General features: G+C 41.1%; 1 protein-coding gene across 1 annotated transcript; it reads left to right on the top strand.

Annotated features, from left to right (window-relative positions):
• Positions 1-10,206: 10,206 nt before the first annotated feature.
• Positions 10,207-53,726, top strand: KIF18B (kinesin family member 18B). Its single transcript, XM_075280232.1, has 15 exons — positions 10,207-10,528; positions 15,732-15,889; positions 17,482-17,586; positions 20,839-20,949; positions 21,323-21,520; positions 23,776-23,952; positions 25,585-25,659; positions 25,751-25,860; positions 34,890-35,016; positions 43,398-43,483; positions 43,684-43,910; positions 46,990-47,590; positions 48,511-48,621; positions 49,729-49,832; positions 53,559-53,726. Exons 1-15 carry the CDS (start codon positions 10,207-10,209, stop codon positions 53,684-53,686), a joined length of 2,640 nt encoding a protein of 879 aa, XP_075136333.1. The 3' UTR covers positions 53,687-53,726.
• Positions 53,727-72,089: the final 18,363 nt, after the last annotated feature.

Genomic DNA, 72,089 nt, shown 5'->3' on the forward strand with positions numbered 1-72,089 from the left:
GTTCCCTTTCTTAGGGGGCGTTCACACTACCATCGGTGTCCGACGGCTAGTGTCTGCTGCTAAATCTTGCGCGGACATTAGCAGCGGACACTAGCTGTGTCCGTGACATTTATGGTTTTATTGATTGATTCTGGGTTTAGGAATCTAGGGGGTAGTCATAGCTATCAAACAGTGAGTTGGACTGCTCATTACAAAATTACAAGCTACATTGAATCTTTTCCCACAAAGCAATAAATCAATCTGCTTAGCTCCAACTGCTCAATAACTTCTTGTCTACTGATACAACAGCAGGTTCAATGTAACAGATTCTTTACAAGTTTGAATGCCTGGAGTTGGAGTCCTCTGACTGTGCTCTTATAACTTGTGTGAGAAGGTAGAGTGCTGGAGTCCAGATATATCAGCCCCAGGTTTCTGTCATATCTGTGGTCCAGGGAGGATCTGGACTAGGCCTCAGCCCAGGTGTGAGTTCTTGGCTCATTACTGGGCCAGAAAAGGCTGCAGCTCTTGCATTGCAGTTCCATGAGGTGAAAGTCCTGGTTCTGTCCTGTAACCCAGAGTCCGGTGAGGCTATATTCTGCCTGTTTTGTTTGTGTGGCTGGAAGTAAGCCACATGTAGTTAGGTTATCCATTCTGTTTAGTTAGTTGCTCAGACGAGCAGGTTTTTTATTGTGTTTTTGCCTGAAGTTACGGCTATATTTTGTTTTGCTCATTTTGTGCCTAAAGTCAAGGTTTTTTATTTTCCTGGTTTTTTTTTTCTAAATAAACCAGTTTGCTGCACACTTTGTGTCCTTGTCTTGACTATTTGGATCCGCACCACTGCTTCTTCCGAGTTAACTTCCATACACTTGCTATAGCAACATGTCAATCTGACTAAACTTTATCTTGACTACGCTAAATGGGAAGAATATGCAAATCTGTCTCCCAAGATGTAAACAGGGAGACAGTGCCTCTGTTTGCTGCCCTCTATAGCAAGCAACCCTGAACAACATGCCCGACTTCCCAGAAGCCTTTGCTGCATGATGCGAGGTTATAACCAAATCAGTTTCTCAGCTATGGACGGCACCGTTTCTGTCTCTTTGGACGTCATCAGCGCAGCATAGAGAGAAATGGTTCATATATATACTGTATTGCAGCCTTTGCAGGCTTAGAATTTGAAATCATGCAGTTGCTTTATTTTAGAATTTGTTCCTAGAATTTTATGGTAATCTAAACTTAAGTCACAGGAGATCTGGGTATTTAGGATAGTAATATTTGCCTACATAATACCTTTTTTTTTTTTTTAATACCTAATATATGCACATTTTAAAGTTATCCAGGCAAATTATTTATATTTTATATCGGCCTGGGGGAGGTAAATAATAAATCAATAAATCATACTCATCTGTCCTGATGATCCACTGTCTTCCTAGCACGGTCCAGTCCTGCTGCTCTGGGTCTTTTCAGAGTGAAAACTGCTCACCATCTGTGACGTCCCAGATACCTTCCTTTAAAGCCGTTGATTGGCTTCAGTGGTCACGTGACTGTTGAGGCCAATCAGCGGCCCCAGGTAGAGACTCAGGATCTCACAGGTAGTGACATCTCATGATTGGCCTCAGCGGTCACGTGTGGCTGGGATTCCGTCACAAGTCAACACTGGACCAAAAGGACCGGATGACCAAGGAAATGTATGTTTTTTTATTATTTTTTTCACCTCCCCCAGCCTATTCATATAATAAATTGTCCATTTTATTGTTCATTTTTGCCTGGACAACCCCTTTAAGGTTCATGAGTATGTATATATATATATATATATATATATATATATATATATATATATACATACAGTTAGGGCCAGAAATATTTGGACAGTGACACAAGTTTTGTTATTTTAGCTGTTTACTAAAACATGTTCAGAAATACAATTATATATATAATATGGGCTGAAAGTGCACACTCCCAGCTGCAATATGAGAGTTTCCACATCCAAATCGGAGAAAGGGTTTAGGAATCATAGCTCTGTAATGCATAGCCTTCTCTTTTTCAAGGGACCAAAAGTAATTGGACAATGGACTCTAAGGGCTGCAATTAACTCTGAAGGCGTCTCCCTCATAAACCTGTAATCAATGAAGTAGTTAAAGGGCTAGTTCACACGTAAAAACCTCCTGGCTTATTTTGGTCCTGAAAAAAAACGCTTCCTAATTAGGAAGCTTTTTTTTGACATTGCCAGGCTTTTTTTGGAGCTTTTTTTTGTAAAAACCACTTCCAAAAAAAGCCAGGCTGTTTTCCCCTCCCATAGAAGTGAATGGGCTAAAAAAAACCGCTAGGCAAAAACAGCGCAGGTTTTTTTCAGCGCGGTTTTTTGCAAAAAAACGCTAGCTGTTTTTTTGCAAAAAACCGCGCGGAAAAAACAGCTAGCGGTTTTTTGCAAAAAGACGCGCTGAAAAAAACCTGCGCTGTTTTTGCCTCCCATTCACTTCTATTGCTTTCTTCAGGCGGAAAACGCCTGAAGAAAGGTCATGTCGCTTCTTTTTTCTGCTAGCTGAAAAATAACTAGCAGAAAAAAAAAGCTAGTGGAAAAAAAAGCTAGCGGAAAAAAAAAGCTAGCTGTTCACATAGGGCTCCATTGTAAAGGGGCTGATTTTGAAGCGAAATCCGCTGTCAAAAAACTCCCCTTTGCCCACGTGTGAACTAGCCCAAAAGGTCTGGGGTTGATTCCAGGTGTGTGGTTTTGCATTTGGAAGCTGTTGCTGTGACCAGACAACATGCGGTCAAAGGAACTCTCAATTGAGGTGAAGCAGAACATCCTGAGGCTGAAAAAAAAGAAAAAATCCATCAGAGAGATAGCAGACATGCTTGTAGTAGCAAAATCAACAGTCGGCTACATTCTAAGAAAAAAGGAATCGACTGGTGAGCTTGGGAACTCAAAAAGGCCTGGGCGTCCACGGATGACAACAGTGGTGGATGATCGCCGCATACTTTCTTTGGTCAAGAAGAACCCATTCACAACATCAACTGAAGTCCAGAACACTCTCAGTGAAGTAGGTGTATCTGTCTCTAAGTCAACAGTAAAGAGAAGACTCCATGAAAGTAAATACAAAGGGTTCACATCTAGATGCAAACCATTCATCAATTCCAAAAATAGACAGGCCAGAGTTAAATTTGCTGAAAAACACCTCAAGAAGCCAGCTCAGTTCTGGAAAAGTATTCTATGGACAGATGAGACAAAGATCAACCTGTACCAGAATGATGGGAAGAAAAAAGTTTGGAGAAGAAAGGGAACGGCACATGATCCAAGGCACACCACATCCTCTGTAAAACATGGTGGAGGCAACGTGATGGCATGGGCATGCATGGCTTTCAATGGCACTGGGTCACTTGTGTTTATTGATGACATAACAGCAGACAAGAGTAGCCGGATGAATTCTGAAGTGTACCGGGATATACTTTCAGCCCAGATTCAGCCAAATGCTGCCAAGTTGATCGGACGGCGCTTCATAGTACAGATGGACAATGACCCCAAGCATACAGCCAAAGCTACTCAGGAGTTCATGAGTGCAAAAAAGTGGAACATTCTGCAATGGCCAAGTCAATCACCAGATCTTAACCCAATTGAGCATGCATTTCACTTGCTCAAATCCAGACTTAGGGTGCATGCACACTACGTAACGCCGGGCGTGTATGAGAGCCGAACACGCCGGCGTTACAGCAGGGCTGCCGAACACTTCCCATTCACTTCAATGGGAGCGCTCGTAAACGCCGCTGTTACGAGCGCTCCCATTGAAGTGAATGGGAAGTGTTCGGCAGTCTGCTGTAATGCCGGCGTGTACAGCTCTCATACACGCCCGGCGTTACGTAGTGTGCATGCACCCTTAAAGCGGAAAGACCCACAAACAAGCAAGACGTGAAGGCTGTGGCTGTAAAGGCCTGGCAAAGCATTAAGAAGGAGGAAACCCAGCGTTTGGTGATGTCCATGGGTTCCAGACTTAAGGCAGTGATTGCCTCCAAAGAATTCGCAACAAAATATTGAAAAAAAAAATATTTTGTTTGGGTTATATTTATTTGTCCAATTACTTTTGAGCTCCTAAAATGTGGAGTGTTTGTAAAGAAATGTGTACAATTCCTACATTTTCTATCAGATATTTTTGTTCAACCCTTCAAATTAAACATTACAATCTGCACTTGAATTCTGTTGTAGAGGTTTCATTTCAAAACCAATGTGGTGGCATGCAGAGCCCAACTCGCGAAAATTGTGTCACTGTCCAAATATTTCTGGCCCTAACTGTATATATATATATATATATATATATATATATATATATAATTTTAGATTTTATATAACGGAAAACAGACATCTGCGAGCACATGTACACTGACATCAGTCTCCAATATTGTTATGAATAAAACACTATAAACATTCACAGATCTAACTGGTCACGCCAGTATCTTCCTTAATCTATGAAAGCTAAGACTCACATCAAAGCTGAGCTCCACCTAACAATTTGGCTATCATCTCGGATACTGCTGGCAGAACATGAGTCCAGTTCGGTAAACTGTTCTAGCATAAGAACATTATAGGTGATAGAAAACACACGGGCTAATGAATTCCGCCATCACTTGCTCTATTAAATATGATATGCCTCAGCACTAATAAGATTTTATGACATCAGGATAATTGTATTCATAACAAATGCTTTAATTTCCATATGAGCCATAAGTCATTATGTTTTTGAAGTGGTTCCAAAGCTGGAGATGTGATCAGGTCACTTCATAAATACAATAAATAGTCTCTACATCAGTCCTAAAAGTTGGAGAAGACTGTTGTGGAGAATAGCCTCAGTCAACTTGGCTATGCCAGTATAAACTAAATGTAATTCTTTGGGGCTCACACTAAAAAAAAGAAAAATATTTTGGATTTTAGGTCAAAAGCTTTTATTAAATTTTTCCCCTCATTAATCCAGGAGTCAGGACTCCCATGTAGTTGTTGTTTTCAGGATCATTTGTAGTTAGGGCTTTATGAAGCACTGCTGTAATTCACTTGTCTGCATTTTGCAATGTGTGATGTCTCTTATAATACCGACAGCACTCCGCCCTGCTTATTTGTTAGTGGTGTGATGCCCTTGGCTGATTCATTTTTCACACGAACAAAAAACAGATCAACTTTTTTTTTTCATCTACTATACTTTTAATATTCTCTGTTAATAGATACTCATACGCTACTTAGGCTTTGTACTACTGTGAAGGGTTGTGAGTCTGAGCTCTGACGTTGTCCTCCTCGGGAGCCAAGCGGCCACCATAGCCACCGGGTCCCCCTGCTGTTTCATACAGCAGAGAACCAGCACTAATGTCTGCGAGAAGGGCATTAACCCCTCTGGCGCCTCAGTCAAAACTGACCGAGGAGCCATTTTACTGGTGATAACCGACACCTGGTGCAAGTTCCAGGGACGGCGTCCCCTTAATATGACAGCTGGGAGCCTTGTGAAGGCTCCCAGGCCTGTCTTTCATTAGTTTCTATTGCAGGCTACTCTATACAGCCTGCAATAGAAGAGCCATTTTTTTGCAATGCATTAGCATTGTAATGTATTGCATTAGTGATCAGACATCTTGGGGATCAAGAACCCTAGGGGGTTTAACAAATAAAAAAAAAAGTTATAAAAAAAAATATAATAAAAATAAAAATTTTAAAAGTTAAAATCTCCGCCCTTTCTCTAGAACGCATAATAAAGGTACTTAAATACTGTGAAACACCTACACATTAGGTATACCTGTGTCTGAAAACGCCCACTCTACAAATCTATAAAAATATTTTCCCTATACCATAAATGCCTTAGTGGTAAAAAAAAATAAAAAAAAAATCATGTAAATGGTGTAACTAAAAAAGCAAACCTGGTCCCGAAAAAAAAAAAAAAACATGCCCTATGCAGCCCTGTACACGAAATTATTTAAAAATATTATGGGTGTCAGAATATGGCAACTGTTAGAAAAATTATTTTTTTTTTTGCAGTTTTGGATTTTTAAGGGGATAAAATGTAAAGTCTATAAATATGTAAACCATATAAATTTGGTACCCCTGGAATCGTACTAAAACATAGAATACAGGTGACATGTCATTTTGGCTGCACAGTGAAGCCCGTAAGAAAATCCCACAAATGCACTTTTTCTTCAAATCCACCCCATTCTCAATTTTTTTCCAGCTTTCCAGTACGTTGTACATAATAATTAATGAAAATTTTTCTTTTCCTTAAAGATTACGACCTCATATGACTCAGAGTGGTAAAATAAAAAAGTTGTGGTGTTTGGAAAGGGGGGTGGGGGGTGGAAATAGTCAAATATTCCTCCAGCGAGAATGGGTTAAAGGGTTTTCAGCAATAAAAAAAATAAATCCTATCCTACTAATATTATAAACGTGAATGTTTGGATGTTTATGTGTTTGTTCCTCAATCAAACAAAAACGGCTGAACAGTTTTGAATGAAATTTGGCACATAGATAGTGTTTGTAACCTCGATTAAAATATAGGCTACTTTTTATCCCGGTAAATGACATGGCTTCACGACTGTTATGAATTTATGTTCACATACTATATTACACAGCTCCTGCGGCAGCCTTATCTCAGATCCCTGGGCTATCTCTCTGTATAAACACACGCTAATCCTCAGTGTACATTCATTTGCATATTATCTGCTCTGCTCCAGGCAGTGCAGACAAACTGACATGGGCAAACACCTTTAATCCAATTTGGCAGTTTGTCAATTTTAAACTTGCCTGTAAAAAGAGAATCTAATTTGCCGCAAGTAATGAGAGATATGAAGGTAGCCAGAAGTCACACAGTTCTCCTCAAGTGGAGCTGATGGGGAAAATCAACGCCAACAACACACTCATTATATGGAGTCAGAGGGAGCTGCTGAGATGTCGGAACAATTACAGGCATGGTGCGAAGAACAACCTCAGTACCAGGCCAACTTGAGAGCTGTCGAAACGCCGGATCATCAACGCCAACAACATGCTCATTATATGGTGTCCGAGCGAGATGCTGGAACTATCACGGGCACAGCGCGAAGAACGAATTCAGTGACAGGCAAGCTTGAGAGCTGCCGAAACATGCAGATCATCAATGCCAACAACACACTCATTATATTGCTTACTAGCGAGCTGCTGTGATGCCCGAACAATCACAGGCACAGCGCAAGGAACGCGTTCAGCGACAGGCCAGCTTGACAGCTGTCGAAACGCCGGAGCAGGCGGATCATCAACAAGCTCATTATATGGTGTCCCAGCGAGCTGCTGAGATGCCCGAACAATCACAGGGACGGTGTGAGGAACAAGGTCAGCCACAGGACAGCTTAGGAGCTGCCAAAATGCTGGAGCAGGCGAACCATCCCCGGCAGTAATTTGCTGAATATAGACGGATCATCCACTCCAACAACCCGCAGACGAAATCGCAGGCAGAGGCTAGTATAAATAAATATATATATTACAGATCAATCCCCACATTATTCCTGCATCCCTGTCATTGTATACAGGACGTGGACAATCTATGTGTCAGTCATGTGCTAAAAATCAGCCTCTCTCTCATTCATAAGTTTTCCAGCAATTCAAAATGTTTAAAAAAACAACGCAAATTTTCTTCAAACTGTTTCACGACAACATTGCTATCGGGTGTTCCTTTTGGCCAGCCTATTCTGCAGGCTGTATATAACATACACCACTGTCCTGTTTCTATAACGGGAGCACAGACTGTACACGGCGCTATTACTCCCGCAATTATTGTGACAGGCGCCTAGCTGTAATGACTACAATTCCCGGCGTACACCGCGCACTCTACTTACGTCAAAGCCTCACCAATCACAGGGCTAAACTGATTGTCCAATCAGCGTCCGTGTCCGGAAGAGCCCGCTTGATTTGAACTTAGTCTGGCGGAAGTGTGGCGAGATGGGGGCGGGGCCGACGGCTGGATCTAGGAAAGAATCATAATACGGAACATTAATGGGAAATAGAGACGTTATAAGCCGCGGTATTTATACTAGGTGAGTGGTCACATGATGCGGGATGGTGGGGTGTAGTGTTGTGTTGCTAGTGTGTGGGAGTAGGGCTTACTGATGAGTGCCGCCACCTGTGCCAGGGTATGCCCACAACCAAAGTGCCCTCTGATTCAGGACATTGCTGCACTTGCCTCCGAGTCACTGGAATGTCACATGATCACGCCTTACACATGTTATTCTTCTGCAGGGATGGCCTATATTTGACAGAACCTCTCTGTTCTTAAAATGTCTTTTATTGCAATCTGGAGAATATTTCTATTCAATACATTTAAGCTGTGGATAACCAACGCTTGACAGGGGGCGCTGCATCTCCTTTACACATGTGGGTGAATGCAGTCATTGCAGCCCTAGTCTACAAGTGGTGGCACACTAGGGGTTACAATGCAATTCTATGCACTAACATGAGTGAAGGAGCCACAGGGAGGGGTGATCTATGGTCATGTGAAGGGAGTCACTGACAAAAAATAATCCATCTGTGTATTAGTCACACAGCACCAACACTTTAGTCTGAGGATTTTTGTGCCTATTTCCCTCTGCCAAAGCGAGCGGTGTGGACATCTGAAGGGAGCCTTCACACAGAGTAAACGCGCATGTATTTTTGCAAAATACACGTGTAAAAATAAGACTCCCATTGACTTCAATGATATTTTTACACGTGTAAAAATACGCCTGCAAAATGTTATTGAAGTCAATGGGAGTCTTATTTTTACACGTGCGTTTTGCAAAAATACACACGCGTTTACTCCATGTGAAGGCTCCCAAAGAGTTCGAAAACAGTGCCTTATGCAGCTGAACAAGTGCATGGGAATACAGTCATTGCTTTATATGGAGGGTTTCCAGATTGTCATGTAATGATGGCAGTAGGGTGCTGGTACCACATGACTATTATTGGCTGCCTCCAGGAGAAAACTCGCTGTAGGTGTTAGATAAGGTGTTGTCATAGAGATGAGCGAGTACTGTTCGGATCAGCCAATCTGAACAGCACTCTCCATAGAAATGAATGGAAGCACCTGGTACTTCCGCTTTGACGGCGGCCGGCTGCTTAACCCCCCGCGTGCCGGCTACGACCATTCATCTCTATGCGAGTGTGCTGTTTGGATCGGCTGATCCGAACAGTACTCGCTCATCTCTAGTAATATCACTACCTGCCATTCCAGGGCTTGAGAATGACAATGCTGTGGGCCTTGTATGAGTGCTGAGACCCCCTGACATGCTGTGGTGCCTTGTCTGTCACATTCTTAATACTGGATCTGAGGTGCAGTACCAGACATACAAGTAGGAGTGTGAGAATAGACTCCATCCAGTCACACATCGTTGCCCTTTCCTAAGGTTAGGATGCCATTCTTATATCCCTGAAAGTCGTATGTGGCAGGTGGGCTCACACAACAATATGGAAATGTGCCCAGAGGGTCTCTAAGAATAGTAAATGTAGCAGTAATTGAGTTTGGACTAATAAACTGTAGATCTTTTCATATGTTTTAGTGTTCCCTGTGTGCTGCTACATCTGTATTTGCTTTTCTGTTGCAGTTGAAGCAGATTTGCACCTGTCGGTTCATGTTTTGTTTTTTAAAAGGCAATATTGACTAAAGATCCCATACATATTAGACCTAAGTCGCTTTAACCCACCAATTGTAGCAGGTCTGACTACTTATTGTATGGGGGTCCCTTAGCGCTCCCTAGTCAGCTGATGCTAGGAGAAATAGGAATTGGACATGCCATGTTCTGTTTCAGTGCTCGTTTTTCTACAGTTCCTCTGCAGGGCTTGGAGTGCTGTTTTTTGTTTTCTCCATAATATATGCAGATCAGCAGGGTGGCTTCATTGGAGCTGGGGCCTATTCTGTATACTTTAGGTTGTGTTTACATCAATGCTGTACCAGTGGCACCTGACGGATCCCATTTAGTTCATTGTGGTTCATCGTGGCTTTAGCTGATGTGAATAGGGCTCTGCCTACCATTCGCTTCTAATATGGAAAGTACAACTCTTAAAATAAGCTTTTAATTTTGTACATATTCCCCCAAATCCTAGAGAACTGTAAATGTGTTGTAATCGGCATGTAAATGACACTTTGTAGCAGGAATAAAGTGTCCATAGATGTAGGGAGCAGTGTAATAATATGGCTGACATTAGGTAGTAACACTTTCCTTTATCCCCACAGGACCCTTTGACACCCCCTATAACATCACTTGAATATGGCTGCTCCCGTGGCTGCTGAAGAAGGAAATGTCTCTGTAGTGGTTCGTGTCCGCCCCCCTAACTCAAGGGAGCAAGAAGGAAACCAGTACTCTGTGGTGCAAGTAGTGGATCACAATATCCTGATATTTGACCCTGATGAACCTGAGACATCAGGGATCTTCTCCAACCTTAGAGGTCACGAAGGAACAAAGCGTAAAGGGAAGGATCTGAAATTCATATTTGATTGTGTCTTTGGTGAGCAAAGCAGCCAACAAGATGTTTTTGAGAATACAACTAAGCAAATCCTTGATGGAGTCTTAAATGGCTACAACTGTTCAGGTAAGAAATCGAGATATTAGAATAAATTCACACTACTGTTATACACTCCTTCTTGCTCTGTGCTGTACTTTTATGCTGTGCTGAGTGCATAGTAAACACTCAGCGCCATGGTCTGGGACTATCCACTGGAGTCGGAAGATATTCCGGCAGGTTAACCCTCTGGATGGCATGATCAATAGCAATCACCGCGTCTGAGGGCAAGATCGCGGGGTCTGAATGGTTGACATGGCACTGCTCTGACAGCTTTTCCATTATATGCCCCTGGTGAAGAGATATCGGTGCCATTACAGATATCTCTTCACTGTCAGAAGAGCGTTCCTGACAGTATAGCCGGGCTGTGAGGAATGCCCCTTCTGACTGTACTCATCCATAGACATTACTGCGGGGGAAGGGGGGGTGATCCTCACAGATCCTCTGACAGTACAGTTCAATGTACGAGTACTGTCAAGAGGGGCGTTCCTCACAGCCCAGCTAGACTATTAGGAACACCCTTCTGACAGTGAAGAGATATCGGTAATGGCACCGATATCGCTTCACCCGGGGCTCATAACGGGAAAGCTGACAGTGCACTGAATTTAGTACCCTGTCGGCTTTTTAGCGATATATAAAACCGCATGTGCCCGAGGACTTGAGAGGTCCTCTTTAAAACCCTTGTGTTGCTCCTTCCCTCACTCACGTGTGGGATTTTTCCAGGCTCAGGAGAAATTGTACAACAAATTGTGTGATACATTTTCTCCTTTAACCCCTTGTGAATGTGTACATTTTAGGGCTAAATGAACATATTTAATTTCTAAATTTCACCTCCTTATTTTAATTCCTATGAAATGGTTAAAGAGTTAAAACATACAGTTATGAAATATTTCAGGGTGCTGTTTTGAAAATGGAGTGACTTATGGCAGCTTCTAAAATATAGGCTTTTTAAAATCCCCCTCAGAACTTATGTAGTAACTAAAACTGGATATAGGAAATGTTCTTGTAAATGCGTTAAAGAGGGTCTTTCATGTCCTCAGGTACATGCAGTTATATATACCGCTAGAAAGCTGACAGTGTACTGAACTGAGTGCACTGTCAGCTTTCCCGTTATTTGCCCTTGGGCAAAAGATTTCGGTGCTGTTACCGATCTCTGCCCACGGTCAGAAGAGCGTTCCTGACAGTCTGACTGGGCTGTGAGGAACGACTCTCCTGACAGTACTCTTCCATAGCCCTGTACTGTCAGAGGGGGTGTCCCTTACTGCCCAGCCATGACGCTAAGCTGTGAGGAATGCCCCCCAGTACTAATCTATGGACGAGTACTTTTAGGAGGGGCGTTCCTCACAACCCAGCTAGACTGTTAGGAAAGCCCTTCTGACATTAAGCAGAGATCGTTGCCATTATAACTGCACCGATATCTCTTGCCCCGGGGCAAATAACTGGAAAGGCAACAGTGCACTGAATTTAGTGCACTGTCGGCTTTCTAGTGATATATAAAACTGCATGTGACTGAGGACATGAAAGATCCTCTTTTTAAATCGACTAAGCTGTCTATAACATCCAAAATAAAGGACAATTAAAAGATGGTGCCAATAGTTAATGTTTATTAAGTAATTTAGGAGGAATGATGATCTGTCTGAAAAGCAGAACATTTCACTTTTTGAAAATTGCTAATTCTTCCAAATTACATATTTATTTCATAAATTAATGCAAAAAATATTGACCGAAGTTTACCACTAATATGAAGTTGAATATGTCACGAAAAAACAATCTCAAAATCACGTGGGTAAGTTAAAGCATCTAAAAGTTGTTACCACCAGTTTTCCTGAACAGAGCTTGGTCTTTAAGATGTTTTTGGGCCATATAAGATAAGATAAAATAAAATAATCCTTTACTAGTCCCACCATGGGGAAATTCAGTTCTAATAGGGTTAAATAATTCTTTATATTGTGACTCTTTGTGAACATCAGTGGAGTGCTGTGTCAATGTTATTAGTGTCATTTAGTGAATTACAGCCGTGCAGCATGCAGGATCTGGTATTATTGAATTCATTTGAGCAGTATCCCACAACAATGGATTTATTTTGAGCCATCGGGCATATAAAGAATATGTCTGCTTGTTCTCGGCTACGCTTCATTTACATTTTAGTAAATAATCCCTGCTGTCTGTTATTCATTGTATTGCGTCTATTGGTACATTGTGGCGTCCACTGAACAGAAGACGCTTTGTGATCAGATGTAGACAAAGTCAAAGGCGTCTGAAATCGGACCTCAATTGTTTGTAGTTTGTCAAACAGATAATTTCGCTCGGAAATTTGTTTAAAGGGACACTGTCATCAATGGGATGTCAGGTTATTGGATCCAGTCATTTTCTATCAGGCATGAAATGTTTCCAATGTGATCATGGTTAATGAAAGGACAGCAGAAAATAATTCCTGGAACAACATCCCTATATGGGGCTTTAATCCAGGTAGAAAGTCTCTAAGGTGGTCATTTTGTCCTCCATCATTGTGGTATAATGTTTTTTTAACATTGAATCCTATAAGCAATTACACTATATTGTGCCTGTACATTATACATTGGGAAGTCTTCCCTACATATATCACTGGCATACACAGGATAGGTATTCTTATACTCAGGATACACAGGATAGATTATTTTTTACTCATTTGGGACCTGACATCTCGACCCTGCTACCACCAAAAACTATAGAGACAGATGGGGACTAATGCAGCTTTGCTGGTATTAACATAGTAGTAGCATAGAGCTACTGTACCCTGGCACCACCACTATACCATAGTGCCTGCATAAGAACAGAGTTGCTTCAACCCCTTTCTTTGCCATATTCACTGCTTGGTGCTGGTGTAGGACCCTAACTAATCAGATACTGATCAGCTATCCTGTCAATAAGTCATCAGTGTAAAAGAGCACTTGGGGACTAGAGAACACCTTTAGGCTGCGGCCCCACGTTGAGGAACCGCAGCGTTTTTTGTCATAGATTTTTTTGCTTTTTCTTGAGCCAAAGACAGGAATGGATTGAGCAGAATTTAGAAGTATAAGGGGGCGTTCACACTACCGTCGGTGTCCGACATGTAGTGTCCGCTCAAAATCTGTCACGGACACTAGGAGCGGACACTAGATGTGTCCGTGACACCTGTCATTCACTTGAATGGGCATCGGGTGCGTTCTTTTGCACTCCGTGCCCGTCCTTTCCTGTCCGCAAGAGAAGATGTCCGACTTCTCAAGAGGACAGAGGAACCCTGCATGCAGGGTTTTTCTGTCCGCTTGAGAAGTCGGACATCTTCTCTTGCGGACAGAGAAGGACGAGCACGGAGTGCAAAAGAACGCACCCGATGCCCATTCAAGTGAATGACAGGTGTCACGGACACATCTAGTGTCCGCTCCTAGTGTCCGTGACAGATTTTGAGCGGACACTAGGAGCGAACACTACATGTCGGACACCGACGGTAGTGTGAACGCTCCCTAAGAATTTCCTATATATTTCCCATTCCCTTTTGTAGCCATTCTTGCTTTGGGCTCAAAAAACGCTGTGTTTCCACATGGTTGGACCTCAGCCTTAAGGCTAAAGCCACACATTGTGGAAATGCAACTTTTTTTGTTGCAGATTTTTTGGGGTTTTTTGAGCCAAGGCCTGGAGTAGATTGTGTAGAAGACTGAAATATAAGAACTTCCTAAATAGTAACAATTTCTTTTGTAGCTATTCTTAACTTTGGCCTAAAAAACCCCCAAAAAACGCATAATTAATGTCTATTAATTATAATTCTTAATAAATTGATTATTTTTTATATTCTGCGAGTCTTGAGTTGTTATGATATTCATGGTTGTTGTGGCTTCGGGACCGCTCCAATAATTTTTGTTTTTTTTGGGTTTAATTAATTAGATTGTGTAGAAGCCTGAAATATAAGAACTTCCTATATAGTAACAATTTCTTTTGTAGCTATTCTTAACTTTGGCTCAAAAAAAAAAAAAAACGCTGAAAAATCTGCAACAAAAAAAGCTGCATTTCAGCAGTGTGGGTCCTTAGTCTAAAAACCCTATGAAATCTGCTAGAGCCCATTAGTCCATGTGTCAGAATTGGGGACAAATCTATTGTTTGTGGTCACCTTTTGTAGAGTTCTGGAGATGTGCTAGAATGGGGCATAAGCATTTTGCAGTGCCCTTTTGTTTTCTATTAGAAAGAAATGTGAGCACAGGCCATATACAGAATGCTGCTCATTCAGCACTCCATAACAGTCAGAGGGACGTTATGGTCACTAGCGCACCTCATTCTAGTAATGTGCAATCGCAACACCGTGCAATAACATGCCCACAATTATATTTATCAAATACTTTTCTGTTATAAACAGTAACTTTGTTAATCATAATGGACAATCTGTATCATAGAGATCAAAATACTAAATGATAAGCTTTCCCTTAAAGGGGCTCTATCGGCAAAATTATGCTAATAGAGCCCCACATATGCGTGAATAGCCTTTAAAAAGGCTATTCAGGCACCGTAAATGTTATATTAAATCCCAGTCCCGTTTTTTAATAAAAGCATTAAAACATATATGGAAATGTTACCTGAACGTGCACCATGGGCGGGGATAAACGATGTGACGTCATCTTCGGGCACGCCTGCCTCTTCTGTCTTCTTGTAGTAACGCCCTCTGGTTCAGTGTCTTCTTCCGGTTTCTTCTCTTCAAATCCCACGACTGCGTAGTAGTGCTTCCCTCCGGAATGCTACTGCGCAGGCTCACTCGTGAACTGCCATTAAGTAAAATGGCGAGTGAGCCTGCGCAGTAGCTCTCCGGAGGGAAGCGCAGGCGCGGGATTTGAAAAGAAGAAGCCGAAAGACACAGAACCGGAGGGCGTTACTACAAGAAGACAGAAGAGGCAGGCGTGCCCGAAGTTGACGTCACATTGTTTATCCTCGCCCATGGTGCACGTTCAGGTAACATTTCCATATATGTTTTAATGCTTTTATTTAAAAACGGGACTGGGATTTAATATAACATTTACGGTGCCTGAATAGCCTTTTTAAAGGCTATTCACGCATATGTGGGGCTCTATTAGCATAATTTTGCTGATAGAGCCCCTTTAAAGGGAGTCTACTACATCACCAAAATTGTATTTCATAGCAAACCCCATTTACCACCATATAAAAGTTCCTGAATAGGAGGCACTTGAGTCCATAATACCATTTTTGTTTCTAAATCTTTATTATCCTGTAGTTTTTGCTTATGGGGCTACTGGAGCAGGGAAGACGCATACAATGTTGGGAAGTGAAGCTGACCCTGGAGTCATGTATCTCACTATGGTTGAACTATATCGGCGAATAGAAGCAGTCAAGGAGGAGAAGTCCTGCGAGGTGCTCATCTCTTACCTAGAGGTATGGACCATATGATCATAATGTACAGTAGAAACAACGAATTGCTTAATTCTGTAGTGTGACAGGGAACTGAAATAATCAAGTCCTTGTCACAACAGAACCCCAATATACAGTAGCTCTAATACTGAGTAGAAGTGCAGTTGCTAAGGAAACAGTATTAAATGGATTTTCCAAGCGAAACATGACTTATGACTGATTTATGACTTTGCCTTAGATAGGTCATCAACATCAGACTGGTGGGTAGGGCATTCACACTCACTAGCCCTACAGCTCAGCTGATATCAGTAGCTACAGTGCACAGAGCTGGAAGCAGACAGCTCATTTAATGTATAATGGCTGTATTCACTATAGAGTGATTACTACAGCTCACTTTCTGTTGATTTGAATGGGGCCCAAGATGGAGCCGTCAGACTACTACTAAGCTAATATTTGATGGCCTATCTGAAGAATAGGTCACTAATTTTATTTTATTTTTTATTTTTGTTGCCAAAAAAACATTTTATAGGATTCTACCACACCCCCAAGCATATTCAGCAGTCACCACCACATTGCAGAGCTAAACACCATAACTTTTTTTTTTGTATAGGTTTTGAGATAAACAATTTTAAGTGATATGCAAATGAGGCAGTCTTGCACTGGAGACCATCCTTCAGTCCTGAGCGCACTGATCTTATTGCTCCAGGGAGCTGAAGCTCCTCTTTCAGTGCACCATCTGCCTCATTTGTGTAAGGCTAAGGCCCAACGGGACGATACGCAGCACCAAAGCGCTGCAGGAAAAACCACAGCGGGAATGCATCGAGGTTCTTCCCGCAGCGCTTTGAACAGAAAGTTCTGAGAGTTTGGTTCTAATTATATCTACAGTAAAGTTGCCAGCGTTTGCGTAGATATAATTGACATGTTATGATTTCCAAAACCGCGCCGTTTTGGAAATAGCAGCATTTCCATGCTGCGGTGTTTACTGCTAAGTGGGCATGGGATTCGCATGAATCCCATCCACTTTACAAGTACTGTAAAATGCTGCGGGCAAATCATGGCATTTCTGGACACTGTTTTTTTTTTTCTCCAAATCTACAAAAGTGACTCTTTAAAAAGGTATGATATTTATTATGGTAATGTGATCTGTAAGTCGGTGGTGACAGTTGAATATGCTTGGGAAAGGTGGTAGACTGTCTAAGTTGTAAAAATAAATGCATAAAATAAAATATAATGTGCAAAAAATGAAATAAATAAATGCACATCTTTCCACACCAACACACTCAATCAATCAATTTTTTTATGTGGGTGGGTGGGTTAAGTGTCCAGGTAGTAATACCTTTCTTTCACACAAAATGTACCACACTTCAGACAAACGGTAGTTACCCCATCTATCAATTTTAATCCATTCTGCCTAAGCCCTATCTGCTTTTCAATCTTTACCTTAACACTATTTTTTTTTTGTTTGTTTTTTAAATGTATAAATGCTGTGTAAGGCTAAAAAAGGGAAATCACCTCCACTTTATTTTCAGAATTGAAACAATACATTCAGTATTTTGGAACTGAATTTTTTTTTCTTTTGAAATAAATAAATAAATAAATCTCCTGGCTTTTTTCAGGTGTACAATGAACAGATCCAGGACCTGCTGGAACCCAAAGGCTTTCTAGCAATCAGAGAAGATCCTCAGAAAGGGGTTGTAGTTCAGGGTCTCTCCTTTCATCAGGTAAGAGGTGGGCTATTGGACTGGCCTTCTTAGTTTATATATACCCTTTGAGACAGCAGGTGGCTGTTGCCTTGCAGAATTAGGTTCTTGCATACAAATCTGACAGAATTACACATCTGACTGAAGTTTATATGTTCTTCCTGGGTTTCATGGGTTTCCTTTTGGGTAATCTGCTTTATTCCCACACTCCCCAAAAAAAAAAAAAAACCTGAAAAAACTACTGGGAGGTTCATTTGGAATTTACATTTTGAGCCCATAGGGGAAGGGATTATTATGAGTAATAAAAATCTCTGTACAGGGCTGTGGAATATATTGGCTTAGTATAAGTAAAATAATAATGATCCACGTGGGAATATGGGCCTATAACTTCTTGTAAGTGACAGATTATACAATGATCTCACTTTTCTGTAAGGTCTAAAGCCCCGTTCACACAGGGCAAGAGGAGGCGGATTTTGTCACAGAATCCACGTCATAATCCGCCCCCTCACAATGGTGGTCTATGTAGACCGCTAGCTTATTTTTTTTTTCTGTGAGCGGCATGTTGCCACTAGCGGAAAAAAGAAACGAGCAGCCCTTTCTTCAGGCGGAATCGCGACGTCCGCCTCGCAGCAGCACGCTTCGGACTAGGCCCATTTATTTGGGCCTTAACCGGAGCGGAAAGTCGCGAGGGAATATGCACACGCAGAATTGCGTGTGAATTAAGCCTTACTAATGCCTAACATATAGCAGTGGATACCAGCAGAGAACTGCAGCACCACCGTGCAGGTTTTGCGGTTTTCAGAATAATTTTTCATGACTGGACATCCCTTTTTAAAAACTGCTTATAACCTTACTGCATTAGGAGTCACTTTCTGGTCCATAGGAAAAACCTGTTTTGTAATGCATGTACACCAAACTGACCTTCAAATCTGCAGCATAGCAAGAAGAGAAGGGGTGTATAGAGCATGCACACGGATTACAAGTAGTCGCGTCTAGGCAAGCCTATAGTATCAGGTTAACAACATGAAGCAATAATCTGGATAGGAAACAGTGCTGTGGCTTTAGGGCTAGAGATTAAAAGAATGCAAAAAAAAAAATTAGTTCAAGAGTCTCTTCAGCATGTCTGGTTTCTGTTGTAGATTTTAACCACAGGTGTAGCATCATTTAGGCAAAGGCCCCACATAACTGGCTGCAGGGAAATCTGTGGCGGAAATGTAGTGCTTTTCACAGAAAGTTTTCCTGATTCAATTATACCTATAGGGAAACCACCTCCTTCCAGCTTATTCGGGGACATAATAAATGAAGATACATCTACCGAGGCCCAATTGGGGTGTAAGATATACATCTGACAGGTTTCCTTTACATAAACTCCCACACTGTTATTCGTAGTTCTGGGCTTAAGGGGGCAGCACATGACACAAGGATTTAAAAAGTCCCATAGAGAGCAGCTGATGACCACCCATCAGACCCTCACTACGCATTACACAATAGAGCGGATTTATTATTACCATACACTAAAAAAAGTGATGTAAAAAATACCAGACGAGCACCTTGGGTTTACAAAGGGTTGGGACATTATAACCTTAATTAATATCACAACTAATTGAATGTTTTACCTTGATTATGGTTAATGAACAATTATTTTAGGACAATCCCTTTTTTACACACCATTCTCCCTATTAAATTCTAAGTCACACCACTGAATGTTAGTATGTTATTCACATATCAGCCATCGTGAATGGACAGTGGACAGTTAGTGACACATCCTTCAGCCAATGGCAGTATGAGACAGGATGGCATGGATATTAATTGATATAATACATGGGAGCAAGTTCACTGATTAACAGAGTTGACTTAATTTGTGGTTAATGCCCAGATTTAGGTTGCTTTTTTTTATTTTAAAGGTCAAAAAAAACATCATAACTAGTGTTTTAACAAATTACCTAAAAGATAGGCAAGGCATGAGCTGGGCCAACAGTTCTGTCAGATTTACCGTCCTTTACGCCACTTTTCTGACATAAATGATAACTGAAATCTATGTCAGGGACAAGCTGGGTAAAAAATATGCAAATCTATTCTCCAGTATGTAATTAGGAGAACAGTGCACTCTGTACGCCGCCCTCTAGAGGGCAGCATCCTTAACATCATGCATGACTCAGTTAAAAAGTCTATTTAATCATGATGCGGATTTAAATAGACTTTTTAACTGAGTCATTCATGATGTTAAGGATGCTGCCCTCTAGACGGCGGCATACACAGTGCACTGTTCTCCTAATTACATCCTGGAGAATAGATTTGCATATTTTTTACCCAGAATCCCTAGCGGAGCAGGAATGACTTGTAAGTCTTCGTACTGCCTATGTAGGCACACACTCTCCCTGATGTGTACGATAATCCCATGACCCAGGTACAAGCTGGTGTAGGTGCACGACCCACAGGAAGATGTGTGATGCTTTTTCCCTGGTACATTGTGCCCATTCCACGTCGGCATAGGGGTTATCAAGACTGTAGTAACGTGATAAAAATCTCTTTCCACCACCCCTATCTTTATCAGTTTGTTGTTTCTTTAAAGGACATGCCTGCCTCTTATCACTGAGGGTCTGAGAATAAATGTAGTATTTATTGGTGCCTATTAGATGCAACATAATTGTGTACTCCATCAGCTCTCCTTTGTTCGTATTCAAGACGTCACAGAATACTACAATGACTGTTCCTCATAGCAGACATTGTGAAGCAACCCAAACCCCCAACCCCACACACACTAGAGTAATAGTTTTACTCCCACTTTGATTTCATTCACGAGAAACTATGTTGATCTTTGGGAATTTCCGTACCTAACAAATTTCATTCTGTGTTTTATTTATAAACCATCTGAAAATACTTAAAAAATTTCGTTCCATCAATGAGTTACACTTCTCTTATCTGCCTGACAGGATTGGTTCTGGACAGATATACATCTATACAAGATTCTTGGAAACAGGCAATTTGAAAACTTGTGTTTTGCCGCTGGTCATTATGTTCTTAGTTACCATAAACCTCAATAATCTCTTCAAGAACGCAAGACATGTCCTACATCCAGAAATTTCACAAAGAAATAGTTACTTGTGCATTGGCCACTACTATACATGAGCCTAGGGGTGACTTGCGCCACTTCTTAGACTCTGCCATATAAATAAGCTTAGATGTAACACACCCCAAATATTTCTGAGAATCAACACAGGACACTGAATTATATTTTAATAATTTGTTGTTTTTTTATTTTCCTATCCTAAGCCCAAATCTGCCGAGCAGCTACTGCAAATGTTGGCTAATGGTAATCTGAATAGGACTCAGCATCCAACAGACGCTAATGCAACGTCATCCCGATCACATGCTGTTTTCCAGGTAAGTTTTTCTGTTGCTATATTCTGAGTGCCATTACTTTTTTTTTTTTTTTTTATTTCCTTTTAAGCCCTACCATTTTGGGGCACTTAAAGAGGACCTTTCACGTCCTCGGGCACATCGGCTTTCCCGTACTGTGCTCCTGGTGAAGAGCTATCGGTGCCGTTACCAAAGCTCTTCAGTGTCAGAATGGCATTTCTGACAGTTTGTCAGGAACGCTTCTCCTCACAGTACTGTCCATAGCGCTGTACTTTGTGAGGGCTTTCCTTACTGCCCAGCCATGATGCTGAGTGGTGAGGAACACCCCCTTCTCCTCCTGACAGTACTTGTCCATAGACAATTCTTCTATACCACTGACCATCCTTTTTCCTTGTAGATTTATGTCAAGCAGCAAGATCGTACAGCCAGTATAAGCCAGGACATTCGTGTGGCTAAAATGAGCCTTATTGATTTAGCCGGGTCTGAGAGAGCCTCATCTACAAACGCAAAAGGCGAGCGGCTCAGAGAGGGCGCCAACATCAATCGTTCTCTGTTGGCACTTATAAATGTCATAAACGCGTTGGCGGATGCCAAGGTACCCGCTGTCCTTTAAACTTGCATGCCTTTGGTCCTTAGTTCTGATTCTTTTCATATGAGCACAATGTTTGATTAGTATCTTGTTGTGTTTTGAGCGTCATGAAAAGCCTTCAGTGTCTGCTGTGTATTAATTTAATCTGTAGTTCCTGGGCACAAAGCAAACACAAAGTAATCTTTTCCTTGCGTAGACCACTTGGACACTTGGCACAGATTCATTGTGTTTATGTTAGGATGTTCCACAACTGAAGGGACAACATAACATCATTTGTAACACATGGTTCTTGTTTGTCATTTTTTATTTCCTTCAGGAGTCTACAGCTCCCAAGGTTTACATTTGGAGGCTATCCATACAAACTATTATTTTCTAAATATTGCTTGCTTTCATCTTCCTCAGATGTAGATGTATCTTTATTTAGATTTAACAATCTGGTTTTGGATGGCATAGACAGGTGGTCCATTCATTCTCTTCAATAGAAGCATTTATTACAACATAGTAGTGTTACTAGGATATGCTGTTACTTACATATCGCTGGAGTCCAACTACTAGGACCTTTTATTGGGATAGGGCTACAGTGTTAGTAAAACTATGCTGCAACTTCAGCACGGCAGTGCTCCCAACCACCCCCTGCTCAAGGAACTTGCAAAGGAAACCTATTCATATTAACCCCTAAGGCTAAGTTTACATTCCTGTCATCCTATGACATTACGTCATAGGATGAGAGCAATGGACCTATACTGCTCTGGAATGACTGATGCAAATGAAGCCCCATTTGTCTACGTTCACTCCAATGTTAAAAAAAAAACAAAAAAACATGACGGCAGTTTATTTTCGTCGTGTGCATTTGCTTTTCAGTCAGGAGAAAACATCCAGGGTCTGCAATGAGTGAAGGAGAATAAGATGCAAATAAAGCAAAGACAAAAAATACACTGTATGGTCACCTGTCATTGTAAGACTATAGATATTACGGTATATGTCAAACAATTGAAACTGAGAATAGGGATGTTTTTCTTTAAAGAGGTCATCCAGTTTGTAATAATGATGGCCTATCCTGAGGATCAGTCATCAATGTTACATTTGCCAGAGTCTGACATCAGGGACTCGCGCAGATCAGCTGTTCATGAACAGAAGGGTGCTGGGTATTTTTTTTTTTACAAGCTAGGAGCCGCTTTGCTCATTCACTGTACAAGTATAGCAGCGTGTTTAGGTACTGCTGCGCTGCCCCATAGATATTAATTGGACAGCAGTATGTAAACCTACTTCTACACTTGGTAATGTTGTGCTGCTCCTGAGCAGCTGATATGCGGGATCCAAACTCTTGCAAATCTAATCTTGATGACTAATTCTAAGGAAAGGCCATCAATATTCGAAACTGGATAATTCAAATTTATAGAATAAGAAATATACTGTATTGAAGTACTGTATATACTCGAGTATAAGCCGAGTTTTTCAGCACAGTTATTGTGCTGAAAAAGCCCCCCTTGGCTTATACTCGAGTCAAGTGGGGGGAGGGATCTATGACCAGCCGCAATAGTAATGTATACAATCTCCCATAAAATAGTGGGGGGGGGGGAAAGAAGCTTACACATACATACACATGAGGTATCCCTGTGTCTGAAAGTGCCCGGCCTTCTGAATATAGGGTATCTGCAGTGCTCCTGTTCCATCGGGAAGGGGTTAATAGGAGCACTGCAGATACCCTATATTTAGCCAGGCTGAATTCAAAGTGGGGGAAAAAAAACAGGCCTCAAACTCAGGGAAGGGGCAGACAGACAACCAAAACACCCCCTCCCCTTTCCCAGCACCCAGCAACTACTGCACCCAAAAACTCCGACCATTTTAATTTTTGAAATTTTCCAGTAGCTGCTGCATTTCCCCCCCTTGGCTTATACTCGAGTCCATAAGTTTTCCCAGTTTTTGTGGTAAAATTTGGGGCCTCGGCTTATATTCGTGTCGGCTTATACTCGAGTATATACGGTATATAAAAATATTTTTTTTTCTATTTTATACACATCAACCCTTATAAAAATATCATTAAAATTCTATTATTTTGAAACAAATACACAATAAAATACAAATAAAAAGTTAGGACTATTAAACTGCCGTGTTCTCAAATTTAATAACCAGTATCTGGTTGTTTAAGACCAAAACACACACTGAAGGGAATGTGGTTATTTCATTTTCTTTTCTGTCCATATTTATTGAATAATCTTTTTCCCTGCTGTTAGTCTGATTCACATTCTCTCTTGCTGTAGAATAAGAAGGCTCACATCCCCTATAGGGACAGTAAACTAACCCGGCTTCTGAAAGACTCCATTGGAGGGAACTGCAGGACGGTGATGATTGCAGCCATCAGTCCTTCATGTCTAAGTTATGATGACACATATAACACTCTTAAATATGCCAATCGAGCCAAAGAAATAAAACTGTCGGTAAGTTATACATATTCTATTTAGAGAGTGCTATCTATCTGTTGTGTAGCTAAAGACGTATTATGAAGGGTTTGAAAACTCTGTGCCCATTGGTCCGTAGTATGATTTAGTGATGTGTTATTTAGGACTACCATAAAAAGTCTCTAGGCGTCAGTATATTGAATCAAGTACAAGCAGATCAACGCGTTTTAAAATGTTCTCTGTTTCAGAAGAGTTTTTCAGTGTGCACATCTTAAACTAAATGCCACATTGTATTAAAATGGGTTTTCTATTTTGTGTCATTTTGATACTAAATATTTGTAATATTTAGTTTTTACTTGGTAGATTTTCACTATGATTGAGACCCGTGAAATCAGGTCCATTAGTGACAGGTCCATACAGCAGCAGATCTTAGCAATCATATGATCACCGGATCCAATAGTAGTGACGGCTCTGCTGCTTTCTGTATTCAATGCATAGCCCTCCCTCATTGAGCTCTGTAGTGTGAAAAAGAGAAGATAGAAGTGGTTATAAGACACCAATCTCTTTTCATCAAGGTTCACGTTTGTTGCCAAACGTGCCTTATGCCAAGTTCACACTAACTTTGCTTCTGTGTTGTTTGGGTCCATCATGTTTAACCTGAACCCAGCGGCAAAAAAAAAAATCCTTTGTGCAGGACTTTTTAACCTGTCGATTGTCTCAGATCTGGCTATGGAGTCTCCAATAGTGACCTGGGGAAGATGTGAACGTAGCCTTAGATTGACAGTGGCACCAGCAATATCGCCCAGCACCTTGGTCACTAACGCGTTAAAGGGGCTATCCAGGACTGAAAACCATGATTGTTTACTAAAAAAAAACAAAAAAAAACACCACACCTGGCCATAAGTTTTCAGGCTGCAGCTAAGCTCAACTTTATTGAAGCTAAACTGCAATACCATTTACAAGTATGAGTTAATAGAAAAAAAAGCAGACATTATTTTTCTGATACTGTACGACTTCTTTAACAAGAGCCAATATCTGAAGAAGCGGAGAACGTTTCTCTGACGTCCTTTGCAAGCCTATTTATTTACATTATATACCAGCAGTTCTTGACTTTGTGGCCATTGATATTGTAGGAGAGCAGTAAGAGATACAGCTAAGCTGCCTTCATAGATGTTCTGCTCAGTGAGGCCCGATGCTCCTGTGACTCCCAGAGCTGTCCAGTCCTGCAGCTCCTGTGTTTTCTTCTGGTGCAAGTCCCCGCCGCATGTGACCACTGAGGCCGATCAGTGGCCTAAGGTGACTGACACAGTTGTGTCAGCCATTGATAAATGTGGACATCAGAGCAGCAGGATCGAACTGCGCTAGGAGGACACCAGAGCACCTGGGACAGATGAGTTTGTTGTTTTTTGTTTTATATATATATATATATATATATATATATATATATATATATATATATATTTTATTTTTTAATCCTAGACAACCTCTTTATAGTGTAGGATGGCAATGCTGTTTATATATGGCTCTGCACTTCCAACAGGCGCATTTGTATTGATCCCAAAGTCTCTTAAATGTACATAAATGTATTTATGCCCTGGATATAACAAAAGTTATAATCCAAGGCAACCTCTTTACAGTTTAATTGATTTGGATATTGCTTGTTCTATATAGCTGAAGAGTAACGTGATCAATTTGGACTGTCATATCAGCAAATATGCCGCCGTATGTGAAGAACTGAAAGCTGAGGTGAGAATTTCTCCTATTTCCGAATTCCAGCCTGGTGCAGGTAACTAGGCACAATCATTCTTAAACTATTGTCTATTAAACTATTGAATAGGTAGCTGAACTGAAGGCTAAACTGCGTTCCTATGAAATGAAGGAATCCAACCATGATTCTACTGAGGCTTCGTCTCTATGTCCTAGTCCTGTTCAGAGAAAATCCCCCAGGTAATGTTCTTATTACACACAATACTATAGTGTTTCATAGTAGGTACATGTCTTAGAAAGTAAATGCATTCATGATGACTTATACAAGTGTGCAACCTTAAAATATGTTTATGAAGGAGAAGCAGAGTAGACTGTTTCTCGCAATATTTCACTGGGGGACACAGAAACCATGGGTATAGACCTGGTCATTAGGAGGCAAACACTAGGAACAAAAAGAGTGATTGGCTCCACCTACACAGGCTATACCCTCTCACTGGCAGAATGCTCAGGCAGTTTTTTTCCTAGTGTCGTAGGAGGCAGTCATGACCTGAGTTAGGTCTTTCTGTCTTGCATCGTTTTTATTTTGTTTTTTTCTTTCAGGCGCAGGGGGTTGTCAGTGTATCCGTTACACTAGTCTACCCCCTGCGGGCGCAAGCGCTCAGTTTATGAGCGCACCGCAGTCACCCAGTCCCCTGTCGGTTGCTGCATCGGCGGTTGGATTCCGTTGACCCCACTTAGGTGCGAGGTATCACCGAGGGGGTGAGTCTGTAGCACCTGAAGTGCTGGATGGTAAGTATTTATCCCTTCTCCACCTCCTCCACCTTCTCCTCCCTCCTTTTCCTTCTCCCTCCCTTCTCCTTACCTTGTACTGTGGATAGAGGGGATGGCTCTTTTTCTGCTGCCGGGGCTTCTTGAGACACGGACTGGAAAAGGGGGGTGGCCGTGGCTTCTAATCGAGGCCGCGGCTTTGCCTGGGTGTAGGCCGCAACAGGTGCAGCGGGTTCCAGCGTCTCCTGGCCGACGCGGCCGATTCCGCGCTGCGGCTGCTACCCGTGGCCGCGGCTTCGCCAGAGGTGTAGGCCGCACTAGGTCCTGCCTCGTCGCTGGGCTTTCCTTTGCCCTGGGGCCGCCCTGCTATCCCATTCGTTGGGCAGGGGCGGTCCTGGGTGGGCCCTTCCTGTTTTTTTGGCGGGAGTCTGAGGGAGGAAGGCCTTATTTAAGGCTCTTCCTTTTTCTGAGACTTGTGTTCCTGGCAGTCTGTTTGGATCCTCTGGCAGCTTGTTCGCAGCAGTGGGGGTCGGTCTTCTTTCAGCAGTACTGCAGGCTGCCCCTTGGGGGTCGTTTTTTGTGCCATGTCCTCTCATGAGGAGCCTTCCCGGTCCCGGCGCCCCCTGCTGTTGTTACGTTTTATGCCTGCTCCAGCTGTAAGCAAAAGTTTCCTTGCGGGCAGTCTGTGTCTATCTGTTCACTCTGCAGTGCCGCTCGCCCCCTTCCCCCAGGAGCCTCCCGGCCCTTCTCCCTCCCTGGATTGGGTGGTTTCTCTGTCCCAGGCTGTGGGTAACTTGGCCAGGCTTAATCAGTCCATGGTGATGTCCTTGGAGCATTTGCCCGCCCAGATTGCTGCGCAGTCTGCGGTTGAAGCTATTAAGGGACTCTCCCATTCCAGTGCTGGCGGCCGTCCTCGTAAACGGACTAGGAAGTCGTCCTATGGGTCATGATCTTCCTCTCCCTCTCCTGGGTGTTCGCCAGGCAGAGGATCTGGGGACGCCTCTGACTCCGATACAGAGTTTCAGTCAGGCACATCAGTAGCAGCTGCTACCCAGGAGCTTGTACATGCTATCCGTGATACATTGCAATTGACAGAGGGTGCTGAGTCTGGGGCTCAGGAGGATGTGTCTTTTCGCCATAGTCGCCGGTCGCCCTTGGTGTTTCCTAACCTCGGAGCATTTGATCATATTTTGCAGGAACAGTGGCTTCGTCCGGACCAGCCCCTGTCTTCCACCAGGAGGTCAGATGTCCTTTTTCCTTTCCCGGAACAGTGTGTGTCTAGGTGGACCGAGCCTCCTGCGGCTATTGCCAGGCTATCTAAGGCGACTATCCTGCCTCTAGCTAACGCTGCTTCTCTAAGTGATCCCGCTGATAGGAAGCTGGTCTCCTTGGCTAAGTCGGCCTTTGCGACAGCGGGGTCTGCCTTGCAGCCCGCTTTTGCAGCATCCTGAGTTAGTAAGGCTTGTATTGCCTGGGGCAAACAGTTGAGAGCTGGTTTGGCCGATGAATCTGCTCTGCAGGACAATCAGTTTCTGGTGGACCAGATAATTAATGCTTCTAAATATCTATGTGAAGCTTCCCTTGAAGCAGCTCGCCACTCAGCTAAGGCAGCGGGTAATGTGGCAATGCATCGGACGGTTTGGATCCGTTCCTGGAATGCTGAGCCTGCCTCTAAAAAGGTGGTGGTTGCTTTACCTTTTTCTCACGGTGAACAGGGCTGTCTCTTTGGGAAAGGTTTGGAGCAACTTATTTCTGAATCTAATGGAGGCAAAAGCTCTCTGTTACCTCAGAGGTGTTCTAGTCGGCAGCCTGCCTTGTCTTCTAGCCGTTCCCAGCGGTTTCGGTTTTTTCAGGGCTCCTCGTCCTGCTTCAGTGAACAATCTCCTAGGGAGTCGTGTTCTAAGAAGCCCTCCTTTAAGCCCAGACCTGCCTGGCATCCCCGATCTAAGCCTGCAAGGTCGGGAGTTGCCAAGCCCCCCTCTGTATGAAGGGCTGCCCCATCCGGGAATTCTCGGGTGGGGGGGACGTCTGCTTGCCTTCCAGGACATGTGGCTCGCCTGGGTTGACGACGCCTGGGTTAGGGAGGTGGTCTCGAACAGCTACTCCATAGAGTTTTCTGCCCTTCCAAAATGTGGACCGCTGGTTCCTGCGATTCTGGTGGTGCCAGACTGGTCTCATCGGGCGTGGTACACAGATCTCATGGCTCTGATAGCAGACGCTCCCTGGCCTCTGCCTCTGCAAAAAGATCTGCTCTCTCAGGGGCTGCTATTCCATCCTTCCTTACATCGGCTGCGTTTAACGGCGTGGCTGTTGAAACCGAGGTGTTGAAGCGCCGAGGTTTTTCCTGAGCCTGTTATTCGGACTATGCTTAGAGCCAGGAAGCCTCAATCAGCAAAGATATACTACCGCACCTGGAAGGCCTTCGTCCGTTGGTGTGAAGAGGGAAAGTATCATCCTCTTGTTTTTTCTTTGCCTAGGGTCCTGGCGTTTTTGCAGTCCGGGTTGGACCAGGGTCTTGGTCTGTCTACCCTGAGGGGTCAGGTCTTTGCGCTTTCCATTCTTTTCCAGAAGGCTATTGCCTTCTTACCTCAGGTAAAAACTTTTCTTCAGGGGGTAGCGCATTGTGTTCCTCCTTTCCAGCCTCCCATTGATCCTTGGGATCTCAATCTCATCTTGGAGGTTCTACAGGCTCCTCCCTTTGAACCTCTAAGGACCATCTCTCTTCGCCTGCTTTCTTGGAAAGTAGCATTTTTGGTCGCTATCACTTCTATTCGTAGGGTTTCTGAGCTAGTGGCTTTGTCACACCAGTCCCCCTTCTTGGTTTTGCATAAGGACAAGGTTGTGCTTCGTCTCCCTCCATCCTTCCTTCCCAAAGTGGTTTCCTCTTTCCATATGAATGAGGACATTGTCTTCCATCTTTTTGTCCGGAACCAAAGCATCCTCGCGAGCACTCCCTCCACTGCCTGGATGTGGTCTGGGCAGTCAGAGTCTACCTGGCTCTTACAAGGCTGTCTAAGTTTTTCCCTCCCTCTGGTACTGCTGTTGGACGTCCCATGGTTTCTGTGTTCCCCAGTGAAATATTGCGAGAAAAAGGGATTTTTGTGTACTCACCTGTAAAATCCTTTTCTCGTTGTTTCACTGGGGGACACAGGTCCCCCCCCATGTTAAGTTTTGGCACAGGGTTGGGGGGTTTTCTTTTTCCCTTCACGGGTTTAGGTTTTTTGGTGGTTTTTGGTTCCATATATATATATATATATATATATATATATATATATATATATATATATATATATATATATATATATATATATATATATTGTTCATTTGGGGACTCTCTTCTATTGCCTGAGCATTCTACCAGTGAGAGGGTAAAGCCTGCGTAGGCGGAGCCAACCACTTTTTTTGTTCCTAGTGTCTGCCTCCTAATGACCAGGTCTATACCCATGGTTTCTGTGTCCCCTAGTGAAACAACGAGAAAAGGATTTTACAGGCGAGTACACAAAAATCCCTTTCTTTCACACTCATGGAGAATCTTGATATAATAATTACAATCTAATAATGAGTGCTATGATTGAAAAATGTCTGTTGTAATAAAACAGGGGTCTTCAGGTTTACTATTCTCCAGGGCATCTAAAGTTTAAATCATTAAAAATCTCCTACCGTTTTGTGTATTCACATATCACTCCCTTCCACCTGGCCCCTCTTCTGGTATTTGTAGATACAGAGGCAGATGGAAATAAGTAGTACATGACTCCAGGATTAGAATACATACAGGGTTTGTTTGTTGCCTATAACCATATGTCTTGCCTGATAGGTGTAAAGCAGCTCGTAGTACTTTAACACCTTCATACACATGCACTCTTGATTCTCCCAAACTTGCATTTGTTCTGAATGAGAAGTAAGCTGCTTCCATATACTTCTGGCGGAGGCTAATCTTCCCCAGAGAAAAAGAATTGGGCGTGTTGAAATCCAACCATTCCATCCCTTCTGTCTTATGATATATTTTTTTTTCAATGAGGCAATGGTCATTAGGTTGGGAACTTGCAAACCATGCACGTTAGGTATATATCTCTTGTAGTTTTAGAGTGCCATTAATTCCATGGTATTGTACATGTGATAAAGGGTTTGCATACATAATACTAAACACAAGTGCAATAAACGTAAAACTAAAGTGAGTGACAGACTAGATAAAAGGGTTGCCCAAGGAATGCCCAATAGATGGTCCCACTTAACTATATAAATGCTGCTCTGCCATTGCGTTGATTCTGAGCATTTTCTAGCAATGCCTGAGAGTCTGTGTGATGCAGAACAACATGTCAGGACCATCTACTGCAGTGAATACACTGCAGGTACCTTTTATTCCACAGATGCAAAATCTACCATGTTTTTGTGTGGTCTATCAGCCTATGCATGTTCATAGTTCATAGGCTGACAGCTATTATACACCACAATACTTGTTTATTGGAGTGTATAATTCTGAACCTGCAATCAGAGGATCGCTGGTTTATGTCCCCTTTTAGGACAAATAGAAAAAAAATAAGTATTTAAAAAATAAAAATTCCCCTTTTTTCATATAAAAAGATTTATCATGTAAAAATATTAACATTAAAACAAGACACATTAGGTAGTGCCGCATCTGTAACAACTTATACAACACGACTGATACGTTAGTTAACATGCAAAGTGAAATAAGTGTGCGTATATGTGTGTGTGTGTGTATAATATATATATATATATATATATATATATATATATATATATAAAATTATTTTTTTTTTTTTTATTATATACTTTTTACTGTCCCACAAGGAGATTTGAACCTGTGATCTTTGATCCCCTGTGCAAATAAGTTCTCTATCGCAATTGATCATGATATCCAGGGGGTTAGTCCGCCAGTATGAGTATATTCCAACTCCGGCGGGTAGTCCCCGGGCCTCGGCTGTGTTTGCCAGGAGTAATGCCATAGGCACAATGCTGTAATATTACAGAGCTGAGTGGTATCTATACACTCAGTGCAATCTAATAGTATAATGCCGAGCGAGAAGGGTTTAAAGGGGAGTCTAGTTTCAGCAACTAAATGTATTTGTCTGTTTATTGGAAAATCTTTATCAAACCAATGAGTACCTTGTACGACTGCTTCTGCTCTTTCCAAATATGCCTTTCTTATTCGGCATTGCTGCTCCAGTTTTTATGAAAATAAATCTCATCTTCTTATGTAGTCCATATGAAAAATTTAGGGGTGTTGCTTCTCCTGCCAGCACTTTACTCTCTGCTCTAGATAAGTTTCCACTTTGTCTTCAGTTAGGGGGGATGTCACTCAAGAAATGGGGGGTGGTGGAGCTGGGAAGCAATTAGAGGAGATTATCTACAGCAGGGAGTGAAGTCCAATCCCAATGCCCTTTCTAGCTAATTCACATAGAATAAAATGCTGATTTTTCTTGAAAGGGAGCTGCAATGCAGAATAAGAAAGGCATCTTTGGAAAGTTAGGAAACAGCACTACAAAGGTCTGTCATTAGTTTGATACTAATTTTCCTGCTGACAGACTCGCTTTAAGAATCAGACTGACCTCAAACTTTATTTCTTTTTATTTTTTAATCCACACAAAGTTATTTCTATATGACTTAATAAGTTGTCATTATGCTAAGAGTACCCCTCAATCACATTGTATCGTCTTCATAGTCAGAAGTTGGCACTCGCCTTAGAAGCTAAAAGATTAAGCTGCCATGATAGTCTAACTCTCAACTCATCTCAGGCCAGTTATTGAGGAAGAATGATGGCATATTACAAGAATGATGTTGCCCCGTAGCCTGCTTCACTGTACTAGTACTGCAGCCCCAGCCTAAATATTAGTTTGGTTTTTTTCTGGTGAAAAAAATCTTCATTTGTAGGTAGAAAGCTGATACATCCAAAGATCTGGGCCCGGTCCAGTATATCATGCTATCCACAGTAGTGACATACTCATTACCAGTTATCTTGTCTGTCGCTCACATGTTTGTGAGCGCTCTTATCCAATCCATTGACAATAACATTCCACCCATGGGATCTGGGACCATTTAGCTGAAATGTGTTACATATGCATCAGCTCCAGGCTTAGGAAACATTTTTCCTGTAACTTATGTTCTCTCCCTTTTATTTCTGGCCATTAACATAGAATCTGGAACAAGTAAAACAACAAAAAAGAGAAAAATGTATAAAATAAAAATCACGGGTAAGCAGGGGGCGCTTAGCAATTTGCTTTGTTCTTTTAAGAAAAATTCCTTTTAGATTGACTTTTTTTTAATTCCTGTTATTTCATGGAAAGTAGATTCCCAGCTGAGTATTACGGCTCTCTCCCTTTCATGCCCATCTTAAAATGTTTTTGGCCCAGGGTCTTTTTTTTTTTTTTTTTCATATGAGGCTACACATTAGGTTGTTTATGCTGTTATTTGGAAGTTGTTAAACTACCTAATAATGTACAAAGATGAAGATATTATTTACTCCCCTCTGCGCCAGGCGTGTTTGTCTTCAGACGGATGGAGCAACATCTGCTAGACACTTACCGTACTGTGTATGTGTGAATGTATGTGTATATAAATTACATATGTATATATCTATATTTATGCAGATGCCTTTTTTTTTTTTTTTGCTTTTATGCAACTAGATGTTTTGTGCAGCTGTTGATTTTGATATCGGCGTGAAATGACTGGTACATGATTAAAATAGGTCCAGATGTTCTAACTTTTGTAATCTTTCGTATGGAGCAGGAATACTGACATTTTTATCAGGTGCACTTCTGCTTCCTCCACATACGTTTCTCATGAAGTGTATCTTTGTGTCTTTTCCCTAGCTAGAAACATCTGTTCAAGGGTTTAAAAAATATATTATCTATATACATATATATACCGGTGTGGGTGTGTGTGTGTGTGTGTGTGTGTGTGTGTGTGTGTGTGTGTGTGTGTGTGTGTGTGTGTGTGTATATATATATATATATATATATATATATATATATATATGTATATGTAAATTTTTATTTTTTTTAAAGAGATGTTATACTTAGCTAGATATTAGACATGGATAGCCACGTCAATCTACTTTTCTACGGTACTAAAGGGGTTGGCCACTTTCAGACCAATATTGAGAGACTTGTTATTAGACTTATTGATATATTATTGTTCGTATAATAAAAAGTTGTACTATTTTCCAAAATACTTTTTGAATCAATTCCTCGTGGTTTTCTAGATCTCTGCTTGCTGTCACTCATTCTGCTTACTGCCAGTGTATAAAAATCAGTTCATGGTCATGTGATGGACACACAGGTGACGGTGACAATCTATAGACTAGTGTGCCCATCACATGACCATGGAGTGATCTTTATCCACTGGGAGCATAATGAAAGCAAGCAGAGATGAGGGGTTAATACAGAAAGCAAGAAAGTACAGTATATTGGTAAATTGTATAACTTTTCATTATACAAAAAATAACATATGTCTCTCAATATTGGTGGATAAACACTAACTACCACAGACTGCCAAACCATGTTGATAGCTGCGAAAGGGGAAAAGTTGCAGTCAGGTTACTATCTATCTATCGATCGATCGATCTATTTATCTATCTATAGGTAAACAAGAAGAGAAGGGAACAGAATAACACATGGCTACAGGATGAGACTACACATGGTTTTAAAGCCTAGCTGGGGGGTTGTTAAATTAGCCTAATTCCATTTCGCCGCTATGGAGACACTGTAGGGAAGCGATTTGCCGAGATGGGAGTCACCCTTTAGGTATTAACTAAACTTAACTGTAGCAACCAGTGCCAGACAGGTTGGTAAAAAAAAAGGGTATATTAAAAGGGGTATGGCTGCACATGATAAATATGGTTGTACATTAGTCAGACCACTCATAGAATGCTTTGTATATACCAGTGCACAAGGGTCCAGGGGTTTATTCTGACCACCAGTTTTGAATTCCAGAAGGAATTTTTTTGCTATAAGAAAAAGACTTCACCTCATGGGAGTTTTTTGTCTTCCTGGATTAGCATTACTGTACAATAACCTGAACTGGATGAACATTTTGCTGTTTTTTTCATCTTTACAAACAATGTTGCTGTGTTAGAAAAGAAGAGACCGATCTGCATGAAAGCTAGATATGCATAGTGTTAGGATATTTCAAGCCAAGGATATTTCTTCACATTTATAAGACTCTTTAGAGTTAATAACAAAAGTTCTCTATTGGTTGCCCATGGAAGCAGACACCAGTGTAGCTCCATTCTTCTGTGGGATATGTAACCTATCTACTGGGCTCTAATTGTATAGTTGCCTTTTGAGGTCCCACAATGCACTGCTCTTTTGTAAATGGTGATGAAAATAATTGCTTCAGATATATGGCTTTTATATGGATTTCTCTGTCTTTAAACTTTACACTGTGTTCTTAATATGTGCTTGATTTTCTGTTGTATATCAAGTATAGCTGTGTATTCTACTTTTACTTTATAATTCTTCATTCTCTTTATTGATTTATCAAAGTTTGGAAGAACCTTTAGATTCGTCAAGTCCAGAGCAAGGTCTTAAGAAGCGATTGCAATCCCTAAGCGAGTTGTCGTCGGAGTATTTACATTACAAGCGTCGTTCCAAAAAGAATAGAGAGAAACAGGTAAAATGGATTTTTCCATATGTATGTTAACTATTGCATATATTATTTTGTCTGAGTTTAATGACTGCAATGCCACTAGAAAGGTCCACCAGAACACGTCATAAATATTTGGATAAAGTCTGTAGAGCTCTGTAGGCACAACATAGGCTTCATGATGCACCCATGTTGAAGTTTCCATAAGATAATGTTGGTGGCTAACCCTGGATAGAGTAGTGTAACAATGTTACCCATGTTCGGAAGTCATTTTATAGGGAGGTGAGGTGCATTTAAGATTGAATGCAGTAGAGAAATAATGGGGTTAATCACAGCCCTCAGGATACATCAGTTTTTATCAAAATTTGTTGGAAATCTATGGCTGCATAATCCTTCATACATGGTTTCCTATCAGTGTTTCTTCTACTAATAGATCCATAATGACTGAATCCCATTTTACATTTCTCCCTGAGACAGGTGGTGTATACAATATAGAGCAGTCCCCCCATCCATTATGACTAGTGCTGGTTTCTTTACATGTAATTCTGCAAACAAAAACCCAAATAAACATAATCCAGGGACACTGTGCTCAGATCTTTCAGCATCATAACTTTTGTACTCCATCGGGAAAAATACTTGCTGTCTATGACAAACATCCCAATAACACAAGAAGCTAGTCAGAAGTAAATACTAACTTTGAACTGTGCGAAGCTGCAGACTTCTCTGTAGTGGGGTGGGGGAACATACTCACCAGCCCCCAATGCTCCGGATTCATCTCAGCGTGGTCGAATTCTGCTGCTCAGCAGTCTTCTTTTGCCAGAAGTACTCGCCGCCTGTGGTGTCCCAGTTCCCTTTCCTCAGGCCACTGATTGGCCTGCAGGAGCAGACCATGCTGGGAGACATCCTAACACCAGAGACAAAATCTCAAAGACAAAAAGAAAGAGAAACACTGAGCAACCCGTAGTGTAGTAGTTATAGTGATACAAAAAATGATGTCAGAATGAGGCTCACCTTTTGGGTTTATGAAACTAGGTCAAAACTCCATTATAGAAAATTATATAAATTTTCATATAATAAAGGATTCCTCCCTTTATTAGGTGCAGATGCAGTCTCTCATACACCTCTTGGGTGTGTGAACAATGACAACAATACGAACCAAAACCGGAGGCAGATTCATCCAGTAATCAGAAAGAACGGCGCTTCTCCTTAGGAATTTAAGTTACGGCTTAGCCCAGCAGTTAAGAACCATTTACCTGAAGAAGGGCGATTTTGGCACCCAAAACGCGTAGTGTGTGTGTTTGATAATAAAGCTGTAACTTAAATTCCTAAGGAGAAGCGCAGTTCTTTCTGATTACTGGATCCGGTTTTGGTCCGTATTGTTGTCATAACACCAGGGACAAGTAAGTATATTGTTTGGTTTTTTTTTTTTTCCCCTCCCTGGCCTCTCTGAAACACTTCATTTGACACTCCTATCTCCTTGCTGCACCACCCCATGCAATAAGAGTTTGTCCTCCTCTTGCCCACCCATCCTGCTACAGCAGCAAGCGCAGTACTCCCAGGGCTGCTGTGGCTTCAGCTCTAGATAATCACCCCTTATTGCCATCCAACTTTTCCGTCTAGCTTCCCAGTACACTGTACGGAATATTAAATGGTACCATTATGAAGTACAATTTGTACTTAAAAAATAAAGCCCTCTTTATGGCTCGGTGAATGGAAAAATATAAAAGTTACAGCTTTTAGAAGCGGGGAGTGAAAAAAAAATGGCTGCAGTGGGAAGGGGTTAAGAAAGCCTTAGCACTAATACTTATAGACTCCTGGTAATTCAGTGGCGACAGCATTAAATACTGCCAAATATGAATTAATGTACATTTTCCCAATCCCTGTGCTTGCAGAGGAACCTAATTTCTGCACCTTGCAACCATATTCCCTAAAGTCTGGTATAGCAATATCCCTGGCCCTGTTTCATCTGTTATTTATGGCTTCGGGCAGGACAGGAAGTACAGGTACAATATCATTGACCCGTGGAAGGACTTGGCTGCTGTGTTTTCCTCATTGTCAGTATGCTGATAATATGTTATTTGTATATGTCGACTTTAGTCTCTGCACACAAACTGCAAGTGCTTTCCGACATGTAGGAATTTCTCCTAAATGTGTGGATACATTTATGAGTTGGGGGTCTGTTCAGCAGTGAAAACCTCCTCTGATTTATGGGGCATTAAAGATCCCTTTGGTTTGTTGTGTATGCCAGTCCACGTATCGCCTGTCTAATGCAGAGTAACTGGTTCAGACAGAAGGTAATGTTTTTCATATGATGGGACACAAAACTGTATTACAAATCACTATATGCTGTCTACATATTAAATGACACTTGGAATACCTACTGCAGAAAGAAATGCAGCTTGTCTTGGACTGGCCAAATCTGCCTGGATTCTTCTTGGCCTCTGGTCGGGCTTAAATATTTCAGTAAGACAGGTTACAGAAATGTGGTTTAACTTCTTATTTTTGGCACTTTTACAGAACAAAAGGGGGGGGCAGAATAAATATATCAACGCTTATCATCCAATAAATTTGACCTCCTCATCTTAACTGGGAAATCCTTTTCTCTGCATTTCCCTTTTAAATGTTTATTTAAGTGACTCGGCCCGGCTGCAGTTCATGGTCTTGGATCTTCAGAGAAAACAGTGCATTATCTTTATATTTAGGATCTTTGGCGCACCAAAGGTTGGACTTATACTGTAGCAATCATAAAGTAATGTATTATTCCAAGTTTTGCATTTTTTGAACAGGGGTTTCTTTGTAAATGTCTCAACTGGGGTCTAATACTTATGGCTCTCTACAGGGTAGATCGATGTGCCCTTAGGTTCCTAATAATGAAACCCCAGCAGATCTTGTGCATGTCTGAATACAGAAACAGCTAAAGTTCTTCACAACACTACATGAAATTTTGAGAGCTGTTCGAGTAATTGATCGGGTTGGTCATTTTGTAGAAGTTCTCCTGATCTATTTAGCATCTGTAGGTTGTTTTTGGCTCCTAAAGGATGTTAGGTTCCTGAGGCCTCCTCTCTACCATGGGGGTCTGTTTCCCTAGGTTGAACAAGGTCATTCACTATGATCCTCATTCCTGGATTCTTTGCAAAGCTTGAGTCTGTGGAAGGATTTGGTTCATTATAACTGGAGTTCTCAGCTGAGCTAGCTATATTTCTGAACAATACAGATTAGTCCCTGAGGCTTCCTTTTGTGGGAAGTCTGTCAATATTCCTATCAACTGTATCTGTGTTAGATTACCCCTTATAGCTCATACGACTGTAATCTCAATAATCTCTCATCCGGTACAGGGAACGATAAAGGAGGCTGTCACTTAATTTTCTGTAGACTGAATGACATGTAAGCCTGCAATGTTATAAAGCATTACTTTCCCATCTTTCACATAAAATGTAATACATAAAAAAAAAATGTATGTAGGCTTGAGGATGTAAATACACTCTGCAAAAATAATAGAAATGGTTAACCATGTAGAGGGAAATTGGCATATCATTGCAGAAGTGTTGGAGTACATTGAATTGAAGATCAAGCGATTCCAGGTTTCAGTCCCCTTGTAGGACCGGTATATAAATTTAAAGTATAAAAAAAAAATAAATGTGAAAGTTGAAAACAAAAATCCTTATAGAGCATACCATACATCTATATCTGCGCTCTGTATGCCTAACAGCACTTCAGTTTATACCCACGTATATGACATTGTTGTATGCTGTGGGTATGAACTGCTGATAGGGCACATGGCATGCATAGAAGGGAAGCAGGGCTAGTTGATTTTTTGAGAGATCAGATTTATTTTGAAGAAATTAATGTGCAGCTGATGGTGAAAAGTGGAAATGGCAATTTTCATTACAAACATCTTTACAGTGCTCATCAGCTGCTCATTCAATGCTTGAAAACATATTAAAGCAACACTCAAGGGTTAAAAATGCTTGCTATGCCCCTTGCAAATTTCTTGAGGAGTGCAGTTTACAAAATGGGGCTCTGCAAAAGTAACATGGCATCCAAAAACCAGTTCCTCTCAATCTACACTACACTATCGAGTGTGGGACTCCTTCCCTCCACTGACCCCAAACAGCAGTTTATGCTCTCATATATGTCTTTTTAGTACCCAGGATAACCCATTAAATAATTTTAGGAGTATGTGTCTCTGTTGACACAAAATGGGCCCTGAAGGGTTTAAAAAAAATAAATAAATTCTAGTTTTCATGTCTTGTCATTTTTGGGATGCACTCATGGGCTGTGAAAAATTCATGGGGCTACAATACTCACTATTTTCTCATGAAAATTCTGAGAGATGTGCAGTTTTCAAAGTGTGGTCACAAATGCAGAAACTTTCTAAGGTCAGAAAATCAGCCATGACTTCTTTATTGTGGCCGGGATATCTTCTGATACATGTAGTATCCCTGCCTGATAACCCGGCTACAATAAGAAAATCATAGCTGGGTTTCTGCATTAGTGGTCGTATCCATTGGCAACCAATCAAGATAAGAGACTGTCACCACTAAGAAAGTTAGAGAAAATCTTTAAAACTCTGCAGAATTTTTAATTACGGTACTTATATTTGCAAAAATGTTTAACTTAATTATTTACAAATATAGATATGATTATGTACATGGGAATACCCCTTTAAGGGGCTCCGCAAATGAGACGTAGCACCTTAAAAGCATTCCTGCAAAATCTGTTCTTCCATCGCCAAGTTGTGTGCTTTCCCTTCAGCACTGATGTGGTTTGGGAAATTTTCTTGTAAATTTCGAAAATTACGGTTAGACTTGTTAACCTTCCAATGTCTAGAATAATTAGAGGGACAATTAAAAGATGATGTCAACATAAAGCAGAGTCCTGGTACATAATATTTATTAACTATCTATATGAAAACCTGAGCATTTCAAAATTTTGAATTTTGCAAATCTTTACAATTTTCCACCAAGTTTTCTATTTTAAAAGAAATCAAAGTTTACCATGAACATGAAGTATAATGTGTCATGAATAAAACTGGGTGAGTTAGTCTCCAAATTTAATGCCATATAAAAGTGAAATGTCAGTTTTGAAAAAATGGGGCCTTGTCCTTAAGGTGGCATCCCTAAGGAGTTAAAGGGGCTGTTTCACCTCTATAAAAATAGAAAAATTGTCATATATGTTGCATTACGTTTGAGCTGTTCAAATGAACAGCCATCTACAGTATGTAATGTATGGTCCACCAGGGCACAGGCTGTTCTTACAGGGCACACGGAGGAATAACTAGACGTGAGGAGGGTGAAGAGAGAGAAATATATCTACGTGACTAGCAAACGTGTGCCATTTATGCCAATCCATAACTCATGCATCCCTGGGCTGGGTGATTATGACTGATATCGTAATCACGGTTACGTGAACATTTTACCTCAATTACGATTAATCAACAATTTTTTTTATTTTTTTTTTATTTGGGCACTCCTTTATTACATGCCATGCTGAATTTTTGTTCCTGGTCTTTACATATTGGCAGTCCTGACTGAATCATGTACAACTAGTGATCTATCAATGACTTGTGAGACAGGATGGCATAGGTGCAAAATGATTGAAATGAATGAACAAGTTTTGCAAGGATTAATTGAGCGGACTTTAGTTCTTTTGCAGTCCATTGTTCGGCCCTAGCTGCGTTATCCTGTTCTGCTATCCCTTTAAATAGGCTGTAGCTATTGGTAAACACTGATCTCATGAGGCTGGGATATTCTTAACAAAACGTTCATAAATTCTATTTTTCATAAACCATTATGTAAATCTTTTTTTCCTAAATGAGAAGGAATATAATTAATAACCCATAAAATGTTTAATTGGCTGATCTTCTGACGGCTTGGCATTTGCAAGTTATTTAATCTGCCTGACAAACAGCGCAGGCGGTTGGCGCTCTCCGTGTTTTGATGGCTGGAGCTGTGATGCAGCTGGGACTAATAATTGGGTATACGCTCTCTGATGCCGTGTACCAGTGACCAGCATCATTCACCAATGTGTTTTCTGTTACTTCAATCCTCTGTAGACATTTAACATAGGAATGTACCAAACACTACAATGTGGACTTGCTTTTTTTGCTGTTTAATATGGTCTGCATAGTTTATTACAAGTCATGCCATATTAGTGGATAAATATGTGAACCCTACCTAACGTGTAAACTTCTGAGAACAAGTGGGACAATGGTAACTGTTTTTTTTGTGGAATGAAGGTTTTGGGGGCTTCATCTGCCTTGTTACTTTAAAACCTTCTAATACTTCTACTTTGTTCTTGTAGTACGTATGTTGCCTACACAATGTGATTGCCCGTTGTGTAGACTGAATTATAGGCCATGTGCATATTTACAAAGCAAAAGGTCTCATTCATACGTAATTTCCGTCACATTTAAAGTATAACTTCCTCTATTTTCCCCACTTTTGTGTGGGGGGAGTTGGGTGACCGTTTTTGTAATATACTTTTATTACCCTATCTACATTCCTTTTTATTATAAAACAGGCTGTAATATTCTCCTCTAACTGAGCTGTTAGGGAAAGTCTGCACACAGTTATATTGTAACTATGTTCAATGAAGTCAATGAAATGGGAGGCCCACTTTAATTCCTATATGTCTATTTAGACCTCTGCCCCCTTTTCCTTACACAGCATGGTTCCATAGAAAGAAGCATATGTGTGTCCTATTTTTAGCTGTTTCCTTGTGCATCCATGTTAGTCAATGGGTTTGTGAAAAACAGCACATGGATGTTATTTGCTCTCGTTTATCACAGGCTTTTACTAGCAGACATTTAGAAAATTGCAGTCATGTGATCTTTCTTAGTTGGGCTAAAATGCTTTTTTTTTTTTTTAAATGGATGTACCAATCCGATGACATGAATGAAAAATCAGGGAGACGCAGGAAACTAAGAAATTGTGAGTTTTTCATAAATGAAAAATAGTCAGCTATCAAAAAGACCAAAAACTGGCATGAGCATGTTAACACCTTGCTTTGCAAATATTTTTTTTTATTTTAAATAAAAAAATATATACAGGTCCTATACAAAAGTGTGTTTTAGGGTGCATTCACACTACTGATACGTTGCCTGATTCTGAACGTTAAAACACGTTCAGAATCAGTGCGTATAAAGCAGTTCCCATTCATTTCTATGGGAGCCGGCATACGAGTGCTCCCCATAGAAATGAATGGGCTGCTTTTTTCACTCCGTGCAGTCCCATTGAAGTGAATGGAAAGTGCCCGCGTGTACGGCTAGCTCTGCTCATGCCGAGCCGTACACGCAAGCGCTTCCCATTCACTTCAAACGGAGAGCTCATAGTGAAAAAAACAGCCCATTCATTTCAATGGGGAGCGCTCGTATGCCGACTCCCATAGAAATGAATGGGAACTGTTTTATACGCCGCTGATTCTGAACGTGTTTTAACGTTCAGAATCAGGCAGCGTATCAGTAGTGTGAACTTACCCTTAGGCTGAGGCTTTACATTGAGGAAACACAGCTTTTTTGTTGCAGATTTTGCTGTGATTTTTTTTTTTTTTTTTTTTTTTTGATCCAAAGCCAAAAATGGCTACAAAAGGAATGGGAAATATATAGGAAGTTCCTATACTTCCATCTTCTACTTCTCAATCCACTCCTGGCTTTGGTTAAAAAAAAAAAAAAACAGTAAAATCTGCAACAAAAAAGCTGTGTGTCTGCAACATGAGGTCTCAGCCTTATGGGGATTAGTTTGATTTAGAAAAACTATGAGAGGACTGGGTGTTGTGACTCTAGAATGTAGTCTTCTGGAACCGACCTTAGATATTATAATGTAAAATAGAGGATCCATTATGGTGGCTCAGTGGATAACATACTGGTGCCTTGGAGCAATGGGGCCCTGGAGTTGAATCCAGCCAAGGGCAAACTCTACATGAAGTTTGTTTGTTCTGTCCATGTGTGGGACACATGTATTAATCTTGTCTAACTGCTCAAATATAGATACCATAGTCTGAAAATGCAACAGATTTATCACAGTGACTGATGCTGGTTGAAAATCTGGCACATCTATAGACATTGTAGTACTTACTGTATTTTAGCTTCCCCTCTCCTCCTCCCCTCCCCATCCCTTCCCTTCAGCTAAGCATCCCCCTTCCTGATGCGCAAAAAACAAATACAAATGTTACATGGCATAATAAATGTGGTATACACCATTTACAGCAGTTTTTATAATTTTTTTTATTTCTGAATTCTGGAGCTTTTAGCTTGGTAAATGTGCTCTACTGATGTTGGGTTTCTTATATTATTGGCCCTAGATTTTGTGCCTGAAGAGACAGGGAGTGATACGGTATCTATATTACTACAGTAAACATTGGTGTTGTATATTAGCAAAATAAATATTTCCTATTTTGTCCCTTTTTAGGGTTCTGCGTCAGAGATCTTTGTAAGTGGAGCAGGAGAGACCAGTCTTAGTATCCTGCTGACTCCCCAAAGTCATAGCACAGAAAAGTAAGTTTTTTGGCAAAATCATTTTTGTTGTTTGATGGATTAATAATAATTTCTGTAGATGGATTTCTTCATTTAACTACTGTTAATTACTGTTACTACTGTTAACTAATGTAAATTTTTCGCAATGTGTTATTTTTTTCAAATAAAGTTTAGAAACCACAATTTGTGAATGGAGCCCTAAATTTGATGTATGCTTCTAGGTTGGTCACTGCTCTTCTGAATGTTGTGCGCAAGCAATGCGCCATCCTGAAACAAGCCAACCTACAGACCCCAGAAATGGATGCCGAGATACAAGCACTGGAGTCCTTAGTCGCTGGGGATCAGGAAGTTTCTGATACACAGAATGATAAAGAGCAGAAATCTGATTTGTATGAAGAAGACATCAGTAAGAGCCTCAAAGATGATAGTCAGCTGCCATCAATGGAGGGTAAGTTGGGTAAAGAAAATTGTAGAGATACGTATGTGTGTATATATATATATACATATATATATATATATATATATATATATATATATATATATATATGTACACACACACAAATCCGTTATATACTAAGGAACTTTCCTGATCTTTCCCATGTAAAAGATCTTCAGCGTCTGAGCTCTTACGTCCTGCACGGGAAAGTTGGAACGCTGGTTGGAGAGAATGCCGAGCAGCTGGGATAGCAAGCACTGATAGATATGGGGATCATTCACTGAGTTGTTAGATGATAGATATATATGTGATATTAACTGCATCTATTCCCAGGGCCTCAAAAGGTTTATGTGTATGTGTGCTGAATGTTGTAGAACTGACATTTCCTTTTGTTTCTAACGTCCTGGTGAGCGGGTATTATTAAACTTTTATTTTTGGTTTAGCTTTCCAGTTATAATGCCTCATTTACAGTGATGGCTGGAGAGCTATAAAACATTCCCTGCTTCCACAATGGAACATAACTGAACTCTCTGGCCCATGTAGGTTTAGGTCTAGATGAAGTCAGTGTTTCACAATAATCATTCATGTGTATTTATTACCGCAGATTAAAATGCCAGAAGCTGGAGCAAAGGGACACTGAAGAGAATTTTTTTTTTTTTTGTATATATCATAAGGTTTAGAGTTTATAAATAAATAAACTAAACAGAACAAGTGGGACATAATCTGAAATTAGTTTGTGTAAACACTTGAAAGATCAAATGGTAGGTGATATAAGGGCAGACTAGTTGGACCGCATGTTTTTTTTCTGTTAGGGGCACCTTATTAGGGATTAACTTGAGTCAATCACTAGCTAGTTTGCTTTTTTTTTATTTAGTTTTATCTGCTTAAGGGTGCATTTTTACTACAGTTATTAAATAAAAGCTAAGTTTTACAGTATATTTTGTCTGCATTGATTTTCATCAGAATTGGGATTTTGCTGTTGGCCTCACCCAGAGTCTAATATATTCCTTACGTTCCATTCCTCCCGATCAAAATCCCGATCGAGTATACGTGACACCTTTTCACTGTGCCAGCTCACTGACTTTGTTACTGTTTGTAGATTTACCAATGTTTTCTGTATCAATTCATCATGGTTTTCTAGATCTCTGCGGTCATTCATTCTGCTTACTCACAGTGGATAATAATCAGTTCATTTTTTAAGCGAATTCAGAGACAGAATCCCCAAATGGAGACCGTTGCAGGTGTGAACCTAGTCTGATCCTTTTTTTGCTTTTTTTCTTTCCATTCTGATTTCTGAGTATACAAGAGAAATGGATGACCGCAAGCAGAAATCTAGAAAACTGGTCTAACATTGGTCTATCAATATTGTTCTGAAAATGAACAACCTCTTTTAGATCCCATGTACATGACACCGTGTGTTTCTTAGTTGGGTCTGAGTTTGCAGCGAAATTCTGTCAGATGACTCTTGGAGTGACATCCAAGTGCATTCCATTGTGCACTTACCGTGTTTCCCCGAGAATAAGACAGTGTCTTATATTAAATTGTTGTCCTAAATATAGGACCTGTCTTATTTTCGGGGGGTGTCTTATTACAACCGGCAGTCATGCCGGCATTTCCTTAGTGGAGCGTTAGCATGACTGCCGGTTGTAGGTAGTGTAGGGGAGGGGGGGAAGGTATCCTACTTAGCTTTCCCTTCTTCCTAGCAGCGCTGGTGCTGCTGTTCGTCCCGTCCCGGCAGTGGTGGGCGGGGCTTAGCGGAGCTTTCGTGGGCGGGGCTTAGCGAGCTCCACTTCACTGACACAGCAGCCGTGCTCTGTGCTCCGTGTGCACAGGAAAGCCGGCTGCTGCCTCTTCTGTATGGCAGCTGCTGTCTCTGCCTCTGGGATGAGCTGGGAGAGTTCATCCTACAACAGCAGAGGCAGCAGTCGGCTTTGCTGTGCACAGAGCACGGCTGCTGTGTCAGTGAAGTGGGGACTGCTAAGCCCCGGCCACGAAAGCTCCGCTAAGCCCCGCCCCCCGAAGCACCGCCCACCACTGCGGGGCATGTCTTATTTTCAGGGGGTGCCTTATATTAGGCAATTTAACAGAAACCCCCACATGCCTTACTTTCAGGGGGTGTCCTACTTTTGGGGAAACACAGTATGTCTATGGGGGCTTTCGATCTGTTCTGTTCTGATAAAGCTGAGCAGAATTGGACCTGCTTTATTTTCATCAGAATGGAACAGACCATTGGACACCCCATTGGTTGGCACACTTGAACATGTACATGAATCCTTAAATGGGTTATCCTTAGGGTAGGCCATGAATAGATCTGTGGGAGTCTGACACCTGGAACCCCCACAGGTCACCAATACTGAAACAGCATGGTTTGTGATATTGTTTACATATTGGCCCATTGAAGTCTATGCGGCAACGCTGCAGTACCCACACTCAGCGATACAGGTTGTATGGCGACTGAGCAGTGCGGCTAGTGTTATGTAAACAATACCGCAAACCGTGCTCTCTCTGTACCGGTCCTGGTTGTCAGATCCGTGCAAATGTAATATTTATGTTCTATTCTAAGGATAGGCCATCAGTGTTAGTAACCAGATAAACCCTATGAGCAAAAGCAAGAAAATCTGATTAAGGTTAAGATTTGCCCATAGACTTGGGGGGGGGGGGGGGAATCGTGATTTTCTTTTTATACAAAATCGCCCAGCCCTAGCCTGTGGGCGAAGGAAAGAGAAACACCTAGTTGTCAGTTTTTCCATACTCTTTAAGAAGGGACAAAGGAGCATCACAATGTTTGCAGTAAAGTTGCTCTGTTATTGCTACTTAGGAAATGTAAGTGTGTACTGAAACATCTTGTACAGAGAATTGATCAGTTTCCTTTTAAACGGATTGTCTGGGGATAGAAAAAAATGGTTCTTTCCACAAGCTGTGCGTGGTATGGCAGCAGAGCTCCATTTATTTCAATGGGTTGCAATGTTTTTGGAAGAAAGCATCCATATTATTTATTTTTTTTAATTTTTTTTCAAAAAATTCTTGACCTATACTGCAAACTGAATGTATTTCTGATTGTGATTATTTTTTATTTATTTATTTATTTTAGATGATATTTTAGAGATTAAAGAAGAGTTGCCAGTGGTTCAAGCACATCCTGCCAGGAAGAAGCAACCGGTTAAACGCAGCCGTTGGGAGCTTCTTCCTGATGTCAGCCCCACACTGTGCAGCCCAATGGTGCCAGCGAAACGAAGAAGACAAGCTGAAACGCACACCCCATCTAAATCCAGCCACGTTCTTCCCAGAACCTCAGAAGTTCAAATCAAAAGACCAAGAAAATCCTCCATTCCCAGCCGACCAAACCTCAGATCAAGTACAAATCTATTTCCTAATAAAGCTACTGACTTCCCTAATGCCAGTCAGTCTAAACAGTCTCTTTGTACACCAAAGCAAATTGCACAAACCGCACCAAGTATGATCTCTCAGACAGTCACCAAAGGCCGGGTACCACTAGGGACATCTGTCCTCCAAAACAGTGCCACAGTACCAGTACCAACTCTAAGTGTCAGGGACATGAACACCACTTTTGACTTGTCTGAAGATGGCTGGATGATGCCTGATATGGACAAAACTGTGACTATTGGACCAGCAGAATTTACAGGCTGGGAAAATGTTGGGGCATCACAGATTGACTGCACATTTGTTAAAAGGTTGGTAACTTTTTTTCATGATTAAGGGGTCACATATTAAATGTATTATTGTGATGCTATTTAATGATTCAATATTTATAAAGCAATATCAAGTATTTTTTTTATTTACATGTGCGCATTTAGATTGTAGCTTGTCTTTTTATGTTTTAGTTCTGTATGTATATACAATTGATAGAAAAAGATTTCTAAATTGACATAGGGCAAAATAAAGTCTAATGGAGCTCAATCTGGGACTTGACTTCCTTGAAGTACATGGGGCACCTGTAACAGATGGATTCCCATTGGGTATTAGGGAATCCAACACACAGATGTTAATAACATTGAATAATGATAAGCATTTTGTTAGACTGTTATTCACATGAGCTTCATCTGTCCAAAGTGTTGAGAGGCGCCATGGACTTGCAACAATGGAAGTGATAAGTGAATCCAGTAGCCTCCGTCTGTGATGGACAAGAACAATGGACATTAAATAACAGTAGTGTGAACTTACTCTAATTTACCAATGCTCAGTCCAAAGAACATAAAATTATTTCCTAGTTTATGACTTTTCTTTTACTATATCAAAAAATAATTTTAAAACTGTTCTTGGCTTTGGTTCCTTCTTGTAAAATGGGTTTTTGACAACGAGCTGATCCTAAAGGGATTTCCCAAAACTGTATAGAAACCAGTCAGTAAGTGTTCCATTTTCCTGGAGCGCCACCACATGGGAAATGGAATATTACACAGTAGCTATATAAATTAGGGGAGGGTCCGTGTAATGTAGCACAGGTCTTTTAGGATGAGGGACACGCTTTTTAACTTCTTTCCACTTTGACCGAGATGAGGATCCAGAATGGGGTACTCCACCCTCTGTTATCTCTGAATTCTGGGTGATTGTTAAACTAAATCCTTTAATTAATAAGGCTCTCTCTCACTTGCAGCTCTGATATTCCTGTGTTTACCACAAATGGACTTTCAGTAAAGGGCCTCAATTCTGCTTCATGTGCATCAAGTGTAAAGTCCTACTCTCAGAGAAGAAGGCGATCTATGAGGTGAGTACTCAACTAATAGCCTTGGATTTTGATCCATTTACATGTTCTTTCGATTCACTTGGGTGGTTTGAAGTATTGTTATACTTTCATTGACTTTCACTTTTAAAGGCAGTCTACTACCACCAAACTCACTTTTCACTTATATGCCAATATAGAGGCTGTTAGTGGCATAGTGAACGCACTTTGTTGGATTCAATGTGCAATCTTGCTGCTGAGAAATTAAAGGGGTTGTCCCATTAAAAGCATCCTATCTATACTGCTAGTTTATGTGGATTTAAGACTTTTCCTAAATACATTGCTTTATCAAAATTGCTTTGTTTGGCCGCTATCTTAATTTATTAACTTCATTGTTGACACTGCGTTTCTATGGCCACTGGGCTTATCTGCTCATTTCCCAAGTGATGTAGCTGCCTGCTCTCAGGGGGAAAGGGAGGGGCTGACAAGCAACGGAGATCCCCGGATGGAGGAGGTGAGAGCTCTGGGATTACTGTGCTGTCTATCTTCAGCTTTTACACTTATCAGCCGGTTTAATTGAATTTGGCTGATAAGGGCTGAGATAAGATACCTCTGTATGTAATGCAAACAGACTCAAATCCAGCTCTGCTACATCAGTTTCCACAACATCTTTATACTGTGGTAATGCATTTACAACCAATCCCTCATTACTGACCGCAAACATAGCAGATAGCAGAGCAAGTGAAACCCCACCCACTAATATGCCGAAAAATCCAGGAAGTGAAAAGAGCACAGAGCCTTCAGGCTGCAGAAAAAAAAGTTATGGGAATACCCCTTTAAGCTTTGAATCCATATGCAGATAAGCTGCTTGGTGCATCCTGGGCATGGCAACACCTGCTAAAGCATCCCTTTTTGTCTGTGGTTGCCCCCTGGTATTCCCCTAACATATAGACAGATCTCTGTGTTTAAACGTCTACAGGCGAAAATAGATGCTTTGTAGGTTTGGCGGCGGCAAGATTGCACTTTGCCACAAAACATGACAGTGCTCAGTGCATACAGCAAGTGAAAATATGATCAAAGTATCTAGAACTTGTCATTCATGTATTCAGCTTTATATTGACCTCACTAATGTGTCTCTTTTTTTATCACCAGTGCATCCTCCTCACGTGTGGGCAGTGGAACAATTGGCCATAGTCGGATTGGCAGGTTACAGATGAGCACAACAAAGACAGTGCAACGGCCACCAAGTATAATAGGTTAGTGAGTGAGCAGGTTTCTAGATTTCTATATGCTAACATGGTGAGTGAAAATCCATACCTGCTTTATTTTTCAAGTTGGTTGAGAGTAAGAATTGTTCAAACCTGCATGTTTTGGAGCATGTTGCACTGTAGACACAAATTGGGAGATTTATGAAGACTTTTCATATCTGCTGTGACAGCAAAGGGTGTGCTTCATTTATGATGAGGCACCTACATCCTCATGAATCAGGTGCACCCTCTGCAAGACCATGCACCTACACTGAAATCTACCCCAGCTCGCAGCTGGGGTAGATTTCAATGATCATTTGTGCGGGTAAAATGGCGTAATTATAATTAATGTAGTGCAACATCACACCTCTGCGCATCCTTTTCCACAAAAATTTGTGACTTTTTTTTATGTCTTGTACACCAGATAACTGGAGCAAGTTCCTCTTTTCCACTATGGAGGTCTTATTTGCATATTCCTTTATCAAATCAACCAAGAGATGTGTTAGGCCGGGGCCCCACGGGACGGAGACGCTGCGGGAAAAATTACGGCATTTTACAGTGCAAGCAAAGGGGATGGGATTCATGCGAATCCCATGCCCACTTTGCGGAAGAAATTGCAGCGCGGACATGCTACGATTTGCAAAGCCGTTGCGGCTTTGCAAATCACAGCATGTCAATTATATCTATGGAAACGCCGGCTGCTTTCCCGTAGATATAGTGTTAAGAGAAAGTCCGCAGAGGAAAACTCTGTGAACTTTCTCTTAAAAGTGCTGTGGAAAGAACCGCAGTGCGTTCACGCCGCGGTTCTTAAAGCGCTGCGATTACGGCCCATTGGGCCTTAGCCTTAAACTCCATTTCTTTAAATAGAGTTTGGTACTTTTAAAGTACAACTCCAGCTTCTAAATGTTTGACTAAATATTCTTTGTTTATTTCTTAAAGGCACTCTATCATTGGCAAAAGTCATTTTTAACTAATCACATCCTTGAATAGGCTTTAGAAAGTCTATTTCACACCTATCTTTGTATGTAAATTGCCTCAGTGGTGTTTGAATATGTCCGTTTTTATTCATCTGCTAATTTGACTCCAGTGTACACAGGAAGTTGTCAGCCAGCAGTCCTCTCCCTGCTGTGTGTTGTGTATGAGAGCAGGGAGGAGGAGTCAGCAGCAGCCTGTGCTGTATATACAGAAGACAGTACACGAAGAGACTTCCGGGGTGCACAGAGAAGGACAATTAGCATATGAATAAAAACGGACTTGTTCAAAATCTACTGAGGCAATTTACATACCAAAGGTATGTGTGGAATATCCTTTTTTTTAAAGGCTATGCAAGGATGTGATTAGTTAAAAATGACTTTTTCTAATGATAGAGCCCCTTTAATATATCTGGGGGGTTTTCTTCTGATACAGAGCTCAAAACCACCTGCATAGACTTAGATTTAAAAAAGATAACATGCTAGCTTGCTGCATTGACCAAAGTTTAGGAGTTCACTGTGTACTGTGTAACATAGAATAGTCTATATAGATGGGTGAAAATTGGTCATTTACTTTAAAAGGGTGTTCCAGGCTTGTAATATGGACACCGTATCCTTAACCCCTTAAGGACCAGGCCATTTTTTGGTTTCGCATTTTCGTTTTTCCCTCCTCACATTTCAAGAGCCATAACTTTTTCATTTTTCAGTTCACAGAGTCACATGATAGCTTATTGTTTGCGGGACAAATTGTACTTTGTAATGGCACCATTCAATATGCTGTGCAATGTACTGGGAAGCTGGAAAAAAATTCAGAATGAGGCGCAATTGGAGGAAAAATGCATTTGCGCCATTTTCTTATGGGTTTAATTTTTACAGCATTCACTGTTTGGTACAAATGACATGTTACCTGTGTTCTACGTGTCAGTACAAACGCGGTGATACCAAATTTATATAGTATTTGAAATTTTTTGATACTTTTAAAAAAATGATAAACTTTGCAAAATAGAAAAAAAAATTTGTGTCATCATGTTCTAACACCTGTAACTTTTTCATATTTCCATGTATGGAGCTGGTTGTGGTGTCTTTTTATGCGGGACAAGATGACGTTTCTATTGATGCCATTTGGGGAAAGATCCGATGGTTTGATCACTTTTTATTCAATTTTTTATAGGAGGCAAAGTGTTGAAAAAAACGCTTTTTGGATGTTTTTATTTTTTTTGCCGCTACGCCGTTCGCAGTACGGGATAAATGTTTTAATATTCTAATAGTTCAGGCATTTTGGAGCGCAGGGATACCTAATATGTTTATGTTTAATGTTCTTTAATTACTTTTATAGCTGATCTAGGGAAAGGGGGGTGATTTGAACTTTTATATTTTTTTTATTTTTTTAATACTTTTAAAAACTTTTTTTTTCTTCTGTTACATTTATGATCAGACCCCTTAGGTACCTTGAAACCTAGGGAGTCTGATCGCTCATACTATTCACTGCAATACTACAGTATTGCAGTGAATAGGAAAATCGCAGCACTTCTATTAGACGATGCCTCTGGCATCGTCTAATAGATCTAGTGCAGAGACAAGCCTGGAAGCCTTCAATAGGCTTCCGGCTGTCATAGCAACCGATCACCGCCCTCTTGTGACGTTCAGGAGGGCGGCGATTGGCAAAACATGGCGGCGCCCATGCCGCCGGCGCCGTTTACACACTGCGGTCACGTTTGACCGCAGTGTGTAAAGGGTTAACAGCAGCGATCGGCTCGGGCACCGACCGCTGCTGTTAGTGGCAGGTCCTGGCTGTATGATACAGCCGGCATCTGCTGTGTATGGAGCGAGCTCAGCGTGTGAGCTCGCTCCATACATCCCCATGCGACCCATGACGTACAGTTACGTCAAGGGTCGCAAAGGGGTTAAAGGGGTTGGCCACTTTCAGACCACTATTGACAAACAAATGTACAATAGAAAGATATACAATTTTCCAATATACTTTCTGTATCAATTCCTCACAATTTTCTAGATTTCGGCTTGCTGTCATTCATTCTGTTACTTCTATTGGATGAAACTCTGACCATGGTCATGTGATTTACGGTCCATGGTCATGTGATGAGCACACAGGTGCCGCTCGTTACAGTCACAGCACAGTAATCAGACATCTGTCTGATAATCAGCTGTGCTCATCACATGACCATGGTCAGCGTTTCATCCACTAGAAGTAACAGAATGAATGACAGCAAGCAGAGATCTAGAAAACCGTGAAGAATTGATACAGAAAGTATATTGGGAAATTGTATATCTTTCTATTGTACATTTGTTTGTTAATATTGATCTGAAAGTGGCCAACCCCTTTAAGTAAAGCATTTGGTTGATTAAAGTGGCCTCTTAACTGTATGTCAAACATTATGCTGTACATAGGGGCTGTGCTTGGTATTATAATTCAGGCCCTTTCTCTAGAATGGGACAAAGCTGCAAACAGGCCACATGTCAAATAAATAAGATATGACTGGCTTGCGAAAAAGGGTAATTGAGCATTGGTCCCTCATCATCCAGATATTGATGACCTCTCCTAGAATTGTCAATATTACTGTGAAAACCCCTTTTGTGCTTCATTAAATGTGCTGATATGTTTCATGCATCCTTCTGTACCAGTACTATTATGACTGAATGTACTATAAAATTGCTATAACATCGCTTGCCTCATCTCATCTTATTTTTGCACCATTTAACTACATAGGCAGCAATTCTAGTTTCTAACTCTGAGTTCTCTCCACAGAGAAAATATCCAGCAGCCCCCGGGGGCAAACTACCAAGAAGACAGGAAAAGGGACTGTTGCATTTGGTCGGTCATTAGGAGGCGCTCCAATGACTCGATTAATGCAGCTTGCAGCAACCAGGACTTGAAGAGTTTGTGCTGTACAAGACTTCTCCTTACCTCAGATGTCTCAGATCTACTTTTTTATACCCATTTTTATACCACTGACTTTCAAATCTTTGGAAACTTAAACGGGTCTACAGGAGCATTGCTCACTATGCCTCACCAACTGCCTACAGAATATGGAACTGTCAATACATTCCTGAACTGGTAAATCTTCCTGCCAAACCTGAATCCTATTATTGCCTAATAAGGGGTTTGTTTTAACTAGATTTTAGAATCATTTTAACATTTTATTTGCAACAAACTGGAATTGAAAGAGTTACAATGAAATTATATTTTCTCATTTTGATTTCATAAGGTTTTTATTTATTTATTTTTTAACAGACTGATAAAGGAGGATGATAAAACATGCAGGTCAATAAGCTTAAAGGGGTTGTCTGATTTCTTTTTTTTTTTTTTTTAAAGTCCACAGGACAGGAAGTGGTTATACAAAGAGTGATAAATACCTCCTAAATTCCCAAGCACTCAGTCTCTGCTGCTCCCCATTGCTGTGGGCCCATCACTGGCCTCAAAGATGGAGCACCTACGCCTGCCTGTGTCCATTTTTTAAAGGATGTTGGACAACCTCTTTAGTAACAACTGCAGTTTAACGCCACATCATTAGTAATACTAAACCTAAGCAGGTTGTACTACACTAGTACTGGTCTATCTGTAACCTTGCTAAAACTCGCCATGATTGTGTCCAACATAGGTGCAAGACCTGAATCTGTTGTTTAATCCGTTCTTCTGCTCCACCCTAGGAAAAGAACAACAGATTAAATACTAAAGATGGTTCAGTTCTATGACAAACAATAGATCCCAAGGGATCCCATTGACTATAATGGGATCTGTTGGGTGTCTGTTTTCTCCCTGACAAAGGTGGACACAAAAGTCTGACTTGTGGGATTTTTTTTTTTTTATTTGTCTGCAATTTTAGGCTGACTCTGCTCCGGAGACTCTGAAGATAAGTAAACAATGGGGCAGATTTATGACATTATCATTGTCATTAACACCAGTCTTCTCATACTCTTCTTCATTATACATCTACTTACAACTAGAATTTAATGGCGTTCAGTACTACTTAATGTATGTGTAGCACTCGGCATCAATGATACCTCTGGGAGAGCTGTTACCGTTTCTGTACACTCATCCCTTAGAGATGGCATGCATCCATAGGGAAATGTGAACAAAACAGTTTCCAATGCTTTAGGCGCATATGAACATACAATGCCCACCTGCTGTAGACATGGTCATCCTAGATCAATCATATCTGCAAGATTTTTTTTCCTGTTGTAGCACTATTGAAATGAGGATATATTTTAAGAAATTTATCAGCTCAGCAGGATGAAACTAAAACTGAAATGGTGCTAAAAGGTGGGCGTTTAAAGTGCTTGTGTCATTAAAGACACATATTCCCCTATCCACTGCTGAGAATCATGGTCATCAGGAAGAATGAGGAGCTTAAAGTCCCCCTGCATCCTCCATGTGAATTCAAGTGCCAGTGTGTTTGCATGACCTCCATTCACTGCTATAGGGCTGCCGAGACTGCTATCTCCAGTATCCCAATAGAAGACAATGGAGCACCAGTCACTCAGTGGATCCACAATGTAATGTGACACTTATCCTGTGAATAGGGTAAAAGTGTCTAATGGACAATCCCTTTCAGTCTTGCCTAAACTCAAGGCTGTTCTTTGCCTTTTGTTTAGTCATAATTCTGTCTAGAACTAAAGACCTTGGTAATCTGGGAAAGACTGGTTGCTATGGACATGTATCATGTGGTAGTTGATCAGAGTGTAGTTTTATATCCATAGCAACCATACTGGCGGCTTGTCAAACTGCTGAAATGAGAAGTATTCAGGCAGAGTGTAAATGATCATCCACTGCTTATTGGTCGGCCACTTTCAGACCAATTTTAAGAGACAAATGTTATTGTTTGTACAGTAAGAAGATATACAATTTTCCAATATACTTTCTGTATGAATTCCTCTCAGCTTTCTAGATCTCGGCTTGCTGTCATTCATTCTGTTACTTCTAGTGGATAAAACTCTGACCATGGTCATGTGATTTCCGGTCCATGGTCATGTGATGAGCGCACAGGTGCACAGCTGATTACCAGGCAGATGTCTGATTACTGTGCTGTGACTAATGAGTGGCACCCGTGTGCTCATCACATGACCAAGGACCGTAAATCACATGACCATGGTCAGAGTTTTATCCACTAGAAGTAACAGAATGGATGACAGCAAGAAGAGATCTAGAAAACTGTGAGGAATTGATACAGAAAGTATATTGGAAAATTGTACAACTTTTTATTATACAAACCATAACATTTGTCTCTCAGTTTTGGTCTGAAAATGGCCAACACCTTTAATTCTTTTTATTGTATTTTTGAAGTATCTCTTCGTATCTGCCATTTTTAGAAGGGTTCACCATTGCCCTTTAATAGTTATGGTAAATTAACAGATTCAGGTCACTGCAGTCAACTTTTATTTCTCTGCCTGAACCTATTTATTCAGTGACCTGACAAAAATAAAACTTCATTGCTTACATGTAACCACTCCAATAGCCGTTGTTGGTCTGTTGTATATTTTTGCTGTTTACTTATACGTGTCTATGTATGTTATTTAGTGTTTTCTTTCCACCATCGGTTCCAGTTTACATGGGTGTTATTGTCTTATGTTTTGCTCGGTCTAAATCCTGTTTGTAATCTATCGTATAGTTTTTGTAACCATATTGCAATCATTTTAATTTTTCTTGTGCTCTGTCGGACCTGTAAATATTTAATTGTAGATCCCTCATGGCCACATTTTACAAACGCTGTTGCTTTCAATGTACTGTATATCTGACTGCTGTGTTTTCTGCATTTGTTTGTTGCATTTGCTTGGATAAATGTTATAAATATTTTACAATATTTCGCAATTTATGACCTTCATATTTCCTGGTGAGTGAAGAAGTGGGTAAAATCATTCAAAGCCTTGGACTGCACTACAGGGATTCTAATAACATGTCATCATCAAATATCTGACCATTGTAGTGTCATGGAAAAAAACCTAAGGAAACGCAAATACCATAAGATCTCCACATACAAACAATTTATGTAACTTGCAGCACCTGGGTTCCAAATCCAAATTTGTGACCTGGTCCCCCATCTGCCACGTAATATTATAATAGCAATGTCGTCTTGTGTGACAGAGGGACCTTCTTGGACACCAAAGGCTAGATGACTGGGATATTTGGATATTGTTTTGTATGGGAATTAGAATGGACCTATGCAGTGTATGACAATTCTATACCTGGTATATATGGGAAAGAGGCATGCTGTCATGGAAATCTCTCCAAAATGCAGCTTTAGGGTATATCCTTATGGAGTAGGTTGCTGCTTAAAATGTTAGCACCAGGATATCCACGTTTGTTTTTTTTCTTTTGAAGAAATTTTGATATCAGGAACTTGAAAGAGGAGAAAGATTGCGCTCTCTGCAACTGAGCCACTGCCGGAACATCCCCAAAGTATGGATTGGAGGGGGAGTGGAATGACAGGTCCCACTACCAACCTAGCAGTCAATCCTAAAAATCCAGCCCAGTGCTGAGCATTTACCAAAATGCTCAGCAGACGAAAGTTGTCTGCTGAGAACCAACATTCCTGGAGTTTTCTCATCTCACCTTCCTTAGTAGTCTGGGTAAGATGTACACCCCCTCCATTACCTGACCAGCCATCGGCTTACTATATATAATAATTCTTTTTTATTAATATAAATGCCTGACAGTAGATAAAGAAACAGTTGACAACCCATACTTATCTCTGCTCTGTCTGACGCATTAGGTAGCTAGATAATACAACATATGTAAACCTGTTCTAATAAGAAACAGCCAACCAGAAAATTTCATGGTGTAAAAACTCAAGCCGCCGTGATGGTGTAAAGTGTAGTGTGACAGTGCTGGTCACTGTGCCAAGTGCCAGTTATATGATCCAGATCCAGGAGCCAAGTAACAGTGATAAGGTTCTTAGCCTGGTGTAATTTTATTCTTGGTGCCAACTTTCAACTTTGACATAGGGTCTTAATGACTAGAGCTTTCATGACAAACAGCTTTTATACATTGTCATACAGGATCTGTTGGACTCCATACAATGCTCCTGGGAGTAGTAATGTGATCTTATAATGGATCAGAGCAACAGACTGAAATTAGGCTGTAGTGAACTTGAATTAGACTGTGGTGATAAATCAAATAAAAGGAGTCTGTCAGCAATAAATCCAGATTCCTACAAAATATACTTTTCCTCTCAATTGCATATGTTTAGAACATCAATATACACGAAAATGAGTCCAAATATGAGTAACAGCCATATCGGGAAACTGTAGATACTCTACAAGGTATTGGGATTCAGTTTATAACCAATTTACTGCTGACAGACTCCTTTTAACAAACTTCTGTCCCCCTCCATAGACTTCTATGTATGTAGTGAGTATTGAGATGATTATATACAAATAGACATGAGTAAAAGACGAGGACACAAGCAGCCTAATTGGAGAAAGAGCCTATTTCTTTCATAAACTAGATGTAGTTTTGTTGTTTTTGTTTTTCTTGGTTTATACTCGCATGTATTATTCAGTTTCTTCACAATACAGCCACCACAGAGAATTTCATTGGAGTCGGCAGTGTGACGTGTGTTTATGAATATTTTTAGATTTAATTTTTGTACCAAACTTGACTTAAAACCCTTGGGTTAATCCTTGGCTAGTCCATCTAAACTTTTGGTATAGCTGCACTACTATGTTCGTATTACAGCCCTCACAGCCTCTGTGGTCTCATTTGGCGAGGACTTCCGCGAGAAGGCAACAATGGACTGACAGGATTTCCCTGAGCCTACTGGAAATATAAAATTATTGCCAGGAGAACCCCTATAAGTAATTTACAAATTCTTCTATTTTCAAATATAAATAAAGTTTAGTCACGCGTGTAAGGGGTCAGAGGTGCCTAAAGACAAGAAATGATATCACCGCCACGCGCATGCGCACAGATTAATTTTTTCACTACACTCATTTATTGTATTATACGGTAAATGTGGTTTTGATACATGAGGCCCTCTGGGTTACAGGCTATGCCATAAAGAAGGAACATGTTAAAATATAATTTCTCATCATATTTCCTCCAGCGTTTGCAATTTGTATGTGTTTTGTATTAGTATACTAATTGTAACGTGCTTATATTCATCTGAGACATGGGTAATGGGAAGAAGCGGGAGTGGAAATCCTTTTAGATGTTACCGGACAACATGTAACTTATTTCCCTTCATTTAATGCTAATGTTCTGGCTGCAAATTGACTTTATGACTGCAGGTATGTAGAGACTTTAGTGGAGCATAGTAGACCCACATGTGCAAACCGCATTGAGAGGTGTGATGATGACGATAATCATAAAATAATGCCATCTGTGCCCTTAGACTACCAAGCGTCTACCTCGTGAACTGCCACCCATTCATATCCCAAGTGTGATTTCTGCTTTATCAAAGCCATGTTGAAAGGGCCTGGTACGTGTGGGGCTGTTAAACGACGGCACGTGTATGTAGCTATATTTTTTCCATAAGTCTAGCCCCTACCTCCCTAACACGAAGCAGATGTGAGTGATTTTTTGCTATAAAATGTTTTAAAACAAAATCAAATTGTTTGGAAAGGGCTTTCGGGGCCTTGTTTTTACTGTGTCTTTGTTCTGAGAGCCGTTGCTTACTGGGGGATGTTCTGCCTGAATTCATATCTCTGGATCTTGCACATGTAGCGTTACGACAAGAATTATATTGCTCTTGTTTGAGGTTTGGTCTTTTCCTGAACAGCGCTTATCACCAATTTCTATATGGAAGTTTTTATTATATAGGATTCTTTCGAGGCTAAGATTTAAGGGGGAGACAGAAAAAGCATTTGGTCCTTGAGCAAGTCTTCCTTTTTGTATTTTCCTCACTGTGACTGTTAGTATTGTATAAGTGTGACTTACTGTATTTGACAATGGTGGGAGATTGCCAGGCCAAGGGAAACATGTAGCCCTTATGGCTGCATTCACACAGAGTTTTTTTGGTCAGGAAACTGACTCAAATTTCTCCTCCTAAAAACGCCTCACCATAGGGCTGTATGGTGAAGTGTTTTTTTTTTAGGAGGAATTTGAGTCAGTTTCCTGACCAAAAAAAACTCAGTGTGAATGCAGCCTTAGGTGCTTGCCCTGAACTTCACTCTTCCACCTGTGTATTGTATAGCATGTACAATTTGCAGTGAAGGCCATGTGGCTGCTATGGGGCCCATTGGAGGGCCCTGCCCTGGTTTGTCTCATTGCCAATTAAGTTCAAGACTTCCCTCTATAGAGAACTCTACTGTCAGCAAATGAGGGGAAGGACACTGGCCCCAGGATTCGTAAGGTAAGATTATTCTTTAATAGTCCCACCATGGGGAAATTCAGTGTGTTACAGCAGCATGGATAATACAGTAATATATTACAAGAAAGAACAAATACAAGCTCAGAATAGCAGATAGAAAAGATACTAGGAGTCATAGCAACTAAAAGAAAGACTTCAGGATAATTTAGTTCTCTGAGCGGAGTGATCATCTCTTAACCTGATGTTGATTATACAGCTCGACCGCGGTTCGGGGGGAAGGACCTCCGATAGCGCTCCTTCTCACACTTGGGGTGAAGCAGTCGGTCACTGACAGTACTGCCCAGTGCTATCACGGTCTCATACATAGGATGTGAGGTATTCCCCAGCATGGAGGTCATCCACCACCTGTACTGGGTCAAGGGGGCTTCCCAGGAAAGAGCTGGCCCTTCTAATGAGCCTGTCAAGTCTATTTCTGTCCCTGGCTGGTATGCTACTTCCCCAGCAGGCCATGGAGAAGGTGTGAAAGGGGGACACATTGTACGCTTCTGTACTTGGTGTCAAATCTGTAAAGGAATGCGAGAATTTTCTTCTTTGCTGAGGTGCCTTCTCTCTTCTATGTAGCGGAGCTTAAAAGAAAAAAAAATATGTAAAACTTCCAACATGTCACATGGATGGGAGCCGAGGTGCTGAGATCCATATCAGCTGCCAATTTATGTAGTTGAAAATGTCACATATGGACTATTCAGTGGGACTAATCCATGTAATGTCACCCAGCTTGGTTTCCCTGCCAATAATTGACATGTAATTTATTTCTCTTTTCTACAATGCATATTTTAAAGCCATGTTAGAAAAATCTACAGATACATGAATTGCAAAATAAATTCATATATATGCGCCTCAGCTTGACACATTTTGGCCATCTCCACTCTGCACCCTGTTTGCCCCTGGTCCACTAGATTTACTATAGCTCACGCCACAAATCTGATGCGAGTTCCACGGAGTAACGCGCTGCTCATTTAGACACGTATACACCTGTCAGAGCGCGGTGCTTCAAAACAGATCCCATTGATTTCAATGGGTGCCAGCTTACGCGCGCTACACATGGAAATCAATGGGAGGCTTTGTAACACATTGATTTCAATGTGTTACGCGCGTAATCCTGCACCCATTGAAATCATGTGTCTAAATGAGCGGCGCGTTACTCCGTGAGAACGGAGCCTTATATTGCAAATCTATGTCTGTTTCCTGGCTGGTGTAGAGCTGTAAATGATCTAGAATTACAAAGAGGCCAAAAGTTCTTTAGTAATTCTTGTGAGTTGTGTACCTGTCAGGAAATTCATTAGGTCTGGCATAAGAACCACCAGTCTTATTAAATTCTCCCCTTCTCCATGTGTGAAGAGTCCAGATGACATATAAAGTAACACTGTCCTATTTTGGAGGCTGTATCCTGTGATGTTTCCCAACACCATCACTTCTCACACTCAGGTGGAGACACCCTAAATGGTAGAGTTCCTAATCGCTGGGTGTGCTTTCCTTAGGTGAGGACTAATTGAATAAATTACTGCCCTGCAGACCTCACACTCTTTTAAGCCCAAATTTGCTTCTACTTGCTAAGCAATGTGTTGTAAACCCCTCCAGCATCAAGGGGATTACCGGCAAAGTGTTATTTACGGAGTGCTACTTTGTCGTAAGTCGATTTTTGCGCTGTTTCAGAAAATGATTACCAAGGAATGTGTGAGTAGATTTTCCATCCTGAATAGTCACAGCGTGGAGTGGTTACTATGCAAGAAGCAAATACATACGTGATGGGGGTATAATATAGAGACACTTGCATCATTCTTTTTATCTTAAGTTGCTCATTCCCTTCCTAGATATGTATATTACAACAGTATATTACAATTGGTTTGCCCCAAGTTTCAATCCTATGGCCACAAATATAAACTAATTGGCCAAAAATTGTACCAAGAAGGAGTTCTTGGAATCTAGTTAAACATTGTATGTGTGAATTTAATGATGGAATACATGTGACTACAATATTAGAACAAAAAGAGAAATTTTTTTGGAGAAAATGATACAGGAAAAAGGACGTTCTGGTACCATGTTTGGCCACCTCTAGCCCAGGTGTAAGATGAGATATGATTGGACATGGAGACCTATAGGTTCTGTATGGTATCCTGAGGCCCATTTGCCCACAGGCATCTTAGTTACCATAAATGCTTGGCAAAAAATCTGGTGAAAGAAAGCTTTATCCTGCTTAGGAATGCCAGTAGGCATGCCTGCCATGAGAGGAAAGATATGTAGCCCCAGGGTGTCTTGCACATATCACTGAACTGTTAGTGACTGTCCTCTTTACACAATGGCTCCCCAAATTTTCAGACTAGCAACTGTGTTGCTTCAGAAGGCCTCAATACTCAAACCTGACTTTGACTTTGTTGGATTCCAAACCAAACCTGGATTTATTGCTGTAGACCATACAGTTTCAGTCCTGAGCAGTCCAGGTTTCTCATTCACTGCAAACAAAGGTGAGAGGGGCTGACTTTCACTGGTAGGATACATAATAGGTGCCATGACACCAAATTTAATTCTGCTAAGTGCCTGGAATAGTCTGGGCAGAGGCAGGTGTGTGAAATGGAGATCTCTCTACTTTGGGGGTACTCCGTTTGGAAGTTTTCTCACTAGGGGGTACTTTGCTCACTATCTAGGCCAGTGGTTCTAAATCTTTTCAAGCAATTTGTCAACATGACCATTAAGCTTATTAATGTGCCCCCTTTCAAAGTTCATCAACTGGGCAAAATGTCTGCATCAGATTAGAGCATCATAAAAGCATGTCTAACAGCAGTCACTGAGAGCTAAACTACCTAAAAGCAGCCTCTGAAAGGGTTTTTTTTTTTTTTTTATAAGACAACAAGAAATGCACTTTAGGGCTAAGGCCTCACGCAGTGGAAATGTGCTGCGGGAAAAAGCGTGTCAGAAAGGTATTGCGGTTTTTCCAGCAGCGCTTTTCACTTCTGCTTCCATTATAGCTATATTGGAACCGCTAGAACAAAAAGTAGACACCGAGCACACTCATAGTGCAGATAATCATAAATATTCTGTGGCAATTTGAAAAACCCACAAGTGACAAATAGACCTGATTGGCCTCTCACCTAATGTGACTGTGATCCCGTTCACAGTTACGTTTAGAAGATTGATGACTAGGTGGAGGGAGCAGCACGTCACAGGAACACCAATAGGAAAGGACCAGGTGTGAAAGAAATGTAAAAAACCAAAAGGACCGCGCTCACAGGTCAATAGATTTATTGGGAAAAAAAGTGCACTCCAGTTTTTTCCCAATAAATCTATTGACCTGTGAGCGCGGTCCTTTTGTTTTTTTACATATTGGAACCGCTGGCGTTTCCAATATAGTTTGAAATCATGCCATACATTTCCATTGTGCATACTTTTCTGCAATGTGTAGATAGGATCAGCTAGAATCGCATCCACTTCACAGGGACAGTAAAATGCTATGGATTTAGCGATGGTGTTTCTGTCACATGGGGCCCTGGCTTTAGGCTATTAGGCTTTAGGCCCCAGGGTGAGATAAGAATTTTATCTCCATGTATTATGGGGTATTTTTTCTTATTAATCAATCACGTCACTTGTTTACTCCATTTTATGGACATGTCTTTTTCATCCAATTTGATAACATGTTTCAAGATTTCCACTCAACAAACAGATTTCCACCCCTGGAACATATAGGGAACTGGCCTGGGCCATGTGCCAGTTTGGAATGTTAATAATCAAAGGGGAACGAGAGAGGAATGAATGTTGCTGGAAGCAATCTGACAATCATCCAGAACCAGCAAGAAGGTATCTTCCCAACTGAACCTGTAAGAAATGTACATGTTTTTGTAATTGCGTCACATGAGGAGCAGCAACATTCCTGAACACACTATTCAGAAATCCCAGTTAGGTTATGTGCAGACTGCATCTGAGGCTTACATTGGATGTATATGCCTGGAATATTCCTCAGCCCATTATTCCAGGGGCTCAGGACCCACTCTGTCTAAGCTATCGAAATGTTCTTCCAGGCTGGGCTCACCTTTCCCTCTCTCCAGCCCACTAAAAGATAGGCCACTGGAGTTGCCTATCACAGCCAAAAATCTGTTCTTTTCACACAGGTGCGTTGTCACAATTGTGATGATCTGATGATGTTTGGCACAACACAGGTTAATGGCAATCGCGCAACCATCAGGCTCAACATAAGATCCCACACAAAAGACACTTTTCTCCACTTGACAACGACCACGGTGTACACAGCAAATTCCTAGTTATCACTCAATGCTCACAATAACCGGATCTAGGGTACACAGCGGATATGGCAACACTAGCCTTAAGAAGAAACCGGTTCAGCTCTGGAATTGCTCTGCACAAATGGAACATCTGACTGACAGCAACAGAGATCCACAGACCCAACGGTAAAACTTCTTTCACTGCAGAGGATTCCTGCCCAGCATGACTACAGGCCGTCTTATGAAATAAAAAAGGCCACATTTACCTATTGCCAGATGAAACCATGGTTCTCTGCATTGCAGACAGGCACAAATGTATATAGTGGGGATGGTAGAGATGGAAAATGATGATGCAAACACTCACACACCTACGATCCATATGGCAGGGGTGGATGCTAGCAGTTCTAATGCATGCAGATAAGGCTTGTATAAGGTGTCAATCACATTATAATGTGAGGTGCAGAGTGCTGGTCTATTAGTGACGCCCTATATATTAGCACCCCACTAATACTAGCACCCCATCCATCCTGCATCTTGTAAAAAACACATGACCAGGGTAGATGCAATAGGGGAGTCTTATCAAGCAAAATGCATCAGAATTCCATTGCACCATAAGTCCATTGCAAAAAAACATGGTGTGTGCCTCTTTTATCAAGTGTCGCCTCAGCTGTGACATGGCCACACTTATGATGTCATGACACTCGGTGTGCCCATGTCACCGCAGTGGCCTAATCGAAGTCACATAATGTCACAGGAGAGCTCGGGAAGTCACCACAAGGAGGAAGAGATCGGGAGCCTGTCACTTTGAAGATGTCCAAAAGAGGTCATGAATGGCAAGTATAAATGGTATTTTTAATTTTGTCACCTCCCCTGGGCCTCCATCTATTGTACTCTGGAGGCTGAAGAGACTTGGTCACATCTGGGTTGGTATTCCATCCGGGTTAGTCTGAATGGAGACCCTCCCCAAACGGAATACCAAACGCAATCGCTGTGCAGTAAAAGCACACGGATTCCTATAGACTATAATGGAGTCCGTGTGCTTGCCGTCAGATATCCACACAGAACATGCGGACAGGAAAGTAGTTCACAATCTACTTTCCTGTCCGCATGATTCGTGTGGGCAACGGGCGGCAAGCACACGGACTCCAGTATAGTCTATGAGGATCTGTGTGCTTTTACTGCACAGCGCTTGCAATTGCGTTTGGTATTCCGTTCGAGGGGGTCCCCATGCGGACTCCCTGAACGGATTACCAAACGCAGATGTGAACGAAGGGTAAGTCTTGTAATGTTACACTAGGCCGCTTAACAATACACCAGATTTATCAAACAGCGTCAGGCACTTTGAACAGTTTCAAGATCTAATCTAACTTTATGGTCTAAAACTATCAAATCTGCGCCAATGACTGAGGAGCACATACAAAATTAAAGTGACAGTATAATGTCATACAGTGCAATAAGTCATCAGCACAATCTTCGAAACATGTCATAAAAAGAACAATAAGACACCAACCCTGGGTAAGGCCTTGAGCATTTTCTAGAAGGTGGTGGCAATGAGATGTGATTTTATTCTGGGGATTCAGTTCATTCACAAAATGTATGTCATTTTTTTTTTACACATGAACATTGGTCTTGTATTGCGTGAGTATTATTGATGCCTACACAGTTATTGAGCTTCTGATTCATTGTGCAGTGATGCATTTCTGTCATAGTCATTGGCATTCGGCCAATCAACACTGGTCACTGCATTCCTATGGGAAAAAGTCAGCTCATGCATATTGCAAGCTGACAGGGATCCCGACCAGATAGAGCCCCAAAGAGCTGGGTGAGTCACATTCCCACCTAACTAAAGGTAATCCCTAGCTAACCCTGCCGATACCTCTATCCCTATCTCACAGTCACATAGTTCACAGTCTCAAATTAACCGAATGTTAAATCCACCATTCATATAAATTGGAGGTCACCTGATTTAGCCAGACAATTACTTTTTCCGATTTTTTTTCGATGCCTCAGTTGTCGTAGTTCCTGTCCCACCTCCCCCGTGCAGTTATTGGTGCAAAAAAAAGTGGAGGGGATACAAATTTTTAGTGCGTTTGCCTCGTGGTATTGGAATCGAATACCTCGAATGGCCTTATATTCGATCGAATATCTATTCGGTCGAACAGTGTTCGCTCATCTCTAGTCTAAATCAGTGCACGAGAGGGCTGCTCGGGTTGTTTTCAGAGCGGCCCTCTCCTGCGCTAGTTAAGAAAAAAAAAAAGTAAAAAAAAATAATAATCTGATTGCCGCGGCTGACACCCCCTCTGGAGTGCCACCTGAGGCCGCCACCTCACCTCGCCTCGTTGCGGCCCTGACTTTCACACCGTGGAACCCCACTGGAATGCAGGAGCTGCTGCCTTTTTCTGGCCCAGTAATGAGACAAGGATCTACACCTGGGCTGAGGCCTACTCCAGATCCACCCTGGACCACACATATGTCAGAAACCTGGGGCTGATATATCTGGACTCCAGCACTCTCCCTGTCACCTCACAATACTTATACAGAAAAGGTTGTCAATCACTGAACAGGACCGGCCACTGGATTCTTACACCTAGAAAAAGCAGAGATTTAGAGCAATGAAATACAAGTTATACTGAATCATTTCCTAATAAACTATATAGCAATCTTCTCAGCTCCTCTGGCTCTATTGCATGCTAACTACTGATTGAATACATTTCTCAATGTGACAGATTCCCTTCAAATATAAAGTGTTTTCTTAAAGCCGTATTACGTATTCCTTGAGCTCACCAGAAGAACAGTATTAACCAGGATAATGGAGCAGCAGCTTCATATGGTGGCCCCATGCAGTCTTATTACAACATTCTCTATCTTGGATAACGCCTGACTCTGTCTCAAGGTTGTAGATCTGAGACTTTCTTCCCCTGCAGCCTTGCATGCTGATGAATAGCTACTAGGTATACAAATATTTAATATAGGTATCTTTGAGGCGAGCGACCTGCAGAGACAGGCTGACAGGTTAATAGCTCACCTGCATGTAATATTTGTTTTCTTCATTTTCTCAGTAGTTAAGAAGTTACAGAGCTGTAATTGTGTTTGGCCTGACAGGGCTCGAGTGGCACAATGTGATGGACTTGCTGAGAATCATTGACCCTAAGACCTCATTTGGCTTTAGGGTCTAGCTACTCATAGCTCAGTTCTTGAGCCCCCTCCAGTCAGACACTGGTTACTGAGCAGGGCAGAGAATTCATTATTTAAAAAGCTGTTGTATTATTCATGGCTCTGAGTGCTCAGGTATGGGGTCTCTGGTTTCCATCTACGACTTGCCAGGAAAAGAGAAGTTTCATACCTGCCTTGGCCTGGCTTGCCAAGCTCGCTCTATAATTAATAGCATGTTTCGTTTTCGATTCTAATAAAATCTGCTTTTCCAGATCTACCTGATGCTGGATGTGGAGCTTAGTCATGTTACTAAAAGCTTCTCTGTGCTGGCAGTAGATTTATGCTTTCAAGGTGATGGATGGCATTTATATCTGTTGTGTGGAAGGTAGCTCAGTAGAAGCAGTGGTGCGGACCCAACCAGTCAGAAACGGGGACACAAAGCTTGCAGCAAAGTGGTTTATTTAAGAAAAACAACAAACTAAATAAACCTTTACGTCAGGCACAAACATGAGCAAAATAGAATACAGCCTTAACTTCAGGCAAAATAATGTCAAACAAAATCCTGCTCGTTTGAGCGCTAACTAAACAGAAAATACTAACTATACATGTGGCTTACTAGCTGTACATGTGGCATTACTGGCCTTTTATGCGTGCTGAAACCTATTCCAGAACCGCACTGAACCACACATAAGCCAGGAATCTGGGGCTGATATAGCGGGACTCCAGCACTTTGCTTGCCACCTTCTCACACTGTCCATGTTTCAATTCCTATGCAAGATGCTAAACAGCTTCAGATCATACAGCCAGTGCACTACAACAAGACTTGATATGCAAGAGGGATGTGGGTTTATTGGTTTTTCCCTCCACTGTCATCCATGCCTGTTTTTAGGATGACAGGGAGGGGAAAACCACTAACCTACATCCCTCTTGCATATCAAGTCTTGTTGTAATGCACTGGACTGTATTATCTGAAGCTGTTTAGTGTATTGTTGTAGTGCAGGGAGCATGGGAGAAGGGTTTAGGATCCATAAGCCTCTAGAGAGCAAAGGAGATAAAAGAAGTACATTCAGCCTTATTGTGGTAAGAGGTCCCTGTGAGCCCCCTGACTTATGGACCTGGTCACAAATGGGACCAATGCAAAATGGAGACCTTGTCTAAAACATTTAATATTTGTTTTACAACTGCAAGAAGGCTTATCCAAAAGAGACAGATACAAAGACAGAGCTAAGTCAGCATATTCTCTTTTCAACTTATACAAAATAGAGCATAATCGAAGCTTATTCCATCCATTATACCATCATTTGCTGAAACTGAGATAAGAGCATTTGTAAATTTAGATATTTGTGATGCCAGAATATTATAAGAATTCTTATTTCTGTTTTGAAAAGAGTTACCGTCTGAAAGGCATTTCTACCCTGTCATTAGGTTTACCCAGAATATTAATTACATTTAGAGATGAGTGAGCCGAAGATGACAAAGTGGAATTCGATCTGAATTTCAGGAAATATTCAATTCTCATAGAATCCGAATTTCCTCCCACTTTATGGTAACAAATCACTTTTTTCATAAAATGGCTGCTGAACATGTTAAGACTTGGGAAAAGGAACTCTGGAAACGCGAGATTACCCACAATGCCATGCATGCAGCCAATCAGCAGCCAGCCATCCCTGTGATGTCCCTTTAACCTCTTTGCAATCTACCATGACATTAGAAGCGGGTGTAATCTGTAACTTACAGCTAACACCCTGCTCCATAACAACCCATACAGAGCAGAGCTCCAATCGGGGGTTTTAACCTCTTGAATGCCGCGGTCAAAGATGACAATGGCATCCAAGGCATTCCGCCATGCCAAATGTCCTCCCCTGTCTTCCCCCCGGTACCTGCGGCGAGATCAGGTGGTATCCATATGCATATTCTGCAGGCTGCCTGGAGCTACCACTACCTGGTTGATCCTGCCAGGAAGTGAGGAAGTCAGCCTCAGGCTCCTCCTCTATAGACTGCAATACACGCGTTTTGCAATCTATAGTGCTGAATCAGTGATTCTAAACCACTATACAGACTCTCTGCTGCCAGGAAATAGCTGCTTTTTAAATGTGATTCGACAAAAATTAATTTGGATTGAACTGAATCGTATCGGAAAATTTGGCAAAGCTGCCGAATAGAATTTTTAAAAAATTCACTCATCTCTATTTCGATTACTTCCTTTCTTTTATGTCTGTTTTAGTTCACATTTGACTATTGAGTGGTCTGATACCACTACTTTTATTTTGTGGTTGCTACTTAAAGGGGTTGGCCACTTTCAGACCAATATTGAGAGACAAATGTTATTGTTTGTATAATGAAAAGTTGTTCAGTTTTCCAATATACTTTCTGTATCAATTCCTCAGTTTTCTAGATTTCGGCTTGCTGTCATTCAGTCTGTTACTTCTAGTGGATAAAAGTCTGACCATGGTCATGTGATTTACGGTCCATGGTCATGTGATGTACACGGGTGCTGCTGGTTATAGTCGCAGAACGGTAATCAGACATCTGCCTGGTAATCACCTGTGTGTTCATACAACTTTTTATTGTGCAAACAATAACATTTGTCTCTCAAAACTGGTCTGAAATTGGCCAACCCCTTTAAGTAAGGTAATATGTAGGCTACAGGATGTAAAACTGATATTTACCATATATGAAGACCGTAATTCTAGTAACTAAGGTAAAAATATTTGAATATATTCATTTATTATTAATAACTAAAACTATTGAAACAGAAAAAGTATGCAGGACTTTCTGTAATTTTAGCAGATTCTGCTCTTGGAGTTTCTAATGGAACCTTCAATGTAACCTAGTAAATCATTATAATCTATATTGTGTCCCTACAAACTCTGACATTGTCCAATCAGATGTCAAAACTGGTCTCATGATGGATAGAGGAACAGAATATATGACAGATATTTGCCCCTAGCCTAAGATAGGCACAGTACAACACAGAGTTCTAAGAAAGGATGCTTCAGCAATGCATCTGTACCCACTAACTGAACCAATCCTCCTGGTTGTGGGGGCAAATGTTTTGGATGTCTTATTCTAATTAAGTTGTATGAATCCTCTCTATCAATAAGTCATGTGTTTGTAGCTGCCCATGACTTTGAAAACTGACCTAGAAAGGACTAAGCATTCATAGTATAATGTGAACTTTCAACCACCTTTTCAGCAAGGGCATTTAATGGGTACAGATGAATTGTGTTCTGTTAGTACCTAATACCTGCTTCCTTTTACACCAGCATCCAATTAAAAATTCTGGCTGCCTGCAGCTAGCACTAGATGGAGCACACTGTACACAGATTTCTAGAATTCAGTAATAGATATGCTGTGCAATTCCCCTACTGGCAACCACAAACTAAACCATCATTTGATTGAATATTTTATCTGTAATAGCTTAGGAGGGGGTTCCAGGTACTAGGAGCCTATTACCGTCAGATTATTAAATGAAAAAATTTAAACTTGCAGAAGTAAGAACATACATATATCTCACTACTCAAGATATGTTAGATAACTTAGTGATCATGGTGGCCAAGTATTCTGAACCTTGTGTGAATCAAACAATTGAATAACACAATAGGCAGCATGTCTCCGGTCTAAAATGGCTGATAACAGGGAACAATTTTACTATATTTAGTTCAAACATTTCAATCCTTCAAATCGGTTTCAGCTTACAGCCGTCTCCAGACCCTGTCCACATATTTCCCATACTGGTGACCCTGGGAGAACACTTAGTTCTGCTGTTCCATGCACCCCCTCTTCTGGCCCCTCTCTCCCTAATAAATAAATTGAACGGCTCTGTGGAATGCATACATACTTTATACTGGGTGTCTGGACATGTATTGAATCAGTTACCCTATGACTGCCCAGGAACACAGGTATTCAGTATGTATAGCCAGAAGGTATAGGATGTCTGATTCCCTCTACCCTTACAGAAAATATAGATACAAATCTAGGTAGAACATGGCCCAGATAGAATTTTATAAATTACAATTTAATGTTTGCATTTAGTTTTACAGCATGACTGATAGGATTACTCTATCAATAAGGCAGGGTTCACACATCGCAGTGGTGTACTACACGGCAAAACTACACCTTATAGCAAATTCACTTTTCTCTTTTTTTCTGTGGTTACTGGCCATGAATTATTTACCAGTAACCACATCACAATGCCATTGCAATCTGAAGAAGAACATGTACAGGAAATTGTGTGGAAATTAGCTGAGTAGCGCTAGGTGTGAACACAGCCTAATGAATTCTTACCATGGATTTCTTTGAACACCTTTGCAACCATTTTTTCAGTTGCTCCAGTCCATCTAAAATATCAATGAAGCAAGTTCTGAGTCTTCAAATGTTTGAGATAACATAGGAGTATCTCAGGGACAGTAGAAAATAATTGAAAACACATCTAAAAACAAATCTGTTAAGGAGATTTTACTGAAGAAAGAGCTGAACGTGATCATATGTGCGGATATCCCAAAGGAAAAGCCAAAGAGCAAAGTCCAAGGTGAGTAGCAGAATTTAAGTGTCTGGGGTGTGTAATAGATTAGGAGGTCTGGACTTGGTCATGAATTTATTTAGAGG

The sequence above is a fragment of the Leptodactylus fuscus genome, chromosome 6 (genome assembly GCF_031893055.1).
Source record: "Leptodactylus fuscus isolate aLepFus1 chromosome 6, aLepFus1.hap2, whole genome shotgun sequence".
In the NCBI taxonomy this organism is placed as follows: domain Eukaryota; kingdom Metazoa; phylum Chordata; class Amphibia; order Anura; family Leptodactylidae; genus Leptodactylus; species Leptodactylus fuscus.

Excerpts from the sequence above, each read along its gene's own strand:
- KIF18B (XM_075280232.1), top strand. The coding sequence starts at position 10,207 with ATGGCTGCTCCCGTGGCTGCTGAAGAAGGAAATGTCTCTGTAGTGGTT. Across the intron at positions 23,953-25,584 it reads CCAAAGAAATAAAACTGTCG|CTGAAGAGTAACGTGATCAA; the intron begins GTAAGTTATACA and ends TGTTCTATATAG. Across the intron at positions 48,622-49,728 it reads AGAAGAAGGCGATCTATGAG|TGCATCCTCCTCACGTGTGG; the intron begins GTGAGTACTCAA and ends TTTTATCACCAG.